The 71,172-nt window shown below is 46.0% G+C and overlaps 2 protein-coding genes across 3 annotated transcripts; one reads left to right on the top strand and one right to left on the bottom strand.

Moving 5' to 3' along the window:
* Positions 1 to 14,990: 14,990 nt before the first annotated feature.
* LOC136649607 (squalene synthase-like) lies at positions 14,991 to 28,662 on the top strand. Of its 2 annotated transcripts, XM_066626388.1 has the most exons (8): positions 14,991 to 15,092; positions 17,977 to 18,074; positions 22,581 to 22,764; positions 23,798 to 23,926; positions 24,296 to 24,487; positions 25,711 to 25,887; positions 27,498 to 27,650; positions 28,079 to 28,662. In XM_066626388.1, the coding sequence occupies exons 1-8, from the start codon at positions 14,991 to 14,993 to the stop codon at positions 28,298 to 28,300; spliced, it is 1,257 nt and encodes a 418-aa protein (XP_066482485.1). In that variant the 3' UTR covers positions 28,301 to 28,662. The 2 variants fall into 2 exon arrangements, with proteins under 2 accessions (XP_066482485.1, XP_066482478.1); XM_066626381.1 differs by lacking the exon at positions 14,991 to 15,092 and having other exon boundaries at positions 17,667 to 18,074.
* Positions 28,663 to 34,263: 5,601 nt separating this feature from the next.
* On the bottom strand, positions 34,264 to 55,642 carry CTSB (cathepsin B). The gene is made up of 10 exons (XM_066626368.1): positions 55,542 to 55,642; positions 45,074 to 45,226; positions 43,893 to 43,978; positions 43,478 to 43,592; positions 42,232 to 42,350; positions 41,795 to 41,880; positions 39,672 to 39,818; positions 38,920 to 39,036; positions 38,034 to 38,162; positions 34,264 to 36,852 (listed from the first exon to the last, which is right to left on the bottom strand). The coding sequence occupies exons 2-10, from the start codon at positions 45,197 to 45,199 to the stop codon at positions 36,782 to 36,784; spliced, it is 996 nt and encodes a 331-aa protein (XP_066482465.1). The 5' UTR covers positions 45,200 to 45,226; positions 55,542 to 55,642; the 3' UTR covers positions 34,264 to 36,781.
* Positions 55,643 to 71,172: the final 15,530 nt, after the last annotated feature.

The raw sequence follows: 71,172 nt of genomic DNA, 5'->3' as shown, positions 1-71,172 counted from the left end.
GAACCATGCACCAATATGCCAAATAAGGAGAGGGAAGTGACATGTATATCACATGGGTCACTTGTTGTCCATAGAGTACAAGTACTGGAGTTTTAGGTGTGGTTGGGGGAAGAAATCAAAGATCCACCATGGGGTAACTTAAAACCTGTATCCATTCAAATCTATTCTTAATCTGTAAATAGCATGTAAATAAATTTTCTATATGCTTATAAAGAAGTCTATGTCTGCTTAGCAATTTGACCCAGAGACCAAGTCCCACAAATCTCTCTATCACCTTCCTTAGCTATAATGGCATCCCTAAAGCCCATTACCTGCTCACAATTCAAAAGCCCCTGAATTTTAACACTGACATGACTGGTCCATTTCACACATCTTGTCACAGGACCTAGATGATCAGTAGGGTGATGAATCTCTTTAGACTTAAACTGCCCAGTTGTTGAAAGATGGAGTGATAACGGGAGGTGATCACTCTCTGATCTACTAAGTACCCTAAAGTCCAGCAAATCTGGGAGCAATGACCTAGAAATAGCCACATAATCTAGAAGTGAGGGTTTAGCGCCCCTCCAAAAGGAGCACACAGCTGGGTGATCTTCAGGCCATGAGCCATTAAGAATTATTAGATCTTGCTTTATGCAGCATTGGGCCAAAAATAAGCCCTGACGATTACACCTGCAGTCATTTGATACCCGTTTGCACAATGAAGAAGGGTCAGAAAAAGGTGGAGGAAAAGCTCCAAATTTTGTAAAGAGTTCAAAATCATTTCTGCCCATTTTTGCATTAAAATCCCCCAAAACGACCACCTGAGCAGAAGGATGTGCCTCTTGAATCTCCCCAAGATGCTTTTCAAAATTGGTCCAAATTTGCCTTAAAGTGACTAAACCCACAAGTGGCGGGAAATACACATTAACCAAAATTAGGGGACTTGGCTGTAAATTAAGTTTTACCACCAGAGTATAACGGTCAAAAGCAGGCAGGGATTCCACTGCAATAGACAAATAGTAGAGATCAATGAGAGTAATCCTCCCTTAAGTCTACCCCTTCCCAAACCAGGGACCGCCGGAGTTAAAAAGGCTCTAAAGCCAGGGGGGAGGGGGAGAGGAGAGCCAGACTTCCTGAAAACATAAAACATCCCATTTCTTGACAAAATCCAAAAAATCAGACTGCCCTAATTTCCCTGCCCACCCCGCCACATTCCATGAAACAAGATGAAATACATTTGCTGCACTCGGGTCAAATACCCACTAAAGGGGCCTGACTATTTGCAAAAGGAGAGATGGTAAAACTTATATCAGCTGCCACATAGGGATTCAATACAGGGGACTCAGCCCTCACATTTCTGTATGGAACCCCCTTGGAGACTCTTTGAATCCCAACTAGGCTTGAGCCCAACTTCACAGCTGGATACAAATTTGTAGTATTTGGAGAAGAATGAGTACACTGCGCTGGGCAATCCAAAATTGTCTGGTCATTACCAGACGAAGATTCAACAGCCTCCATAATTGTCAGTTCACTAGAAAGATAACTTTGTTGTGAAACATCAGTTACTGTTATTCCAGGGGTTTGACATCCACTATGTGCAGACAAGAGCACCCAGCCATGGGCAACAGAAGCAGACTTTACTTCTTCCAAAGTACTCTTTCCAACCTGAGAAGGAAGCAGCAGAGAGGTTGAAGAAAGAGGAGGTGCCACTGACTGTTCTTTAAAGTCCATTAGACACTGTAGATCTGGATGAATGATCTTAGAAGGAGGTATTTGTTTCACAGCTACATCCATTTCCATCAAATCTTCTGGAGGGGCAGCCTGCTCCTGGAATAGAGTAGAAACTGATGTATCTTGTATGTTTTCAAAGTCTTGCACCAGTTCCTTCAAAGCTGAGATCAAACGCTCCTGTTCTAACAGAGCTAGCTCTGAAAATGACTCTTTCAGCTGAAGTTCAAATATGGGGTTCAAGAGTTGAGAGTCCATATGCTCAGAGGTTCTAGGCCTGGTAAGAGAAACCTCTGCCCTAACTATATCGGGATGTCCAACTCCCCGAGATTGAGTAAAAGCAATAATGGGAGGTTCATAATAGACTTTCTTAGGTCGTATTCCAAAATGATATAGAAGAGAAATTAACTTAAAAAGCATTTGAGGTATTGTATCCTGGCGAAAAGACAGCAGAATATTTTGCCAATTGGGAGAAGAACTTAACCTAGTCACATTCAGCAGGTCCACTTCACGCAAATCGCAGCGTAAAAGACTGCTTAGAGAGGATTTTGCTCTGAATTTTGTATGCCACCTGCCATAATTTAACTGGCTTTGAAAAATGGAGAGGGAGATCTTGCAAGGTTGCAGTCTTCTTCTCATCCTCACTTCAGATGCTGAGGAAACAGCAGGAATGTCACCCCCACAGGGAGACCTGTCCCTCACTGTGAGTGCTTTCATCTGCCTACACAAAGCCTCTAACTTGCAGGCCATAGACTGCTGGTCTCTAAAGATAGTATGCAGAGTTTGTGAAAAGAGAGCACATTGTTTACCAAACAAGGTAAACAGTTCCTTGAGACCTATCAGTTCCAAATTGTCTGTATTAGTAGCTACATTGCATGCTGAATTGGGTTTCACTGCCCCCTTAAGTACACAGGGGGATAATGGCGTCTCACTCCTTTCTCCAGGATGACTCGATGTTTGACTCCCTTCTTCTATCTCCTCGACCCCCTCTGAAGTTAATTCCACAGTCTTACTCACTTTTACATGATTAAGTGGGCATTCAGATAGGAGCAGCTGTTTAGAAACCTTGAGGCTGCGTTTCTTTTTCAGGGCAGTTTCCCCGGAGGCAGCTGGGCTGGTTCTCTGTCGCTTGCTTCGTTTCTTCATACCAACAGATAAACACTGATTTCTTATCCCCAACAAGGACATTTGCAAAACCAAAACACTTGGCTTGCAGACCTACATTCAGAGGTGCCACAGAACAGGATAAATTATAATAAGGCACACATACACAGGAGAAAAGAAGTTTTTTAGACGGAGCTCAGGTGAAGCATGTCCTCCCTCTCTGAGACCGAAGCTCCTCCCTCTCCCTTGGTTTCTTGTTTTTGTTTGAAAGCAACATTTATGGACACATGACATGACACTCCAGCTGTTGCTGGAGCCTTATCTTGCTTGTAGTTCTATAATGATTGATTGACAAGAGTGCTTTCCCTGTGTATGTCTTTATTCGTAAGTCTTAAAGAGAACTTTGAATCTTGCAAACGGGTCAGATGCCATCAACTTTTGTGCTTAGTGCTGTTTAATAAACCCAAAAACAATTTTCTATCTCCAGCTTTGTTTTGTATATTTACTTCCTACAACACTCTCTAGAGTCTAGATCAGGGGTATCCAAACTTTTTGGCAGAAGGACCACATCATCTCTCTGACACTGTGTCAGGGGCTGGGGGGAAAAAGAATTAAATTATATTTCAAATTTGAATAAATGAATATATTAGAGATGGAACTTATATGAATGAATAAAGGTCTTGCAATAGTTCAAGTCCTATAAAAGACCTTGCACAAAGCAAGCAGACGTGAAACAGACGTGAAACAGCAAGCAGTGGAGGGAACCCTCATCCCACAGTTCAATGAAAGGTCGAACAGTCACCTTCATGCTGAGAGCATGAATTCCATGCTCACCTTCATGCTGTCACCTTCATGCTGAGACCATGTTCACAGACGTGAAACAGCAAGCAGTGGAGGGAACCCTCATCCCACAGTTCACATGAAAGGTCGAACAGTCACCTTCATGCTGAGAGCAGTTGTGTTGGGTTGGAACAGACTCCAGCAAGTCTCTGGAGGGCCAGAGGCTCATTGGAGACTGAGGGCTCCCCACAGGCCAGATTGGGAGTCCTTGAGGGCTGCAAGTGGCCCCCGGGCCAGGGTTTGGGCACCCCTGGTCTAGATCAAAGTTCTTCAGTCTTGGGGTCGTGATCCCAAGGGGCTCAAAGCTTCAATTGTGGGGTCACTTGTGGGAATGAAATAGATTAAAGACCACTGGACTAGAGCATCACCACATAAGGCACATAAATGACAGTGCCTTAGAGCAGCTAGTCATGCAGCGCACCAGAGGACAGGTGACTCTGGCTAGAGATGTAAAATTTCTGGAAATTTTGAAGCTCGGAAAAAAATCCAGTTTTTTCCATTTTTATTCAGGGAAAAATGGAAATTTTCAGAAAAATTGAAAAAAAATGTTACATTAGCACTTTTTTTTTCCTTTTCCAGATTGAAAATTCTTCTGTTACTTTAGGAACATAAAATATGACTATGGACAATTTGACTTGGCATAAAATTATCACAACTAGCATGTTAAAAATATAGTGTACCAAACAATTATTACAAACAGAATTGACTTTTTAAATAATATTTATTTGTAATTGTAACAAATGGAGCAACAACTTCCTGAACTGTTTGCTAGTTTATGTGGAACAGACATAAAAACCTCCATAAAACAATTTCTAAAAATCCAGAAGTAACAAAAATTCATATTTCCTCTCCACAGTATTAAATAAAAATAAAAAAGAACCCATTCTCATAAAAAGAATTGAAGAGGGGGGAAGCATATAGAAGGAAGTGGGACTACGTTTCAATGAATGGGCATGAAATTTAATCGGAATCATTTTCTGAGCTGTAATTATCAGTAACAGTTTCAGTCTCTGCTTCTGCAGCTACTCTGTCGTGTCTCTCATTATCACAGATATTATGGACTTCTAAAAACTGAAGGTTTATCCGGATTGAAACAAGCTTCTCTATCCTTTCACATGTCAGTTTATATCTTGATTTAGTGTGAGTGTTTCCAAACATAGACCAGATTCTTAAGAACATAAGAACATAAGAACAGCCCCACTGGATCAGGCCATAGGCCCATCTAGTCCAGCTTCCTGTATCTCACAGCGGCCCACCAAATGCCCCAGGGAGCACACCAGATAACAAGAGACCTCATCCTGGTGCCCTCCCCTACATCTGGCATTCTGACTTAACCCATTCCTATAATCAGGAGGTTGCGCATACACATCATGGCTTGTACCCCATAATGGATTTTTCCTCCAGAAACTCGTCCAATCCCCTTTTAAAGGCGTCTAGGCTAGACGCCAGCACCACATCCTGTGGCAAGGAGTTCCACAGACCGACCACGCGCTGAGTAAAGAAATATTTTCTTTTGTCTGTCCTAACCCGCCCAACACTCAATTTTAGTGGATGTCCCCTGGTTCTGGTATTATGTGAGAGTGTAAAGAGCATCTCCCTATCCACTCTGTCCATCCCCTGCATAATTTTGTATGTCTCAATCATGTCCCCCCTCAAGCGTCTCTTTTCTAGGCTGAAGAGGCCCAAACGCCGTAGCCTTTCCTCATAAGGAAGGTGCCCCAGCCCCGTAATCATCTTAGTCGCTCTCTTTTGCACCTTTTCCATTTCCACTATGTCTTTTTTGAGATGCGGCGACCAGAACTGGACACAATACTCCAGGTGTGGCCTTACCATCGATTTGTACAACGGCATTATAATACTAACCGTTTTGTTCTCAATACCCTTCCTAATTATCCCAAGCATAGAATTGGCCTTCTTCACTGCCACCGCACATTGGGTCGACACTTTCATCGACCTGTCCACCACCACCCCAAGATCTCTCTCCTGATCTGTCACAGACAGCTCAGAACCCATCAGCCTATATCTAAAGTTTTGATTTTTTGCCCCAATGTGCATGACTTTACACTTACTGACATTGAAGCGCATCTGCCATTTTGCTGCCCATTCTGCCAGTCTGGAGAGATCCTTCTGGAGCTCCTCACAATCACTTCTGGTCTTTACCACTCGGAAAAGTTTGGTGTCGTCTGCAAACTTAGCCACTTCACTGCTCAACCCTGTCTCCAGGTCATTTATGAAGAGGTTGAAAAGCACCGGTCCCAGGACAGATCCTTGGGGCACACCGCTTTTCACCTCTCTCCATTGTGAAAATTGCCCATTGACACCCACTCTCTGCTTCCTGGCCTCCAACCAGTTCTCAATCCACGAGAGGACCTGTCCTCTAATTCCCTGACTGTGGAGTTTTTTCAGCAGCCTTTGGTGAGGGACCGTGTCAAACGCCTTCTGAAAGTCCAGATATATAATGTCCACGGGTTCTCCCGCATCCACATGCCTGTTGACCTTTTCAAAGAATTCTTTCAAAGAATTCCTGTTCTTTCAAAGAATGCCTGTTGACCTTTTCAAAGAATTCTTTTCAAAGCATTCTTTCACATGCTGCAGAAGATGGAGGAATCTGAAGAAGGCGAGAAGCAAGAGGAGTCAGAGGCTGTGTTGTGCAAAGACCTTGCCACCATGTTGCAGGCAGAATATGTTTGGCAGAATCCCAGATTGCATTCCTGGACCAAATCCCTGAAGATGTTCCATATTCTGCAATATTTGAAAGTACTTTCCCAACATCAAGCCCTAAATGTGATGCTTGTTTTGTAATCCAGTCAAATACAGTAACAGTGCTATCGTCACTTATATTTCCACCTTTGAATCTTGGATCCAGCAGATCTGCAGCAGCATGAATTGGATGGCAACAAAATTCTTCCCTTTTTAAAATAAAATCTTTCACTTTACTTTCTTCTATAGTTGTAAGTGGAGATATACTGAGATTTTCAAAAACAGTTGTTTTTATCTTGGTCATTAGATAAGGAATTTCTGACAAAAGTGCACCATCTGATTCAGAAGCAGTGATTGCTGCAGCAATTGGCTTTCAGATCTTCAGGGAATTTTGCAGCTGAACCCAGAAGATGTCCTGATCAAGAAACACTCCTGGGTACTTTAAGCTCTTCAACTATTACTGTTTCTTGAAGAGCGTCTTTGTTTTTTAGTAAACTTTCAAAGGAGATCACCATTCCAATTCACTGAGTTTTACTACAGAGCTTCAGTGTCACTATTTTATTCTTTGCATTTTTTCAAGTTGCTTCTTCTTGAAAACTGCAGCTACAATATGAGTACTTTTTCCATGTTTTATAACTTCTCTTGCTCGTCTATAGATCATTTGAAGGGTTTCCAGTTTCATAATATCATTAAGAAGCAAGTTGAGCCCATGAGATGCACATCCTATTGCAGTAATATATGGATACCTCTCCATTATGATCTCCCATGCTGCTTTCATATAGCTGGCATTGTCAATCAGCAAAGCAAATACTTTACCATTCTCAATTTTCTGTAGGACTTCACATATTTTACAACTGATATACTCTGCAGTACGTTTGTTCTCTCCTGTTTCAATGCTTTTGTAAAAAAACTGGTTGAGGTGTATAAATTATAACAAAATTTATAATTCCATCTCCTCTCACATTTGTCCATCCATCTGTAAGTAGTGCAAGACACAGTGCTTCATTAATTTTTCCTTGCACAGATTCCATGACACATTCATATTCCAACTCCAAAAAAGGCTTGCTCAAAGAATGTCTGCTGGACAAATGGTATGATGGTCTTAGTAATTTCAAAGCTTCCTGCCGTATGTATTTTCAGTTATTGAAAATGGTGTTCCAGAAGAATATATTGCTCTTGCAAGAGCTTGATCAATTTTTTCCTGATCTTCAGGTGTCATCTTGTCTACAAATGAAGTTACTGAATAATTTTTGGATGCAGCTGTCTTCAGTACCTGTTTACTTGAAGATGCTGCTGATGGGACAACACTTTGTATTGCTGCTGATATTACAGATGGAGTAGAAAGAGGACTTCTTGAACGAGAACGTTGAGAAAAGCTATGTGCATTTTCATCATTGTGGTCCTCTTCACTCAGATCCATGAAGGATTTTTTAATATCTACAGGACACTTGTTACTTGTTACATACAAGAATGTGTTCTGTCATCCTAGTAGCCACTCAGAAAAGCTTCCCCAACCTCTCTGAAGTGATTCCCTTCCCTTTCCCTTGCCAGGTGTCAGCACAAATTAGCCTGTCAGAGCCCACACAAGGAGGGGATGAGGGAGGAAGTGAAGGCAAATGTGGGGGGGGGGGAGGAGAGAGAGAGAGAGAAAGAAGTCAGAGCAGCACCTCTTACTCTAGTCCCTGAAGATCTCATTGGCGACCCTGCCTGTGGAAGATGTGCCGCTTCTTTTGTGGGCCTCTGTGTGTGTGTGTGTGTGTGTGTGTGTGTGTACAAGGATCCTTCCTTTTCTCCCCACTCCCCTGTGCTGCCTCACAAGGGGGCCATGACTGCTCCCTCCTACTCCTCCTCCCCACCACATGAAGAGAAGGGAGAATATCGACACTTGGGGGTTGCTCTGCCTCTTTCCTTCCCCAGAGCGTCATTGCCACAAGGTGCAGACAAGGGGATGTGGGTACCTGGCTGCAAAACTACATCCTTCCTCAGCCTCTGGGCCCCTCCTGAGCACTGACTTCACAGTATAGGCCACAGAAACCTCCCAGGCTACAGCGTGAAAGCCAAGCTCAGGAGGCACCCAGAGGTTGCTGAGGGATGTAGTACACATACCCTCACCCCTTCTCTGCATGTAGTGGTGCCCCAGACAAGCAGCAGAAGCAGCTGCAGGGGCCCTCAGAGGGCAGGGCCCAATTTGAAGACATCAGTCACATAAGCTTAAGCAGAGGGTGATGAAGTAGGCCACTGGTTCCCAGAATGGCTTTTAGCTCCATTCCCAAGGCAAGCAGAAATGAGGTAGGATAAGGGGAAGCAAGCTTAATTGTCATAAGAGAATACAGATTTTGGAACTCAGACTTTTCTTGGTACAGTTCTGGGTCTGTTTTGGTTCCTTTGGCACAGAGTATGAACAGCACTTTCCTAGTCAAGAGTCAAACAGGCTTGTTTCTGTGACTGCTTTCTGTCCACCTCCCCCTACCCCAGGTGATGGTCGTAGCCACTTTGGCTGCCTGCTACAACAACTAACAAGTCTTCAGGCGTGCAGTGAGGATTCAGAAAGGAGAAGCTGTCACACTGTTGATGAAGGCCACCAACATGGAGGCTGTCAAAGCCATCATCAACCACTATATGAGAGGCAAGGAGGGCTCATGAAAAGAATAACTGGAGGGTGTGCCTTGTGCTCCTAATGCCCCGGGCATGAGAGAGGTGCTGAAGCGTTGCTACTTGTACTCCATGCCACATGAGAACCAAAGTACCTGCCACAGATTATTGTGGCAAAAAAATACAGGCCTGGCAGAGAGAGGAGAAGGAGAGAAGAACAATGCACCCTATGCTGAGCTCCTTGGAGGAAGCACCCAAGGATATAACAATAGCAAATAACTGGTGGATTACTCCATGGAGCCAATTATAATTGGTGAGTCTGAAAGTTAAGGGTGCACTTAAGGCCCAGTCATATGGTCAGTGACATATCTGGGGTATGGCAAACCAGGGCACATGCCCTGGGTGCCACTTGAATGGGGTGCCAGCAGCCACTGAGAGTGCGCATGTTTTCTGAGTCAGGAAGTGACTGCAGTCCCTGAGCACTCACAGTGGCAGCAGCCTCAGTCAGCATAGGTAAGTTGGTGGCAGAGCTGTGGCATGGACAGAGAGGGAGATGGATCCCAGGGGCAGGCAGCACAAGGACTGTAAAAGAGGATCCTGCTTTTTGAATCCTTGGACTTATGACAGAAAAACGGCTTGTGTGGATTTGAAGAGATCAATGGGTGATCAAGCAGCCTACTCCAGGGCGGTGGGTTGTAAGTATTTTTGCTTACCTTCTACAGGCCGTCCGTTCACCAACCCCAGCATAGCATGCAATGCAGCTTCTGTTGGCACAGCTGCCTACCATAACGTGACAGGGGATAGGATTGAGTAGTTAGCTTTGGTTTTGTTCTTCTCAACATTAAGAGCAGTTAAATCTAGAATTTGGGTCCAAAACATTAATCCAGTCTCTTACTGGAATTGGATTCTTCTCTCCTTAGATCTACCAGAAGATCCCAAGCACGAACCCTTCCTCAAGCAAAACAAAACAGATTGTTTCTTCTATCCGTTCCATGTGCAAACCCAGCAGTGGCTTAGTTTCCCAGACCAATTACTTGCCCATCTATTTGTCCTGCATTACACTTTTGGTGGCCTTTTGGTCTGAGCACTATCTGAGCACTGAGCAGTCTCTCAAAAGCAGGAGACTAATCCCTGCATGCTGGTGAGAACAGAGAGCCACTGCAGTCCCAATGGGATTACTCGGAGCTGCCTGGGCTGCCTGGGAACGGGGTAGGATCCAGCGTAACTGCCTGATCCTGGCTCTGCCTTCCACTCCCCATTCACCCACCCTTCGCCACCCCAAAAAGCCTCCCTCCCGCCTCCTCCCCACGCTCCCCCCTCCCTCATCCCTGCGCTGATGCAAACTCACTGCCCCCGGAACTCACACCAGTGCCGGGAGTGGTGCAAAAGTGCTTGACGCCACTTTTGCAACACTCCCAGGCCGGCGGAAGGGACAATTTGGATTGCGCCCACAGTGCCTGAAGTTCTGCACTGTGTGGTTGAAGACAAAAAAATAGCAGTCTGCCTCCCTTGATATTGATAATGGATAATAAATATTAATAATTGTCTGCTAATAATAATAAGCAGCTGACCGTAGTGCAGAGGAACCAAACTTCTCACAGCACCTGATGTTGTGCACTGTGTGCAGGACAAGGAAGAAAATGCATAGGCCAAATTAATCATAAAAATAAATAATAAAAGTGAGGAACCTACTCCCAGACTTCTGTTCTTCTTGGAGCCCCTGCCTGCCTAGGAAAAAAGTAACAGAACAGCCTGCCTACTAGTAAATAAATAATAAGGTCACCACAGGAGCCCACTTCTGTTCATGGAGTCCGCCTGGCCTGCCTTGAACAGAATAAATGCCTGCCTGCTAATAAGTAATAATTAAATATAATAAGTGGTTCCTAGTGCAAAGGAACCACACAGCACATGATGTTTTGCATTGTGCAACTGAAAAAAACAACAGCCTTCCTTGGTGTCAACTCAATAAACCAAAGCAATGACTCCCCCGTCTGCAGCCTCCACTGAAAAATGCCTGCTCTCACCCCTCCAATAATGGAGAGATGATATAAGCCAGGTTTCTCAACCAGTGGTACATGTATCACCAGTAGTTCTTGAACTGATGTCTGGTGATACTAGTAGGACACCCAGACCCCTGCCGCCTGGCAGCAAGATTATCAATGCAATGTGAAAAGCAGCAGTAGGAGGCTTGGCTCAGTGGGCAGAGTTCCAAGGTGTGCTTTACGAATACTTGGAAAAAGCTCTCCCGTCTGCCCTGAGCCTCTTACCAATGTTTGTTGAGTTGCATCTGGCCTCCCAATCCAGAAGTAACTGATGATTCCATTTTTGCCAATTACTTCCAGTGGTAATTCCAATAGATGGACTATGCAAAGTGGAACAGTGGGGGGGACAAATGTTGAGAAACACTGATATAAGCTAAGCACCTCAGGGCACAATCCTAACCAGGTAAGTTAGGTCAGAAGTAAGTTCTATTTTGTTCAATGGGACTTACTCTCAGGAAAGTGTGGTTAAGATTACAGCCTCAGAGACCAATCATGGCTGTAGCAGGGGAAAAAAATGCTATGAAGTGCACAGATATTGAAGCAGTGCACAGATATTGAAGCAGCAAACAGATTCTGTGATCCAGGGTAGGTAGGGGTATCCCTCACTGTTATAGGCACACCTCCACCTGTGATGTATTATTTGGTGCTCATGTGCCCCCCAGGCCTGGAAGGAACATGCAGGAGAACAGCAGAGTAAGGAGGAGGTGTGTTGCTTCTGCTGCGTCTGACTGTAAACTGAGCCACGATGTTTGAAAGTGTTCCTCTTCTATTGCAAGGAAATGCCTCCCCCATGATTTCCCTGCCTCATTTCTCCTCTCCCTGGACTTGTACAGGGGAAAAACAAAAACAAAAAACTCCAGCCATTTGTTCCTATCTCAAGAGAACCCTCTCCCCCAACCTTGGGTTCCTCCTTCTCCCCTCCCTCATCCAGAAAAAAAATTAAGTTTTCCATCATACATCCAGTCCTCTGTTCCCAGATCACCACGCTGACCCCTCCTCTGTGCCCTTCTGGTTGCTTCCACCTTCTTCTGGTTCCAACCCCCAGTCTCATACAACCGAAAAATTCCAAAACTTTAAGTCCCCTTCATCCCCCAACTTCGGTCTCCTGAAATCAACCTACCCTCCTCAAACTTCAACTGCTGCTGCCATTGGTCTGAATGCCAGCTCTTTAGAAGCAGCAAAAAACAGTAAGCAGGCACACGCACACAAAACAGAATCAGAACTTGAGGGCCCAATTTGTTCTCTTACTTTGGAGCTGCATTGCAGCTGCAGCAGTGCTGGAAAGTTGGATAGGATTGAGCCCTAAGTCATTTTGGGCGCAATCCTAACCAACTTTCCAGCACTGGCATAGCTGTGCCATTGGAGCATGTGCTACATCCTGCAGTTGGAAGACAGTCATGGAGGCCTCCTCAAGTTAAGGCAATGAGGCTTCCTGCAGAGTTGGTTCCAACATTTACCTACAAGCTACCAAGCCTGTATTGTTTAGAACAGTGGTTCTCAAACTTTTAGCATAGGGACCCACTTTTTCTCAGGACCCACCGTAAATGATGTCATGATCAGAAGTGACATCATCAAGCAGGAAAATTTTTAACAATCCTAGACTGCAATCCTACCGACACTTACCCAGGAGTAAGTCCCATTTACTAACATCATTAAAAGAATATACAGAGTAGCCTGTTAAAAGTTCAGAACTGTAACATTTTCCCAAATGCAGTCACATACCACGGTAGCATCAAGTCTAATATATTAAAAATAAAATATTGAAATGAATGGGGACCACCTGAAATTGGCTCATGACCCACTTAGTGGGGCCCGACCCACAGATTAAGAAACACTGGTTTACAAAGAGTGTTAATAAGCCTTTTTTTCAAAACCTCTGCCTGTTCTTGATCAGTGGATTTGGTAGCCTCCCCAGTTTGCAGATATTACCAGCAAAATTTTTCTAACTTTGCATAGCATTCTTGGGGAGTGGTTTTGCCCAGGGTACTCCTCTGGGAATCGGATCTCTTGGACTGGTGGCAGATTAGATCTACTAGGTCTTGTTCTGCCAAGCTGCAGGTTAAACCAGTTGGAACAGTGGGTTACGGGAAGGGAGTAAGTGCTTGGCACTTGCATCACTACTGTGGAGCAGCGGGAGGTCACTGGGAAGTCCTCCCTCCTTTCATCAGCAACTGCTTGGGAGGGTTTTTTATTTTAAATAAATTTTTAAACTTACACTTATTGTAAATTTTTAATTTACTTACTTAATTTAATTTGTCATGGGGGATGTTAAAAATTTTCCTGCTTGATGATGTCTCTGGCCATGACACAACTTCTGATGGGCCCCAACCGTTTCCCATTCTATATATAGTGGGTCCCAGTGCTAAACAGTTTGAGAACCACCACTGTTCTATGGACAGTGCTGGGTGCATGGGGTGGTCACCTACGTACACAACCTGATGCAGAGCCCTCTCATCTGAAAGAGCCAGCACATAGTCTACTGACAGCCCAATCCTATGCATGTCTACTCAGAAGTAAGTCCCATCAGAGTCAATGGGGCTTACTCCCAGGAAAGGGTGGATAGGATTGGGCTGTGAGGCTTGTATGTAGACCTTCCCCTTTAGAAATGGACTGCCTTGTTGGCAACCTTCAGTCTCTAGAGACTACCGTATCACGCTCTGAATGGTGGTTCTGGAACAGCATCTAGTGTGGCTGAAAAAGCCTATTTGAGAGTGACAATCCCACACCAGGAGCAAGTGCAGTCTGTCCCTGGTCTGTCTCCCTGGCTATAGGCCTTCCTTCTTTGCCTCTTTGCCTCAGTCTGTTGGCCAAGTGTCTCTTCAAACTGGGAAAGGCCATGCTGCACAGCCTGCCTCCAAGCGGGCCGCTCAGAGGCCAGAGTTTCCCACTTGTTGAGGTCCACTCCTAAGGCCTTCAGATCCCTCTTGCAGATGTCCTTGTATTGCAGCTGTGGTCTACCTGTAGGGCGCTTTCCTTGCATGAGTTCTCCATAGAGGAGATCCTTTGGGATCCGGCCATCATCCATTCTCACAACATAACCGAGCCAATGCAAGCGTCTCTGTTTCAGCAGTACATACATGCTAGGGATTCCAGCACATTCCAGGACTGGAATTTTGTCCTGCCAGGTGATACTCTCAGTCTGGAGAGATTATTACTGCCTTGTAATAATACAGTAATTGCAATCAGGAAATAATTGCAACAAATAATTGCAACCACTAAACAAACTGCAGTAAACAGTTGCAACAAATAATTACAATCAGTAAACAAACTGCAGAAAATAATTGCAGCCAGTAAATAATCAGTAAATCAAAAAATCAGTAAATAATTGCAACCAGTAAATAACTGCAAACAGTGAATAACTGCAGCAAATAATTGCAATCAGAAAATAATAACAGCCCTCTGTAAAGTACAGCACAGAGCTGCTGCTAACTAGGACAGGCGGTTCCTGCCAAGGATGTCGTCCCAGGCTTTCAAAGGGTGCGATCTAGACCTGCATCACTGCGCCCTGTCTCAGTTACACACTGTCTTTCCCACACCGCCCCCCGCCCGCAGCACGCGCTGCTTTAAGAGAGCCGGCGAGCTGAGCAGGGGCTGACTCCTTTCCATATGGCGATGGGCTTGCTGGAGCCAATCGAGAGGAGCCAAGCGCCTGTCACAACAGCCCCCCAGGGCTCTGATTGGCCAACGTCATCCTGGTGCGAGAACCGCGCGGCCAGCGAGCTCCCTATCAGCCCGTGGAGGCAGGTGAGCGCATGACTGATTGGCTGCTGCTAGAGAACGAGGGTGGATCAGGATGGTCTTGTCGGTGTTATCCTTTCTGGCTGGAGCATCCCTGGAGGCAGAGCGGCGCTGGTCTCTGCAGAAGCCCTTGCGGAAGGGGGCTGCCCAGGGAGGGGGAAGCAGGGAGGAGAACTCTGGGGTGAGGAGCGGGGCGCTGCGGGGGAGGAAGGGGGGCTTGTGAGGGTCTTGCCCTCCCCAGCAACCGCTACGCGCGCCTGGGTGCCAATGGAGCTGCTGAAGAAATGGCTGGGACACCCCGATGAGCTGTACAACCTGGTGAGGTTCAAGATGGGCGGCTACAAAGCGGTGATGCCGAAGATGGACCAGGTGAGTGGCACATCCTCTGAAGGCGGGTGGGGACGAGGGTGACCAGGTGTCATGTCTGCAAAAGAGGACCGGGCGCCCCAAAAGGGGAACATCCAGGAAAAATGTAGGACGTGACAAATAGAAGCTGAAAACACTCACGCATAGGGATTTCATGTGGTTAATTTAAACATTATATTACTTATCATTACATTTAAAACTCTATTACATGTAATTTATTAATTCCAAGAAGGCTATGCACTGCTTGCTCACAAGGAAAAGGAGAACATTTCAGTTCTTTTCCAGGATACAAGGCTAAAAAAGAGAATATATGTCCTCTTTTTCCTGGAAAAAGAGGGTGGCTGGTCACCCTGGCTGGGGAAGAGGAATAAGGGTGGGCAGAGGGCCTGCAGACTGGGGATCTGGTTTCTCACCACATTCTTGCCCTTCTGCTCTTATAAACTATTGATCCCTGAAAGAAGAGAAGAAACCCTGATTTCATTTGGGGGGGGGGGATGCATACAGGAGCTCTGTGTAATATCACAAAGTACTTTTTGTTCTGTGAAATCTCTGAGTTGCCTTAGGGCCCAATTCTATCCAATTTTCTAATGCTGCTGCAGCTGTGCCAATGGGGCATGTACTGCATCCAGCAATGGGAAGGCAGTCACAGAAGCCTCCTCAAAGTAAGGCAGCATTTTCCCTTAACTTGGTCCCACATTGCAGCTGCATCGGCACTGAAAATTTGGGGCCCATACCTTGAGAAGGCCCCAGTGACTGCTCCTCCACCACAAGATGCAGCGAACCCCCCACTGGCACAAGTGCACCAGCACTGAAAAATTGGATAGGATTGGGCCCTTAATCATTAAGATAGACAGTCCACCAAAAATGATAAATACCATGCTATTTCTTAACACTTTGCTATTTAACAGTACAATCATCTGTGTTCAGTTGGAGCTTACTCGCACAAAGGTGTGTACAGGACTGCATGACCAGGAGAAACAAAAGCAGGCATGCCACATCTTCTGCAAGTTTACAAGATGTTTACAAAGATGTGCAATGGTGATGGCATCTGGCCTAGATGCCTTTAAAAGGGGATTGGACAAATTTCTGGAAGACAAGTCCATCACAGGTTACAAGTCATGATGTGCATGTGCACACTCCTGATTTTAAAAGTGGGATACCTCAGAATGCCAGATGCAAGGGGTGGCACCAGGATGCAGGTCTCTTGTTGTCTTGTGTGCTCCCTGAGGCATTTGGTGGGCCACTGTGAGATACAGGAAGCTGGACTAGATGAACCTATGGCCTGATCCGACAAGGCTGGTCTTATGTTCTTACATCTTGTGCAAGTTTATAAGATGTACAAGATTAGGCATTATGGGAAACGCAGAGATAAGACACCTTGACTATGGAAGGTTGGTTGCCAAAAGGAGTCTGTTGGGCAGAGGCTACAGCTTCCTAGCTGGTTGCTGTGAGTCGCTCTCACCTGAAGGACTAGCATGGATGCGCTATTTCACATAGGCCCCCTTCAAGAAAGCAGTACAAACCCCTCAATAAATACGTCTGTTCAAGTGCAAATGTCACTGATAGGCACAGAGCCATTCTGGTCTGTTTACTCAGAAGTAAATCTCACTGAGTTCAGCTGTGCTTACAGTCCAGTTCTAGGCATGTCTACTCAGAAGTAAGACTCATATAGTTAGTGGGGCTTGTTTCTAGGCAATCCTTGCTTCACAGCAATCCTGTAAAGCAGGGCTGGGCAAACTTTCAACTTTAGGGATCCTGGACTTTTAACAGTTGTATAAAAGAGGGAATTTCTGCAGGTGTAGCTTGTCATCTGTGAGATGACAAGCTGCACTTGCTGAAATTCTACCTCCTACACAAGAGGTAAAGGTCCAAGATCCCTAAAGTTGAAAGTTTGCCCAGCCCTGCCCTGTGCAAAAGAAGTGAAGGGTGCCAGGTTCTCTGAAGATGGCTAGGACTGAGCAGCTTGGTGGGCATGAGCTTTACCAGATTTCAGCGCAGGCATAGACAGTTGTTGGTGGCCAAGAGAGTCCATATCACCCAGCAGCCAACAGGGCAAACTGGAAAGATCCTAGTTCAGAGCTCACCTCTGCTGCAGACTCAGCCCAATCTTCTGCATGTCTACTCAGAAGTAAGTTCCATTCAAGTTAATGGGGCTTACTCCCAGGAAAGTGTGGATAGGATTGGGCTGTCACTTGGAGCCCAATCCTAGGCATGTCTATTCAGAAATGAGTCTCCTCAGTCAGTGGGGGTTGCTTCCAGGTAATCCTTGCAATCCTGCTTTCCAAAACTGAGATCCGGAGCTCCAAGCCATAAAGCCCCATGAAAGTCGGTGGAAAGGAACCCCTGCAAGAAAACCAGGGCTGGGGCTCTGCAACAGACGCCCAGCCAGGCCAGCAGCTCCGATCTCCCCAGAAATCCCGGCGCCCCCCTGCTGCGGCTTCTCTCCCGGCGCCTGGAGCGGTGAAAGGGCGCCCTGGTGCTGCTGGCCGCCCTTCTCCCTCGCTCCAGCTAGGAGGCGCGCCTGCAGCCGGAGAGCAGGCGCAGGGACGGGGGGTGTGTCTGCCTGCCTGCGGGGCTTCCGCCGCGAGTGCCCCGGATCCCCTTCCCTCTGCCGGGATCGGGGCCATGGGGGGCGCTGCCAGGCGGCGGGGTTAGCGGCGCGCACGGGGAGGCCTCCATGGCCGGCTGCAGCGCCAAGGCCGCCGCCTCCCTCTTCAAGCGCTCCCTGGCGCTGTCCCCCCCGCGGGGAGGCGGAGGGCGCTGCAGCGGCGCGGGCCGGGCGCGCTCGGGGGGCGGCAGCCGCCTCCTGCAGCCCCCGCCGGCCTCGCGCGCGCGCTCGCTGAGCGGCCCGCCGACCCCTCCGCCTCCTCCCGTGCTCTTCCTGCAGGACGCGCTCAGCGACGGCCTCCGCGTCTGCTACAGGTACCTGAACGAGACCAGCCGGAGCTTCGCCGTCGTCATCCAGGCGCTCGACCAGGAGCTGCGGTGAGTGTCTGCCGCGCGGTGCGCCGGAGAGGCCCGGGTGGGGACGCTTGGGGGCAGCCCAGCCGCGCGACTTCCCCTTTGCTGGAGAGCCTTTGGCATGCGGGGCACGTGCTCTGTTCCCTGGCAAGGGCATCGCCCGGCCCGCAACCCCTTGGAGCTGCCTTTGGTGGAGGGGGACATTGTTCTGAAGCTCGCTATCCAAAGCTGCTTTTCTCCCCAGGGGTGTGTGCAGGCATGCTTGGGAGCTGTGGCTTCTCTGCCTCCCTGATCCTGGAGGGTTGAACCTGGGACCCAAGACACCCCTCCTGCCAAACTTCAGCCCAGCCCCAGGATCCATGAGACCCCTTGCTAATGTCTTGTGTGCCTCCTTCAGAGGAAGCCCATCCTGGCCCCAGAGGTTTCAGGATCGTTCTGGAGGGTCAGAAGCCCTTTGCTGTGGGGAGGGCGGCACTGTCACCTCACCTGCTCTGCAGGGGTGGTTTAAAGTCGTTGCATAAGGAAGAAGAATCTGTGGCACAAATCACTTGTGTGTTCTCTCCTGCATAATGTGATTACTTGCTCTGCTACCCCAGGATATATATATATATGAAACTTAAATACGTTCTGCTAATCCTAGGGAGGAACAACTAACTGGGCAGAGGGGGAAGGTGAAGCCTTCTTTGCAGCCAACCAGTGGCAATTCTTACTTAGTTTCCCCTCTGCAACCATAGAGATCAATAAGAGTTGTCCAGCTGCTTTCAAGAAAACCTTTTGTAGCTAGAAGGACTAGGAGGTTGTTTTTAAAGTGAACATTCCCAGGAAGCTGATTCTGCCCACATGGTTGCATTCTGTGTTTGTTTTGTGTGCATGCTCTAAGAGAAGTTTTATTCTGCATGTTTGTTTATATACACAGTGCTCCAGCACCCCATACAGCTTCCTTAAGGAGTGGTAGGCTGTCCCTTTTATGTACAAGTCTGTGGCCAACCCAACATGCATTCCTCAAGAGAATACACCCCTGAGTTTCCACCATATATTCAGTGCAATCCAGGGGTGTCTTCATAGCAGAGCCATGCTAGACTGCCCTGCAGCGCTTCCATGTTCTTTGGCAGGCTTCCTGTATTTGTGTGTGTCCCAGAAGCACTTGCCTGTGAAAGGGTGGGAGTGTCTTTCTGAGGGTTTGTCCTTCTGGAAACAGTAAGCATTTTGCTGTTGCCAGTGACAGCAGGATTCATGTGCTGTTTTCTGTGGCAGCATGCACAGAGCGCTGACCTGCTCACGCAGGAGCAAGCTGACAGTTTTTTCTTGGGGCTTCGGCACATGCAGGCATAGAGTCATGCCTCAGATCAGGCATGTGGGGAAAGTTGCCTCAGCAGCTGCTCTTCACAGCCATTCACAGAAAATCAGGAAGTTCCAAACATAATTGTGTGTGTATGCATGCTTTGCTGAGAGTAAGGCCCATTGCACACAATGGGACTTCTGAGTAGGCATATATGGGGTAATTTAAACAGGGGCACTCTTAAACAAGTGGCATCTTCTCCCTTCCCTTGGGAAAAGGATTGAAGCATTCATCAGAGGGGCTCTGCAGGCTGTCCTGAAGGGAGGTTCCTCCTAACCTCTCCTCTACCCCCTCCAGGCCCCAACCAGGTACACAGAACAATCAAGCAAAAGCTGCTTTTGCTGCTCTCTCCTACTTGGCAAAAGCAAGGGAATAGAAACAGCCCTCCCTCCCTTAAAGCTGAAAACAGGAGCGGATGTGCTGTGGCAAAGGAGATCTCGACCCTAGCCAGTCTAGGGCATCACCTCCCTTCTTCCAAGGACTCAAAATCTACAGACACTGAATACCATGTGAGTTTTGCAACCATACATTCAGAACTCGAATGGAAGACTAGAAAGTAATTGAATAACAACTGAAAATAGATTCTTGAGTACTCTGTGGCAAAAAAAGTGGGAATTCCACAGATAAGGACCCCTTACATAGGCTTTGCATCCACACATGCACTTATTCAATGTAAAAATGCCCATGATGGTTTTTGCCTGTTTGGTCTGTGCCAAAGAACATGTAAGCAGTAGCCTTGTTCTACTTGGGTAGTTGTACCGTCAGGCGTTACCTGTCTGGGCGAAAGCTTGGCTTTGTGATAATTTTTTGGGTCTGTACTGTTTTGCTAAAAAAAAAAAAAAAGGAGCATTGTGGTTGTGAAGCTTCTTTGGGAGGTGTGCTGTAGATGTTAACACTTGTACTCTAATCAGAGGCATCCATTCCTCATTCTGAGTCCCTGATCTATGGGCATAGCTCCCTACTGGCCTTCAGGGTTGGGGAACTCCTTGGATAGAAAGCTGGTAGCACTCAGAGGGCCCAATCCTATCCAGTTTTCCAATGCCGGTGCAGCTGTCCCAATGGGGTGTGCACTGCATCCAGTGGTGGTGGGGCAATCACAGAAGCCTCCTCAAGGTATGGAACATTTGTTCTCTTACCTCGGGGCTTCATTGTGGCTGCACAATGTGCTGGAAAGTGGGATAGGATTGGGCCCAGATGCTCCCACCTGTGCTCCGGAAACACTAAGAGGATAAAAAATGTTAGTGGCCCATTTGTTCTGGGCCTGCTCTATTTTAATCGGTGCTCTTGGGGCTTTTGAGAGGAGGGATTTGCAACCATCTCTAATTTTTTTGATGTGCCTCTAATTCCTTGGGAACTCCAAGGATCCATGTGTACATATGCATTTAAGGGTTCCCTACAAGTCATATAGCATGATCTGAGATATCCTGGTGATTCTGCTGTGATAGCTGGGAACACCAGGACGGTCCCAACCTTCATAGCCCATCCCTGGTATGTGTATGAAGAGGTCTGGCAGATTCCAGAAAAGGATCTAAATCTGGGGGATAGGTCTAGCTGCTTCTATCGGATTCCAGAGAAAGACCAGGAAGTTTATTGAGTTAGACCCAATAGGATTATCCTTCATCTGAGGCACTGTCTTCCAAGTCTCCCTTCTCTGTATGATGTGCTTTTTAAGATTGCTAGCAAACCTTTTGCCATCATGGAGGAAGGCTTGTGTCTTGTCATGGAGATCCTGAATGAATCTGAGTGCAAAGGAGCTTCGTGGGCATTGCAGGATCCTTGTTTGTGATGGCCAACCTTCAATGTGCAGAGCAGCTGCTTTCTGCTGAGCTGTGACTGTTCCCCCCTCCCCATACTTATCATAACTTTGGGGCACCTAATGAATATTGCACCTAATGCATTATCATAGTTACATGTTTTTGTTAGGCAGTGGTTGCCCATTCCTTTCTCATCCCAGAAAACTGGAAGCTGAACCTTTCTGTCTTCAGCAGGCTGAAAGGGATTAATTAGTGTCAAGATTAATAGTTGCTGCCATGACTTCAGCAATCCTGCGTAGTGCCTTCCACAAGGGGTACTAAACACAACTTGGGAGCCTGGCCCACTTCCTTATACGTCTGTGTGTGTCCTTCTAGTCCATATGCTCACCTGTTGCACCCTATCAAGTTAGAGATTTCTCCAAGGGCTTTCTTGGTCCTCATGCATGAGAAAGTGCTTGCAAAATTCCTTCCTCTGCTTGCTTACTCGTGCACAACGACATGCTGAAATACGATTTCTGAGTACTGTACACCAAAAGCAACAGCTTTAAACTGAATTCCTTTGGGAACGAACAAACAGTGGTTGTTGACATGTCAGGAGTTATTCTCTTCCATGAGAAAAATAGCAAGTAGGACAAACCCATATTTAAGCTTTTGACAAAGGACTTAAGTAAGGTGCCACCAGGTGCCTCAGTTCAGATGCACTTTGGCACAAAGATGCCTTTAAATTTTGCAAATCAGTTATTTGGCTTTGCTTTAGTATTGTGGGTTCCTTATGTCAGGAAATATTTTTCCAGCCCCAGGTTAGAAATCTGCTTAAGAACAATTGTTGTGGAGGGGCAACAATAATTGTGCATCTCTAAGTTTCCCTGAACTTAAGGCATGAATTAAGCATCTTCTTGGATTCTCCCACTGAAATTAATTGGAACCAGAAAGGACTTGGCTCCTTCTGGATCATGCTTCTGGAGTTTAGTGTGACTCTGAGAAAGCTAGCTGTGATACAGGATTCTGAGCTGTGTAGCATGTGTGCAGAGGCTCTAAATACAAATGTATAAGCAGTGCCTTTGATGTTATTTGTCCTAGTAAAAGGAATGCTGACTGGTTTGTGTGTGTAACATTTGTCTTGGCCCTCATCCCAATGTTCAAGGCTGTGTTCCTCACAACAGTCCTGTGAGGTTGGTTAGATGAAGATAAAGCAAATGGCCCACCCACAGTCACCCAGTAAGCATTATAGCTGAGAAGAGTCTTGAAATGTGGTCTCCTTGGATGTAGTTCAATCAGTTCTGTGGGAAGAAAAATCATTTATTTTTAGCAAATAATCGGGTTCCCCGCCAAGGTAAATAAATGGGTTCCTGGATTTTCAACCAGGCTGGCTTTCAGAGGAAGCCTTGCATTCCTCAGCTGACCTCCAAGTAACACATAATCTTTCCTTCCCTGCAGACATGCGGTGTGCATCTTTTACTTGGTTCTCCGAGCTCTGGACACAGTTGAGGATGACATGACTATCAGTCTAGAAAGGAAGGTTCCGATGTTGCAGAACTTCCACTCCTACTTGTATCAGCCAGACTGGAAATTCATGGACAGCAAAGAGAAGGACAAGCAAGTGCTGGAGGACTTTCCGACGGTGAGCATTTGCCCATATGGATCTTGCATGTTGCAGTTTGTGAGTGGCCAGAATCTCAGATCATTGATCCCTCAAGCCCAGTATTCAGCTGGCAGCTGCTTTCCAGAGAGAGCAGGCAGAAGGAGAGTGTTCCTTCTACTGAGATCCCTTTCTAATTGCCATTGCTGAGAATTGAACCTGAGATCTCCTACACACAAAGTCTGTATTTTTCTCTGCGGCTGCTCATTATTCAGATCTGATCAATGGTGTCAGTTTAGTAGAGTCTATTTTGTCTGGAGCTAGATGTAGGTTTGGTTAATTTCACATTGTATCCCTCCTTGTCAAGGAGATTATCAGTATTATACCAAATGAACACAGTGAACATTAAAGGGAGATCAGAATTGTCACCATGGTTTCCATGTGTGTGAAAGCTGAAAGGGGGTATGTAAGTTACTTTGAACCTGAGTAACTTCTGCCGTTCCAAAGCCAACTGAAATGGTCTTGCAGCACATCTGGAAAGTTCTGACAGACATTTAGGGTAAGGGAAATCAGTTAAGGAATGCCAACAACACCTCTCTACCCCTGCTGGTCACTTAGAATGGCACACTAAGGGGAGCACTGTTGTTCCTTAACCACTGGCTCCCCTACAGTTTTTATAGATGATAGCATGTCTTGTTCAGTTGTAGCATGTGCTGACTATTTTTGGACTTTTTGGACAGAAAAAAATGGATGCAGTGTCCTTTTCATAGATAGCATGTTCCATTTTATCACTTATTTTCTCTGCTGTACAGAGGCCAAGCAAAAAGAGCATAATAACCAGTGTAACAGCAGTGTGGAAAGCACAGATCTGAAATATGCAGGTGAAGTTAATGCAAGACAGTATTACTGCTGTTTGAAAAATTGCTATCTTGAAATACATTTTTAGAAGCGGAGGTTGACATTGATGGTGATGCTTAGGATATTATAATTACTGGTTTGGTGATAGAAAATAGTTTCCCTGAACAGTCTTGTTCATGTTCACCTGCTTTTCATACGGTTGGAATTTGTGCTTTAGATCTCATTGGAATTCCGGAAACTGGCAAAGGTCTATCGGGATGTGATTGCTGACATTTGCCACAAGATGGGCCACGGGATGTCTGAGTTTTTGGAGAAGAAGGTGGATTCTGAGAAAGAATGGGACACGGTGAGTAAGTTGGCAAGCCAGGAGTGGTTGAGTTCTGCAGAGAATCTTCTTGCTGGCAGGGGAGATAAACTCTAACGTGAATTCAGAATGTGGGCTAAAATGGTGATCCTGAGGTTAGGATGTCTGCTGTTCAAATACCCATCTCAGATATGCCATTTGGTGGTGATACCCTGTTTTGTAAATAGTGAAGTGCCCTTATGTATGGCAAAGTAGTTATTGCTAACTATAGCTATTTCAATTCTCTTGTAAACTGCTCATCTAACCAAAGCTACCAGACAGGTTTGTGTGGGAGAAGGCTGTAGGTGAGTGATAAGATAGATGAATTGTGAAGCTGTTCCTACTTCATATGAAACTTTTGTACTCTTCTAGTATTGTCACTATGTCGCTGGTCTGGTGGGGATTGGCCTCTCTCAGCTATTCTCCGCATCAAAATTGGAAGATCCAATTGTTGGTCAAGACTTGGAGCTCGCCAACTCCATGGGCCTCTTTCTGCAGAAAACCAATATCATTCGGGATTATCTGGAGGACCAACTGGAGGGGAGAGAATTTTGGCCTAAAGAGGTAAAGGAAAAGAAGGGGTGGCATATGAAAGTAAACCAGGTTCTAGGTAACTCATTGTGGCTGGAAGGTGAAATGCATTGGGTTCTGGAAAAAGTGTGGTGGTTTTTTCAGAGTAAGATTCTTGAGCAAATTTTAAAGCATAGATGGCCAGCTGGTTGAATTGATTTCTGATTTTCTTAGGAGAAAGAGCCAGAATGGTGCTTGGAGATGAAGAGCTCTTGCAGAATGCAGTGGACAAACTGTAATCCTTTGCATGTCCCTGGTTTACTTTCAACTGTGCTGGGGAATCTCTGGGCCAGTAGTGTTACCCTCTTTGACCATGAATTGATTTCTACATGAGTTATTGAGGGAGGAGCAAGAGGTGTGCTAGGATCCCAAGTGCTGGGTACATCTTCAGCAAACCTGGGAATGGGTTTGCTCGATAACTGCACCATCTCCACAAAGCAAGACAGAAAAACTACTGCATAGCTCAGTGGTTCTTGCACATTTAGCGTTGGGACCCACATTTTCGAATGAGAATCTGTCAGGACCCACCAGAAGTGATGTCCTGACCGGAGGTGATATAATCAACCAGGAAAATTTTTAACAATCTCAGGCTGCAATCCTACCCACACTTACCCAGGAGTAAATCCCATTGACTATCTTTGTTAAAAGAATATAGTAGGTTATTAAAGTGCAGTTCTGTAACATTTCCCCAAATGCAGTCACATGTCATGGTAGCATCAAGTCTAATATAGTAAAAATACAATATTGAAATGAATGGGAACCTACTGAAATTGGCTTGCGACCTACTTAGTGGGTCCCGACCCACAGTTTGAGAAATACTGGCGTAGCCGAAAGCCAAGCATTCAGTGAGTTTTCACAGTGGGCCTTGCAATACATTCTTTAGCATTGAGTCTGGGAATCACTGTGGGATTTCTAGAATGTGAACTTCTCTAACTTTATGTGATAACACCGAAGAGGAATCTGTCCCTTGACACACCTACAGCCTTTGCTTCCCCCAACATTATGAGCTGAAATCCTTCTTTCCTAGGCCATGCCAAAATAATAAATTGGACCACGATTCTAGATTTAACGGAATTAACACCCCCTCCCCATCTTGCATGCTGACGTTTTTTGCATAACATCTGTTTTGGTGGGAAAGAGGGTGGAAGGGAGATTCTCTTGGTGCTGATATGCAGAGTTGTCTTCAGCAAACTTGCCTGTCTTTTGCTTGTTCTCAGGTTTGGAGCAAGTACTCCAAGAAGCTGTCAGATCTGGCCAAGCCAGAGAACATTGACAAGGCTGTTCATTGTTTGAATGAGCTCATCACTAATGCTCTGCATCATGTTCCTGATGTATTAACGTATTTGTCCCGACTGAAGAACCAGAGTGTGTTCAACTTCTGTGCTATTCCACAGGTAAGTCTGGTGTCCTGCAGAGATGTCTACTGCAATGAGATCTGCACAAACCTGTTAATGTATAGCATGCTTTTGATAGTGCGTAGGAAAAAAATTCTCATTTTTGTTTCTTATTATTATTAACAGTATTTATATATTGCTTTTAACAAAATGTTCACAAAGTGGTTTGCAGACAAAGGCCCAAATTCTAACCAACTTTCCAGCACTGGCATAGCGGTGCCAGTGGGACATGTGCTACATCCTGCAGTTGGGTGGCACTCAAGGAGGCCTTCTCAAAGTAGGGGAATGTTTGTTCCCTTACCTTGGAGCTGCATTGCCCTTATGTCAGTGCTGGAAAGTGGGTTAGGATTGCGCCCAAAGTTAAATAACTGGCTCCCTGTCTCAAAAGAGTTCACAATCTAAGAAGATGCAAAAGAACACCAGCAGACAACCACTAGAAAAGATACTGCTAGGTTGAGGAGAGCAAGTTACTCTCCCCCTGCTAAATATAAGAGGAACACCACTTGAAGAAATGTGTTTTGCCCAAGTAGCAGGGGATAAATATTCAGTTTATTTTAAGAAATATAAGCAGGCAAAAACTCAGCTACATCCAAGAACATAATAAACTTAAGCATACGTAATGCTTTTTCGTAAGCTAATTCTTGGTTTCCCTTTATGGTTGGCACTGGAATAACTAGAAATGGAACTCCAAACAGGGCTATGTAACACCTATGTAGATGCCTAGGTGCTCTCAAGGCATTGTATGGAAGAAAGTAAACAGGCTGCCATCTAAGGGGCCTTTGTGTGTTCTCTTGCATTCCCTATTTGGGTGTGTTCTCCCACTTTCTGTACCAGTTTGCAATCAGCTGTGGTGCTGTGCGTGTGGGGTTGGGGTGGAGTATTCGCCTGAGTATATTATGATCTTTGTCCAGGATAGGTGTGGCTTTCTGAGCTGTGAATGACTTCTCTGGTTCATATCTCACTTCTGCCATGAATTGGATAAGTGTTCCTAGGCAAGCTACTCGGCGTCCGTCTTTCCCATCTGCAATATGGGCATCAGGATACATCGTAAGGATATGTAAATATCAAAAGAAGACTTGTGGAGCACTGGACTTTCAGAAAACATGATTCCAGCTTTATTATTATGATAATGCTTTATTATTTATCCATGATAAATAATGCTTATCCATGATAAGCTTTATTATTACGAGTTCCAGTATTTCCAGCTTGTACTGCACAATTGCAGATTCTGGTCTTGTAGATGGAAACTGATATCCTGAGAATATCAGCCTCTAAGTTTCTCATCTTCATGATGGCAATACTAAGCTTGGCATCCTGGGGATCACGGAGGGCTTAAGCAGAGATTGATGAAGCAGGTCATTGGTCCCCTGTGTAGCTCTCTGCTCAATCCCCAAAACTGAGCAGGAGAAGTTAGGCAGAAAAAGCAAATGCATAAACATGCTTAATCCTCTTGTAAATTAATACAGATGGCAGAATTCCACTATTCCTTGGCATACAATTTTGTGCAAGTTTTTGTTTCTTTGGCACAGAGTATGCCCAGCCCTTTCATAACTCAGAGTCAAGCAGACTTGTTTCTATGACTGCTTTCTTTCCACCTCCCCCTGCTCCAGGTGATGGCCATTGCCACTTTGGCTGCCTGCTACAACAACCAGCAAGTCTTCAGAGGTGTGGTGAAGATTCGGAAGGGACAAGCCGTCACGCTGATGATGGATGCCACTAACATCCAGGCTGTCAAAGCCATCATGTACCAGTATGTGGAAGAGGTAAGGTGGGGAGCAGAAAAGGAATAACCATAGAAAGAGTCTGCTGAGACAGAGGCCCTTTAGCACCAACTATTCGTGGAAGGTTTCTAGTTTGAATCTCCATTAAACAGGAGAAGCAAAGTTGCTGCAGAAAAAAAGGAAGTTGTTGGGAGGACAAAGATGGAGGGCGGGTGGGGGAGAGAAACAAGAGAAGAACATCAGTGCCCTGAGCTCCTTGGAAGAATGGTGCAAGGATATAAAAATAATTAACAAATGGCTGGCTGATTCATGGTGATAATTTTGCTTGGTGAGGCTGAAAGCTAAGGACGGACCTTTTTTTTTATGCTTGCTGGAGGTCTATTGCACTACTGTAATGACAGCTAAATCTAGAATTTGGATCCAAAACTTTCATCCAGCTTCTCATTAGAAGTGGATTCTTCTCTCCTTAGATCTACCAGAAGATCCCAAGCACAGATCCTTCATCAAGCAAGACTCAACAGATTGTTTCCTCTGTCCGGTCCATGAGCTTACCCAGCAGCCCCTTGGTCTCCAGGACCCATTACTCACCCATCTATTTGTCCTGCATCATGCTTTTGGCAGCTTTGAGCTGGCAGTACCTGAGCACAGTCTCAAAAGCAGCAGAGGAGTATGTGCACGCTGGTGAGAACTGAGGAAGAAGCTCCAGGAACCTGGTTTCATTCATGGGAAATGTTTGAGGTGTTCTTTATCACCTTTTTGTGGATGGAAGAACTCTTTGGATTCCCATGGCTTAGAAATGTGAATTGCAAGCCAGTTGGGACTGGAAATTTTTTCCTAGGAGCATCTAATAAATATGTTCCAAATTGAGGACACTTACCTTTTGATAGACTGGTTACAGACAAACCTGTTTGTTCTTAGTCTTAATATTTTGTTTGTTGCAGACTGTTTGAGCTGCATTTTTTTTGTATATAGGATATCTTAACTAGAATGGTAAAGGTGCCTTTTGGTTGCTGGTGAATTTTGACGGTTAAAAAAATTGTGTGATTAAGCCTCAGTTTTTCCTCTTGTTTGCTGTCTTCAGCTGATCTAATGTTAGAGTTTGCAATTATTAACTCTGGAGTGAAAATGGATTTACTGAGGATAATTTTAATAGACCATCAACAAAAAAGAATTGTTTTTTCCCAGTTAACCAGTCTAGAACATGATTACAGCAAAGGGTATGTGTCTGTGTTGGAACACGTTAAGGGATTTTGTGAAAATGGGGAAACATCAAGCGTGGCATGCTCTGTTTTCTTAGAAGAAAGGGTAGAGGAAGGGCCTAAGGAAGGAGTCAAGGTAGCAGGCTGACTGAGGAAAGAAGCGTTTGAAGAAGAAAAAGTAGTCCAAGGACTGAGAGGGAAAGGAAAGTTGAAAGAGCAGTTGCTCCAGACATTGTGCAGAGGTAAGGAAGGCTGAAGTGTACACCTCTTGTTTTGGGTACTGCAGGGAGGTATTATTAGTCCATTACCTAAATACGAGTGAACCAGATGGTGTTCTAGGATTTCTGTCTGGGGTCTCAGCCCTACCATGTTGCCAGAGATTGAACTGGGAACCTTCTGCATGTCAAGCAGGTGCTGTACCACTGAGCTTTAACCCTCTCCCTGAATGCAGTGTGGCATTGTGTCCCTGATCATATATCTGTACCTAGAAGATCAATGCCTATTTAATATAGTAATGGATATTGCCTGCTGAACTGAGAACAGCTCCTTCCAGCCTGCAATGTGATGTTGGGAGGGGAAGGCAGCAAGGTCAAAGTTCACCTGGTCATGTGGCGCCTACAAGTCACTCCACCAAGAAGGAGAGCATTCATCTCTCCTCCCTGGCTTGTATCTCTTCATCTTGCATCATCTTTAGCACCTGCCTCAGCCCTCGTTTCTCTCCATGGGAGGGTAGTTCCATGAGTCAGAAGCAGTTGCAGCCAAAATTTTTGTGGTTCCTTATGGCTTATATTTGCCACAATGGAAAATGCCACACTAATGCCTCTTCTAATGGTGCATTTGCTGTTGGTCAGGAGGTGACTTCAGGTTACAGTTTAAGCTGCTCAGGAGTTACTTGCTGTGAACAAAACTCTGTAGTTTTGTTTCTGCAAAGAAACAGTACAGCAAAAAGCAGCAAAAAGATACAAAATGGGAGAGGTGTTGTGTTTTCTATTCCATCTCACTTCAAGTTTAGTAACAGTTGCAGAGATCAGCATAGACCACCTCAGCATTCATTCCCTGTGACAGCCAGGACAAACTTGATAAAGCATGTGGGAGCAATTCACATGTGTATTCCCAGCAAAAGGGAATAGCTTAAATTTCTAACATGGTGGTTATCTCCGTTGACAGGAAAAAGTGTGGTCAGTTTGTATAATGCAAGTTGTGGTGCTGGGATTCTTTTGAGGTATGAATTATATGCAACTCAAGGCAGTGCTAAAGTAAAAATATGAAAACTTGAAGGCTGGGTTCTTGAAGGATTCAAGAGGACTTCCTCCTCCTCCTGGCTTATTCACTCCTAGCATAATCTATGTTCAGTCACAGAGCCTGGCAGTAGCCTGACCCTTCTCCATTCTGGCCTTGATCTTGGCTTGCTAGGTATGTATTCCTGCTGGGACCAGTTGAGGAGGGGAAGGAGGAAAAGTCCCTGGACTTACTCCTCCTGCCAAAAGGTGGACAGAGAAGGTGCTTCTCTCAGAAGTGAGTGTCGTCTGATGCAGTGTTTCTCAAACTGTGGGTCGGGACCCACCAGGTGGGTCGTGAGCCAATTTCAGGTGGGACCCCATTCATTTCAATATTTTATTTTTAATATATTAGAATTGATGCTACCATGTATGTGACTTCATCTGGGGAAATGTTACAGCTCTGTACTTTTAACAGGCTACTATATATATTCTTTAAACAATGATAGTCAATGGGACTTACTCCTGGGTAAGTGTGGGTAGGATTGCAGCCTAGGATTGTTAAAAATTTTCCTGCTTGATGATGATGACATCACTTCCGGTGGGTCCTGACAGATTATCATTCTAAAAAAGTGGGTCCCTGTACTAAACATCTGAGAACCTCTGGTCTAATGGAAATAACAAGTGGCAGGTTCAACAAGTAAATTGTTGTTCAAGGATATCATCATAAGCAACAGTTCTGCCCTTCCCCCCCCCCCACTTTAGGCAGATGGTGTCTGGGGATTGGCTGCTCCTTCTCCTTCGCTATCCAAATTGGCATTCTCAGAAGGTCATGGGAAGAGCTACCCACTCCAGTTTGGTTTCAAAAGTGGAAACTGGACTTCCTTGGCCTGTTAATTACTCCTTCAGTCTGAATGTAACTGACTCAGAAGCAACCGTTTTGCCAGAATTTGTAATTATTAGCAACAACTTCGAGGTTGCTCTGAGGTTGTTTCTAAAGCTCCTTCTGTGAAGGGATAGAATGTTATGTGACCACTGTGAAGATACCACAGTAAGCCCAGCATTTCCTTTTCTGCTGTGAAGGACATCCCTGGATAGAATTCTCAACAAAACACAGTGTTGATGTCCCATCAGACCCAAGGATAATGCTGTTTTGGTGAATATACAGAGTTCATGCATGGTTTTTAGCCACTGCCAGCACATTCATGAGGCCATCTGTTGTGGGTTGCATTGGCATCAGATTGTGAGGGGTCCAGAAGCACAGTAGATTTGGGGTGTCTTTCAGTCTGAGTCTGGTGCCACTGCCATTGATGCAAACTGCAGTGATGTGTTTCCCACTCACTCAAGCAAGAAACAGAACATTCCTCTCCTTACTGTGCTCCTTGTGTGCTGCTGTGAAACACTTCTGGATTTCACAGCAGCACATAAGTTTTTTGTAGTTCAGAGGCAGCAGAGCAGAGATTCCCTTAGGCAACCTTCTGCTTGTAGCTGGCCCTGCTTGTAGCTCTGAGACCCTGTAAGCAGAAGGTATTGCCTTTCGGAAGAGACGTCAACAATGCTCCAGTGGAAATTACTTGAAGGGGTGAAAGGTGGTTTTGTAAGTACTCTAGAAATTCAGTAGGTTCCTAATTCCTGATCAGGAATCAGTTGGAATTGATGGATAACAGGCAGTTTCCTATAAGCAAGTTCTCTGCTGTGGGAAAAACGATATGCATACTTCCGACTACCTTAGGACAGTTATTTGGGTATGCCCCTTTGCAGCAATTTATACATGGTGGAGATGAAAGGAACCATTGGCTTGTGGCTTTTCTACCACTTCAATAAGAGAGTGTCCACTTAAGTGGTTTTGCAGAGCCGAAGAGCATTCTCAACACCAGTGGTACTCAAACCAGTGGGTCGTGACTCACCAGCTCATGTAAAGGCCCCCTGGTCCCTTTAAGAGTGGGGGAAGGGGAGAGGCATTGAAGCGACCCCCAGGATCACATCGCTAATGGGGGTGAAAGGTGGCTGCTTATATTCACAGAGGGCTGCTGCAACCTGCAGGAGGCGCAGGGAGCCCCATGCAGCCTTCCACAGGGCTCCCCGAGGCTCAGAATGTTCAAACAGAGCAATCGCAAAGCACTTTCTATTTGCAAGCGCAACTAGGAAGTGCTTTGCATTTGCTCTGTTTGAACGTTCTAAGCGTTGGGGACCCTGTGCTGCGTGGGCTCCCCACATCTCTTGCAGCAATACTCTGAGTATAAGCACCTCCTTTACACCTCTGTTAGCAATGCGATCCTGGGGATTGCTTCACTGCCTCTCCTCTTTGCCCACAAAGATTTACCTCAGGAGTAAAACTCCTGAGAAGTTGGATAATTGGATAATTGGATAATTCTGTCTTAACCAATTCTGTGTGGCAGTTGTGAGGCTGCAATATGTAGATAAAATCTACTTTTGTGAGTTTGCAAGGTATCTGAGTCAGACTAAGCAGCTTTACAGACTACTCAGTAAAGAATACTGGGTAAACCTTTAGTACTTGAGATTAATTTCCAAATGAAAGGGTTCTGAATCCATAATAGCTGAATCTGCAGTGCCTTTGAAGCATCTTGAAGCATCTAGTGAGTGTAGACCAGTGGTTCTCAAACGTGAGACTCACTTTTTAGAATGACAATTTGTCAGGACCCACTGGCAGCTATGACATTAACCTGAAAATGATATCATGGCCCAAAGTGAAATCAAGTAGGAAAATTTTTAACACCCCCCACATGACAAAATCAAATTAAGTAAATTAAGTTTACAGAAAGTAAAGTTTAAAACTTTAAAGAAGAACCTTCCTATTTCTCCAAAGTTGTTGTTGATCTGCTTAAAAAAAGAAAACACCCAAACATTCCAATGGCTGCAATCCTGTCCACACTTGCCCAAGCATAAACCCCATTGACTATCATTGTTAAAAGTATATAGTACACAGTAGCCTGTTAAAAGTAAAGATCTGTAATATTTCTCTAAACGCAGTCACACACCATGGTAGCATCAAGTCTAATATACGAAAAATAAAATACACATTGAAATGAATGGGACCCACCTGAAATTGGCTTGTTATCCACCTAGTGGTTCCTGACTCACCATTTGAGAAACACTGGTGTAGCTGAAAGCCAAGCATTCAGTTTTGCCTCTTGCATGTGAAGGACATTGCCATTTGCCTATATCTGGATATTATCCAAAAAGTCCTTGAGGGAATACCCTCCTGGGGCAGAAGCCACAACTCAGTCTTCCATGGCATGCTTTTCATTCTGGGGCAGCAGAGAGCAAATCATTGCCCTTGTCCAGCCCTTTGAAGAGTGCTTGTGTGTGTGTGTGTGTGTGTGGGGGGGGGCTAAAGATGCTTCTGCACTGTTACATTAATGGATGGTTTGCTGCCCCAAAGGAGCTAGGTCCTGTAAGTTGCCCACTTTTGATGCTGGCAAGACAATCTTCCTCATGACTGAGGCAGAAGTGATTTTCCATCCCCCCTCCCCCACTGAAAAAGCTATGTCAGAGCTCCACCATCCAACTCACACCCTTGGCATTTGGCATAGAAAACCCTCATCCTAGACTGCAATAAAAATGAGAGAGCAGTACTGTTTGTTCACCTTCTAGGACTGGCAGTGCTCTCCTGGCACAACAGCAGGCAGCCTTTCCAAAGGGAAAAGCTGCCCCACAGGCAGAAACAGACTCCACTTTGGTTGCGCTATCTCATCACTGTGCTCAGGTTCCTTAGGGTACAGCCTTGCCCATCAGGAAACAGGTGGAGGGAGCTGTTGCTTCCATGATGGTGGCCTTGACTGTAGTCACTGATGACCCAGCCTTTCCTAGCTGGGCAGCTGAATTGGTCCTGGGCAGCAGAAGGGACAATACTGGAGACAATAGAACTTGGTCTTCTCCAGCCAGGAAGCTGCAAAGCAGAGAAATCCTCCTCAGAAAAGGAAGCCCTTAGAGCATTATCCTTTGCTGCAGTCCACATTGGAGTATTGCACCTGTTAAGATGCAACAGAACTCAGCTGGGGAAGGTAGCTCCTCCCAAAGTCTGGAAAGACCTCTAACCAACTTAGATAGAATTGTCCTTTTGGAGCAAGGAGAGGCAAGCTGCCTATGAGTGCATCCTCCACTCAGCAAAGAAATATCAGCTATGGCTGATTGCCATAAAGCAGAATGTTTCTTGCTAGCCCTGAGTGACTGCTGGACTGGTACATGTGCTGCCTTCATCAGGAATAAGACCTTACATGAGACAAGTGATGATACACCTTTATTGGAAGGGGAAAGAGCCACATTGAAGTCACCTGGACAAAATTGTGGTTATAAACAGCAAGTGTCAAGCTCAGCATGCGATAGAACATGTTGAAAATCTGTAGCCAGCAAGTTCTAGTCCTCAAGCTGGCCAGTGAAATAATAGTGTCTATGGCCAATGTATTCATTGTTCAGTAGCTAGACAGACCATACTTGCTCCCCGTGTGGCAGGGATTGTCACTCCCGCATCAACCTTTTCAGTCACACTAGACACTGTTCCAGAACCACCATTCAGAGCATGATACCATAGTCTTCAGAGACTGAAAGTTGCCAACAACATATTTTCCAGCTGGTGCCTGCAAGCTTTTCCCTTTGCATTCCCACAGTCATATACAATAACAGCTTTTATTTACGCAGCTGAAGCATGACCCCAACTCTTCCTCCATGCATTTGCCACTTTACATGTTTCAGACAGGCCTTGTTGCTGGCAAACACCATGACACAAAGTGGTTTCACAGATACAGCCAGACCTCACTGACACTTGCTGCTTGGCTGCCTATCAGATAACTTGCAAAGGCACAAAAACCTGCTGGGATGAGTTGGTTAGCAATCCCACTTATGTGTTTCTTTCAGGTGCTGCTTTATTGTTAAGGCTATGCAATACAAACTTTTGATTTGATCACATCTGTTGATTTGTTCCTCCCACCCTAGTTGGCTCCAGGGGAGGGAAGAGAGACGTCTGCTACTAGGATTCAGGGTCTTCAGCATCAACTCTGATTTCTTGTGCTCCTATAGTTCAGAAAAGCTCCTTGTTGGATATAAGCAATCTGTTCTCTGCTGCTATGATGTATAAGACAGTGGGGAGGGGAGCATAAATACTGCTACACTGGGCTACTGTGGAGAGGGTGTGGGCAAATATGCAAAGGCCATGGTGGATTCAATTGCATGGCTAAATGGGCAGGCAGTTGCTGTTAGGGACCTGTGTCATATAGAAGTCCAATGACTGGCCCCTGCAGTACTCCCACCAATTGGTCCATGAGCTGTTGTCTCCCACAACAGTGTACCTTAGCAGTGCACCTTTGTGTGAGAAGCATAAGGGGGCTTGGCCTCCAGCAATCTTCAGTTTTCTGCTGCAACACACGGAGCCTGTGGTATCCAGGCCCACTGCACTCAAAAACCAGGAAAAAGGAAGGCCTGGCAGAAGCCAAAGCCAAATGCATTCATGTAACAAAGAAAGAAGGTCTTAAGGGTAGCACATTATCAAGAGCAAAGGGAATCTTTGGCAAATACAGGTTGCTATTTTACTACACTTCACCACTTGATGGCATACAGCTAAGGAGTCAAAAGGTATTCATACTTGGTTTAAGAGCCGGCCTGCTTGATAGCAGCAATCCAAACATGGGAAGTGGCAAACAATTTCACACAGAAGCAGCAGATAGCAACAAAACAAAGAACAATCAGGTGACATAATACTCCCATCATGCCCCAGCCCCTGAGTCAGATAAGACCATCTTTGTTAAAGATCTCGTTTCTTCAAATGTGCTTCTGCCAACTCCATTGCAGGAAAGTCTGGAATGCAGTGTCTGCAGTGGTCAGCCTGATACTGCTACTATCCTACAATTTCAGTGGGTGTGGATGCCTAGATCTGTGTGTGGCATCAGCTAAGGTTACTAGACTAACAAGAAGCCCAATTCTTTTTTAAAACATGATAGATTTTCTTCTCCTAACCTTATTGAAGGTCTGACAAATATCCTCTTTAAACTCACAACCACCTTACAAAGTGCAATGATTAGGCCATGGTTTTTCTTTGAGCTTTACAGATGAACAGGGATTTGAACAATATCTGCCACCAGTATTCCTTCTGTCCCCTTGCATCATACAGATTTAAAACCCACAGGCTTAGCAGCAGTTCTAGCAACAGCTGCTGGAAGCAGACTGGTGTCAGGCTGACACAAATCAAAAGACCAATACATATTTCTGGTTTACAGGCTGGAAAACAAGACCATATTCACTACCCACCCCAGTGACTATCAAGTGGTGTTGGAGCTTTGTGCAGCGACTACCTGCTACTCTCACTAGAGCACCTCTCCTGAAACATGTGCCTTTGCAGTCTTGTTCTGTTAGGTTTCCTAGGAGAGGGAGCTGCTGCTTCTGCCCAGGATGTCCCTAAGTCACCCTATTTACCCTGGCCAATATCATCTCACAAATATGTCTGCAATTGTGTCCTCTGGTTAAAAAAAAAAGCTTTACATACTGAGCACAAACTACATGTTTCAAATGAAGGCAGCTTGCTCCAGCCAGCATGCCATACAGTTTCATCGCTTGAAAAAAAGATTTTTTTAAAGGCTTGAATTAAAAAGAAGCTAAGTTCTAAAATGTCTTTCAGGAGTATGGGACCTTTGCAGCCATAACTTGTATCTCCACAGGGATGATCAACGCTTGATTATTTGCAGTTGGCAGAACAAAAGAACATTAAGCCAGGTTCTGAAGAACAACAATACTGCTTCTGGCCTGTTCAGGGGATTCCAGCAACGACTTCAGATTCGATTCCACAGTGGTCTTTCCCTCGGAGAATTTTAAAGTAGCCTGGAAGGATTCAAGGCAGAGAGTTAAGAGACACCCTGGGCATGGTTTCCCCACATTACCAATAGTTGAAATACAATGGGCAGTCTATAGGAACTGTTGAGAGACAACCTAATGAGAGCCAGGGTAGAGGAGCCTTTAAGGGTCCTTCTAGAGTGGACATCAGATATAGAAAGTGTTTAGTTACACAAACAGAACAAGCATCTGCATTCCAGCTTTACTGCCAAGAGCTGGACCTGAACACTCCAACTCCAGTTAAGCAGGTGTATGTGTCAAAGCTGGATTCCACAGGGCCTCAACATGCTGCCTTGGCACAGAACTGACTGTATGCTAAGAAAAATGAAATCTGAGGTCCACAAACACATTTCTCCCATTTAGTTTTGCAGGGAACTGTTTAAGAGTATGGGCAATGCCTGTCAATCTCAGGGCCAAAGAAAAATTAAGATTTTCAGTTGCCTGGCTTGTGTGCTCAGCACCCTTTCCAAGTCCTCCGCATGACTAGCACCACCACCAACCAATATGCCATAGTATGCAAACTGCTCAATTTGATATCGAATACAGTTGGTAAAGTATGCTTCCCTTGATGTTTAAAACAAACAAAACCCTGCTCAGTTCTGGTTACATGCAATCACTAGATGAATATTCTCAGCACCACCAAAAAGGCATTGCGTCCAGAATCCCGCAATCTGGAATACTGATGCACCCCTATAATTTGAGGTTACATTTAGGAAAGCAAAATCCACTCCATATGGTAATTCTCTTCGTCCAGCCTAGTTTCTCCCCATCTTGGCAAAGCGAAGTGCCAAGAAGAGAGCCTTGTCCCACCCCTTCCTTTGCCCAAACATACAGCCTTAGCAAACGGGGGATGGGACTGGACTGTCGTAACACACGGACTCCCCCTGCCTGCCTTACCATTCATACCAAAAAGGATGTATAAGAAACAGAATGGTGGGAAATGGCTATTTCACTAGTCTCTTGTCTACTGAATGTACATGAATGGAAGTAAATCTTAAGAAAAAATGCACACCCGAGACACACATCTAGAAACAGAAGGAGGGTCTCAGAACATGCTTTTAGGCCCAGAACAACTGTGGAGTTATCCTCTCAATAGGGGATATGAATCTACGAAAGGACAAGGATTCAACTGAAGCAGCCAATCTGATCAGGTCAGAACAGTTTCCTACCATTGTCACCCCAGTCTGTGTTCCAGGAATTGGCCACCAACCAGTATGGCGTGTCATTTTCAACTCCCCAGCCTAGGATTCGGATTGCATGACCTCCAACTTCCTCTCCAGAGACATGCTGATAGACACCTGAAGAAAAAGGGAGACACGAGGCGTGACAACATCTTCCAAATGCAAGAACCAAGATTTTTCTACCCCAGTTGCCATTCACAATAGCCACAAATTTAATTGAGATGCCTGCTATCGCGTATTTCAGTCCTGAGCAACATCACCCCACAATACAGGAAAATTTAAGATTTTTCCACATAAAAAGTATTCCTTTTTACAGCTAAAACAGCCTCCAGAATCCAACTGATCATCTGAACAGATGGGCTTTGATGGTGCACCTCATCCAACTGCCATGGAATGGCAGAAACAGCAAACAAGCACATACAAGGAGCGAGATTTACAACACTAGGTGCCCATTTCCAATCTAGAACTTGGCTTCTTGGCATCATGCTATTTCAAGTTTTGCTTTGAAAATTCTGCCAAGGAATACTCTGAATTTGTCAATACAGCCTGGAGCGGAGCAACAGCCTCACTTCCCACTGTTCAGTCAACTGAAGGGATTACATGGAAAAGGGGGCTAGAGTTTGCCACACCAAATTAAGCCAGCATCGCCCCTTTTTAGTCCAACAGAATGCCGAACTGGGGTCACTGGAAAATAATTAGGGGGCTCTCATCTGAGTTAGGGCCTCCCCACTTCTCCCATTTGCTTCAGCTTTTGCATAGGCTGCATCCTCCTAAAACACAGCTTCCGCCCACCTGGGTGCTGAAGAATTAAGCGCAGGGAATGCTCATGCTGTTGGGACTGAACAATTTTAGGAGACTATCCTAAAAGGCTCACCTGACTTGTACATGAGGAAGTCTGAGTAAACAAGGAAAGCCGCCTCTACTGGCCCATTTTTGTAAATCTCAGCCATGATCTCCTTCTCACTGCGAGGGACACTATAAGAAGTGACACCTGGAGAGCAATGGAAATACATCCTGGGAGTTAGTAGATGAGTCAACCCATTCTGGATACCTTCAAGCCTCTTACCATAGAGACTAGAAGCATGTTCCTTTAAGGACAGTCGCTTGTGCACCACATAAGAACAGCCCCACTGCATCAGGCCATAGGCCCATCTAGTCCAGCTTCCTGTATCTCACAGTGGCCCACCAAATGCCCCAGGGAGCACACCAGATAACAAGAGACCTCATCCTGGGGCCCTCCCTTGAATACCACAGCGCCTAGCTTGCTGTGCAAAAGTGAGGGACAGCAGTCACAGATGTTTTAAAGCCTTCTGCATCAAAGTCGCTCTTTCCTGCAGTAGGATTGGCTCTTGTAATCAGTTTTCAAGACAAGGAGTCCACTTAGCAGTCACTCTGACAGCTACTGTCAGAACCACAGAGATTTCCTAGACCAACTCTACAAACAGCATGCTGGTAAAAAAACCCAGTGTTTCATTCCACTTTATGGTCTGGAAAGCAAAGATCACCATTTTTCCCCCACCCACCATGAGCAGCTGGACTGGTTTTAAATGTAAATATAGTGTCTCCTGTAGAATGTTCAGTGGCAAATTGTAAGCTTGAGCATCTCTCTCAAAAGCTCAGTATTACCGTAGTGTTTGTCCTCCTGGTAGGATGGAGAGTAGCCTGTTTCACATTGCCTTAGACACTTGGGTGTGTCACCACCTTCACCTGTGCATGGGGGCCGGGATCCATTGATGTGGTGCTCACAAGGTGGGATGGAATATGGCCTGCAGCCTGTCAGGTGGAAACCAAAAAGTAAGTCATCAAATGCTACTCTGAAAAGAACACTCCTTGGTACAGTGGGCTCAAAATTCTGCTCCCAGGAAACCCAGGCATCCAACTTGAATACATTCTACATCACCAATAGAATTAGACACCCCCTGAATTTTTGGCAGAGAACAGTAAAACAAAACAGCAATAATACAGACTGTATGCTAGTGCTAAGGCCACACCGATTTGGCAATACAGTAGAACCTCCAAAGTTGACCACCTCTCTAAAATGACCACCTCCTTAAGTTGATCTAATTTTCACAGTATGGACAGTCACTGCATATACACTATGGGAGACCAAACTCTCTGTATTGACCACCTCTGTAAGTTGTATCTTGACCACTTTGACCATTGCACAGAGTATTAATTTACCCTCCGTAAGTTGTCCATTGAACACGATACTGCTTATGCATAGTGAAGCCACTGTCCTTTCACTTTGGTTCCCATCACTAGTGCATTATTTTACACTTATATTGAAACACAACTGCTATTTTGCTGCCCATTCTCCCGGTTTGGAGCTATCCTTCTGGAGCACTTCACAATCCCCTCTGGTCTTCACCACTCAGAAAAGTTTTGCGTCATTCACAAACTTGTCCACCTCCCTGCTTATCCCTGTTTCCAGGTCATTTATGAAGATGTTGAAAAGCACCAGTCTGAGGACAGATCCTTGAGGCACTCCACTTTCCACCTCTCTCCACATTTTTTGTCAATTGCCCATTGACACCCACTCTCTGTTTCCTGGTCCTCAACCAGTTCCCAATCCACAACCTCTTATTCCCTGACTGTGGAGTTCTCAACAGCTTTTAGTGAGGGACCATATCAAACACCTTCTGGCATTTAGTGAATTTGAGGAGACCCAGTGGAAGCCAGGCAGCCTAAGTAAAAATGTGTTTGTTTTTTAGCTGTTGGGCCTATGTAGCATGCTACATGCTATGGGCTGGCAAGGGATAGCATTGGTCTGCCTGTCTGCTATGAAACCAAGTATTTTATTAACATAAATTTTTTTAAGTTTATGAATTTTCAGGAGTTTTTTTAAACATTGATTGTGGGCTGTTTATTCTCTGTCTCTTGATATAGATATAGATGATATAAATAGTAAGCATCACAAGAGGATCAATTCTCATTGATATTTGCAATAAAACTTTTAAAAAATCCAATCTAAATAATAACTTGGCCTTACATTTGTTGTTCTGGGAGCTAAATATGATAATATTTAAATGCCTTTTCCCCCCCATATGTTGACCACCTCCCCTATGTTGACCAATTACTCCAGTCCCTTGGGTGGTCAACTTAAAGAGGTTCTACTGTAGTTATCCAGTGCAGAGCCACCACCTATGGCTAAGCTCTTCCTGTTTCTAATCTTATCAATTGGTACCTGCTCCCAGCTGTGACTCACTATTTGTTCTAAAAGGAATTTGGAGCTGGCCAGGATTGTGAGTGGCAACACCATATTTCTATGGCATTATAACATCTGTACTTGTAACTCTCCTTCTTTCCTTAAAGGAGTCCTTTCTGAAACAAGAAAGCAGAAAGGGAGGGAGAAAGAGTACAAGCTTGTCAGAGAGACATTTCATAACTAGGGACCACAGCATGGCACTATGGGGGCTGTCTGTTCCAGCCCTTGCTAATTCTTCTAGCTCTATAAAGATCCAGAAGGAGCTGAGAAAGACACACACAAGTAGGGCTATCATAAATCCACCCCATAGAAAGGTGACTTAAGGACAGGCTTAAGAGCAAGAACGTGTGTGCGGGGAGGGGGTGGCTTGCTTCCTCGTAGCTCACCTAACAGCAACTGCTACCTGCCCCAGCCGAGCAGCAAATTGAACAGTTGTATGGTGAATATGAAGGAGAAAGGGGGAAAAAAGAAGTAGCTGCTGTGGTGATCATTCATGCCTTACCAAGTGACCATCAAGAGTGTTTTGATAAGGAAGGCGACTCACCCACATGAGAATCATAAAGCCCTCCAGACACCAGGCCCTTTTCAGTCCAGTACTCCCAGGCTCCAGATGGATAGCCACCATTGCACCTGCAGATACAGTCATATAATGGATAACTACTTCTTTGAGAAAGGATGGCAAGCAGGTTGGAAAAAAGAAAATTGGCAGAAAAATGGGGACAACTCCCATCTGGCATACTGGAGAGCCACACTGGTGGTGGAGAAAAACCCTTTGAAGTCATCAATAGCTAAGCTCCTTCCACAGCTCTGATGGGCTCCAAGACACCCAAGGCTTCTTCATTCAAAGAACAGCTATCAATCCTTTCCTACTCACTTCATTAGTTTCACACACAAACCTGCATGAAACTTCTTCATTCAAGCACTCAGGTCAAGGGAACCCAGGCCACTTGCCTGCAGGGGCAAGAAAGGGAGGTTACTTACCCCATCCCACACTTAAAGCCACAGCAAGACAGCAGGTCTTCTGCTGAGATCTCCACATTCACCTTGCCATTGGTGTGGACACAGACCCGATCTGAAATGGCTTCCACTGCTCCAAAAGCCTAAGAATGAGAACAATAAGATCTGGCTTTATCCCAATTTATTACTTCAACTATTTACAGACCACCAACAAAACAAGCTCACAATAACCTTCCTATGCTACCTTTTAAAATAATTTCAATAATAAGTAATTTACAATAATAAATAATGGTAGGCTGAGAAAGTTCCTTCCCTGCCAAGAGCTTGGGGGAGCTGCTGTCAGAACAGACAATACCAAGTCAGACCATTTGTCTCATAACAGGATGGACTGAGTCATATGCGCAGCCCTCCTTCTCACCATGCAACAGACCTCTTAACTGTATCAATAGTATAAAAGTTTACCTGAATCACCCCCATGAAAAAGTTAGCCAATGCAGTTTGCATTGGTTTCTGTGAATGCAACCTTGTGCAAAGACTATCAAATCTCTAATACGCTTCATTCCTGCTCCATGCATAGGGAACAGCAAGTTCTTCTGCAGCAGTGGATCTCTGAATGTCAGCCTGGCAGTCAGATACACTGCCTCTGAACATGGGAGGCTTCTCCCCTCCCTCACCCCGTGGGATGTGGAGGACAGTTGCTCACAGACCTGCTTCCCATTTTCCTTTAATCTTTTCTAAAAAGCAAGGAAGTAACTGCAAAGGCGAGGACATCTGAGAGTTGTCCACTCTGCTCTTCCCTAGAGGGCAACAGCAAACAATGCTGTAACACTAATTATGCACTTGGGGAGATAACTGTGCATGGTAATGAGCAGGAACAGAACCAGCCCAACAACTCCTGGTACCTGAAGCAGTATGTCAAATGCTGCCTTTCCCTTACCTGGTGATGTGTCAGCTTCTGCTCTTCTCTAGCAACAGGTCTGGAATAGTATCAGGAGGACAGGACAAGCATGCTACTTCCACTCTGCCCCCTTCTCCTTTTCCATTCCAGAACAAGAGAGGCAGCATGGAGAGAGGTGGGCACCCCCTGCCGGGCTACTGCCTCTTAGACCACAGTTGGCCTCACGGATGGGCAGGCCCAGGACAGGAGGCTTAGGGCAAATAATGACATGCAATCCAAACAGTGAAAGAGCCCTGGCATTGCAACACATTCTGCAGGCTCACCTGCATCCCTTCCCCCCATGTCCTCCTTAGTCATAGGAGTTGCCCTTACCCAGCAGGAGCCGCAGGAGCCTTGGTCTCTGATCTCACGGATTGTTGGACAGTTTGGCCACTGCTCCCGTGAGTCAAAATTATCAGGCAGAACCATATCACCTGCAAACTCCAACCTTTGTTTCAGATGGGGCGGGGAAGGGAGAGAAGAAATTACAAAGCAATGTCAAGTTCAGTATATTCTTGTTTCAAGTCAAGATTTAAGGGATACAATTTGAAAAAAGAAACCAACATTGAGATCAGTGTTGCTATGTCTGCCTTCTTATCCCATGTACTCATCTCCACAGCTGAGTGCAGATCTCCAGCAATTTTAAATTAACAGTGGTTAGGATGCTATCCATGACAGCAAGAGATGTAAATCACCACTGGGACCTCCCCACACACAGAGGATAGGAACAGGAGCAGCAACACCTTACCTGGTTGGCAGTTTGGGGCCAAACAGAAATGTGCCGCACAACTTCTTCACGTAACTCATGTCTGCACTGTGGAAGTTGTGCCCTGCCTTTAAGAAAGATAGAACCATTTTTAGAAGCCAAATGCATGCCCAAAGGCAATACACAGACAGCACTGAAAGGAACAGGCAGTGCAGGTTGCCCCTGTTTCAGAGGTGACATGCCAGAGGCCCAGCCTTTCATTGGGAAGCAACCACTGGCACAGTTAGTTAAAGCTGTAAGGCACATTCCACTGCAGGCAACTCTCTGTTGCCTAGGATAACCTGCATGCCAAGGAGCAGCGGAAGGATCAGTTGGACAAGCTTGAAGGAGTGAAAGAATATTTTTAAGTGGCTGTTTGCATAGAGAAATACAATTTCACATTCTAACCAATTCATCCTGGTTGGCTTGGTACCACACTAGTTTTGATTTTGTCTTATGAGCCAAGTCTATCTGGGTGTACACAGCTGTCCCTCTGAGAGCCACCAGACTGTGCCAAAGAGCACTTTTAAAGGGGAAAAAAAAACCCAACCTGAGCACCACACAGATGGCTGAAAGAGGGTTCTATGGGTTGGACTTGCAACACAATCCTTGTCCATCTGGACTCACCAAAGATAGCTTCATACTTGAAAACTTGGGGAGGGCTTCTAGATTAGAAGCTGCTAAATGTAGTGTCTCAAGCATCTATGTATTACAACAGCCTTATAACAGTAAGCAAGTTTGTCAGCAGTCATCAGGGACTCAATATCTCATGTTCACAGTCTTTCTAGTGATGGGCTGTTGGTCAAGTCTAGACCAAAGCAAATTCCTTATGGTCAAAGGTGGCCCCTCCCACTTAGGTCAAGCATGCATGCCCAACCTTCAGGACTCAGCTGCTTAAGCAAGCTCTTGGGCCAATAACTGTTCCTCCTATGATACTCCATCTCCTGGCCCAAGAAGTAAATGGGTAGGGAAATGAATGAACCTGGGTGCCAAGTTACATGCCCTTCTGGACATTATTACAGATAGAAAAGACAGAAGCTTGGCTATTCTGACCCCTCAGGAGACATCCACGTACAATGTAGAGCACTTGTGAGCTGGTAGCTCATGACTGGGACAGGGGAGATGGTGTATTTCCCCCTCATGGGTCTCATTCTACCATAATGGCTGACCAAGCGTCTACTCACCTGCCAAGTAGTGTTGAGTTTGTTGATGTAATTCACCAAGTCATGCGAGAGAGGTGGAAAGTTGGGAACAGTCCGGGCACTTGTGAGGGCCATCAGAAGAGATAGAGCTGCCACAAACCGCCACATTTTGAAGGCTGGATCCTAAGAGGCTACCTGAGAAGGGTGGAGATTAATTATTACAGCTGTGCAAATAAGTTATTAGTTGTTCTGTCCACATATGCATAGAGGTCCTCTTTTAGAAGACAGAAAGCCAATTCTCTGCAGTGCTTCCCAACATAGGATGTGTTAAATTTTACTCCAGATGAGTGACAGGTGACTACTTACAAGTCCATTGTCAATCCATTAAAAAAGGATTTTAAAACATTTGATCTTTGACTTGAGTAAAAACATTTAAAGCTAACAATAAAGCTCTAAATTCAGCACTGAATATCATGCTGGGATGCTTAGAAGACATTTAACAGCACTAGCACCTCCAGGTGTAAAGCTCACAGCTTGCCTGCCTCCCCTCTCCAAGACCCCACATGCCATGCAACAGGCTAGCAAAGAGAGCAAGATTGCCTTAGCTGGTTTTAAATGACTGGGAGACACAGCAAGCACAACACAGCATTTTTTCCACCCATATTTTAAAGACAGAACAAAGGTTCTGTATGCAGGATAGAGAGATTCTCTTTTCCCTCTCACACAACACCAGAACCAGGGGACATCCACTAAAATTGAGTGTTGGGACAGTTAGGACAGACAAAAGAAAATATTTCTTTACTCAGCATGTAGTTAATCTGTGGAACTTCCTGCCACAAAATGTGGCAATAGTATCTGGCTTAGATGCCTTTAAAATGAAAATGGACCTATTTCTGGAGGAAAAGTCCACCACAGGTTACAAGCCATGATGGGTAAGTGCAACATCCTGATTTTAGAAGTAGGCTACGTCAGAATGCCAGGTGCAAGGGAACAGTGGTGTCACTAGGGGGGTGCGAGCCGCACCAGATGACGCGCAAGGGGGGTGACACGCACTGGGGGATGACATGCTAAAATTGCAGTTTTTAGGAGTAACCCCATCATGCCATATACTGCTGGATGCAGAATTCCCAGCAGAATGCAGTACAAAAAACCAGAGTGAAATATCCCCTTTCCATCAAAAGTTATGGTGAAAAAACCAGAAACAAAAAATGCATGGAGATCTATGGAAAGTGAAACCGAGCCATAATGCACATCTACATGTGAGTAGGCAAACTTGCCTTAGTCCGTCGGAAAGGGCAGGCTGAGAGGACTCCAACAACGTCAGAATGCTCCTGATCCAATGAATGCAGCCCCCCAAAAACACCCAAGAAGGAGGTCCCTCCCTCCAAGTTGGCAAATGTATTGAGCCCTATGGAAACCAAAACTAAGCCACATGGCCGCATTTACCGTATTTTTCGCTCTATAAGACACACTTTTTCCCCCCAAAAAAGTGGGGGGAAAAGTGTGTGCGTCTTATGGAGCGAATACTGCAAAAAAAAAAAAAAAAAACTCCGCCCCTGGCCCCGCCCCCTGCCCGCTCTGCTCGGCTCCGCTTCCCAGGAAAGCGTGGGTGGGGTGGCAGTCTTGCTGAGCAAGCCCGTGTGTCTACTCAGAAGTAAGTCTCAGAGTCACTGGGGCTCACTCCCAGGAAAGCGGGGGTGGGGTGGCAGTCTTGCTGAGCAAGCCCCTAGAGCAGGGGTGCTCATTACGTCGACCCTCGAGCTACCAGTCCATCTCCAGGCGAAATGAGTCAATCGCGGGCTTCTCTCCTGTCCACGCATCCCTAGGAGTGAGCCCCTGGCAGGCTTGTGAGCCCAGGGAGCGAGCCTAGGGAGTGAGTCCAGGGAGCCCAGGGACTGAGACGGGCTCCTCCCTGGGAGAGGAGGCGCTGGCAGGCTTTTCTCCTGACCACTCATCCCTGGGAGTGAGCCCCATTGGCTCTACTGGGGCTGACTTACCTTTCCCCTGCTTTTGCACTGGTATGTATGGAGATCTGCACCCCCCCCCCCCACTTCCATCTGTTGGTTCTGTGTGCAAGGGGTTTTGCAATGGCCTTGCTGTGACGCCTATACAGAGATCTTACCTGCCCCACACTTTTCCCCTGCTTTTGCACTGCTATGTATGGAGATCTGCGCCCCCCCACTTCCATCTGTTGGTTCTGTGTGCAAGGGGTTTTGCAATGGCCTTGCTGTGATGCCTATACAGAGATCTTACCTGCCCCACACTTTTCCCCTGCTTTTGCACTGCTATGTATGGAGATCTGCGCCCCTCCCCACTTCCATCTGTTGGTTCTGTGTGCAAGGGGTTTTGCAATGGTCTTGCTGTGATGCCTATACAGAGATCTTACCTCCCCCACACTTTTCCCCTGCTTTTGCACTGCTATATATGGAGATCTGCACCCCCCCCCCCACTTCCATCTGTTGGTTCTGTGTGCAAGGGGTTTTGCATTGGTCTTGCTGTGATGCCTATACAAAGATCTTACCTCCCCCACACCTTTCCCCTGTTTTTGCACTGCTATGTATGGAGATCTGCTCCCCCCCCCCTTGTATTGGAAACCAGGAAGATCTGGTGAGGAGGTAGATGTGGTGTCAGCAGTGGCCCCTTTAAGGGTAAGGCCTGGGCATCCTGGGCACAGCTGCAGCCACTGGAAGGCAATAGGGCCCTCAGGGATATAAGGAGTACCAGAGGCAGAAAGAGTTTGTGGGTTTTGAAGGAGTGCAGGTTGGGGGTAGGAGAGGAGACTGACTGTGGATTGTGACTGGACTTGGATACCCTGATGGATTTGACTGACCTACGTGGAACCTGACCTTGGACTGTAATTTGGCTTATTGGCTCTGGACTCTGATTTGGTAACTCTGATTGATGGGACTGATTTACTTGGCATCTGTGGACTGGAACTGGACTCACTTTTGCTTGCTGCACTGGTGAGTTGCACAAGGGGGACTGATCAGCCTTAAGCGGGCATGAGGCCCAGTGGATTGGAATTTGGCAGAACATCATTGTAGCAGAAAGATAATGTGATCCCCTATTTGTGTGCACCTGCTTTTGTGAGCTTCATAAATTCTGACTCTAGTGATGATGAGTTCTTGGGATTTCCAGAAAACTAGAGTACTCAAACCTTTAAGTCTCTCCATTTGTTAATGACAGTGATAATGGTTCTTAATGCCACTGTTGACTGCTGTTCACTTTACATGGTTCAAATGTTATTCTGTTATAGTTTATTAAATATTTTATTACACTATTTGGTTCAGAATATTTTTTCCTTGTTTTTCTCCTCTAAAAACTAGGTGCGTCTTATGGTCAGGTGCGTCTTATAGAGCGAAAAATACGGTACTTGCCTTGGCTTGTGATCAGGCCAGGCCACCAGAATGGTCCCAATTAAATGGAACAAATGCTCCAGGAGGCACCCGCCTCCCTAAAAAGAATAAGACAGAAGCTTGAGCTGGTATGGGGAATGTTTTCTATTTTGTACTTGCAAAGCCAGGTGGGTCTTTCTATTGATATGCTAGCAATAGAAAAACTTTAAACTGGGCACTGGGAGGGCTGAGAATCTCACTGATTCTTTTGGGGGGGGGTTGTTATTGCAGGCAGGCTGCAGAGAAAATTCACTTCGTGGAACAGGACTGGCTCCCCCTTATTTTAATTATTTTTTTATTTTAATTTAATTATTTATAATTATTTTAATTTGCTTGATGATGTCACTTCTGGCCATGACATCACTTCCAATGGGTCCTGGACTGATTGTCATTCTAAAAAGTGGGTCCTGGTGCTAAAGGTTTGAGAACTGCTGCTATAAGGTGTTAGTAAGTTGGTGTGTGTGTGTGTGTCTCTCTCTCCCCCCCCCCCTAATTTTCTACTACTAGTTTTCAAATCACTAAGAGTTTGGAGGAATACCACCATCATGTTATACATCAATCAATGCGTAATTTCATTCCGAATGCAATGAAACAAACCACAATGACATATCTGTGTTCTATCAAAAGGTATAGCCAAAAAACCAGTGGGGACGGGGTGATGGTGCATCACCATGCCCACCACCTGGGGTGTTGCCCTGTTCACTGAATGGGGTGACGCGCAGGCCTCCCGCACCGGGTGACGCAAAACCTAGTGACGCAAAACCCAGTGATGCCACTGCAAGGGAGGGCACCAGGATGTAGGTCTCTTGTTGTGTGCTCCCTGGGGCATTTGGTGAGCCACTGTGAGATACAGGAAGCTGGAATAGATGGTCCTATGGTCTGATCCAGCAGGGTCGTTCTTATGTTTATCTCTACCACCTGGATAACCTGCACATTCATAGGAGCAACTCAGCCAAGGCATATAATGGGAGCAGTTGCAATAAAGGAATGGCCAGCACCCTGCTCACTTTTGCCAATGCCTGGACAAGACCATCCATCTGACTGAGGCTAAGAGAGGATCTAAGTGGCCAAATAAAGGTTTCCCATCTTTCAATCAGCCAGCGAGTACAGTATAATCTGGAAATAATTTGGCCAGCCGGTTCCCTTGGGAGGCTCCTCTAGCCAATGGCTTTCAAACACTGAGGGAATCCTGGGCTTTGGGGGATTCCCCTAGACAGGAGGTAAGTTAAGAGAGCACCCTGATCTGGAGATCAGGAACCTGCCATCTGTCAGGGAGGGCAGAAAGGAAAATTTTATGGGCTTCAGGTCTTGTATCTGCTCAGAACCTCCACAGAGAGGGCCATGCGGCTTCTGTGTCCCCTGTAGTCCAAGGCCAGGAGGAATGCCTAGACTTGTCACATATGCCAGAGAACAGCAACACACTCACCACGGCACACTAAGATGAGGAATGGAAAAGCATTCACTCATGCAAGCCCTTGCTTGACATGGTCTAGTCCAGCCACTAGTGTTCCACTCACAGTGAAAACTAGGCCAAGATCTCTAGGCAGGAATTAAATCTGACTAGCCTGCTGTTCTTAGGATCATAGCTAATTCTAACCCTCCTCAGTCATGGGCAAGCAGAAAGCAGTAGCTATTCCTGCTTGATCAGTACAAAGAACCAAGTGTGATCAGGCAAATCTGAACCTCAGAATAGCACATTGGTTGGGGTGGGGCACACATCTGATAGCACATGGGTGGGATAGGGCTACTGAATTCACAGACAGAAGTGTCATCAAAACCACCCTTGTTGGTTCTTATCTAAAATTGCACCAGATTTTGGAATTCATCACAAGTTAGCTGATTACCTCAAAATTGAACACATGTTAACTAACTACGGAAAAAGTTCAACTGTTATCTGATAACAAGTCAGGTATCACTGTTTGCCCAACGGTCATAATGCCATTATGCCATCAGCCATCATAATGCCATCAGCAAGAAGGGGGCCACAAGGCCTAGATACACACTATCCCAATTTCCACCTAACTACCTACCTAGGGTTATCAAAAGCCATTGTTTCTTGCCCCACATGAAACTTTCCTATGCCACCAACTTTTTAATTTGAAGAAATGATGCTGCATATGTGGTGCCCTGCCTAGATGCTACTCCACTCCCTCCTACCACAAGATTGCACCCAGAGGGAAGTCAGGAGCAGAACTTGTGCTTGTGAGCCGCTATGAAAATGCAGCTTCCAATGCAAAACAAATAACAATAAAAACGCAGTAAGGCTAACACCACAGTCCTTCCAGAGCAAATGCAAGCTGAAACATTTCCAAAACAACTTGCTGGGTTTTGATTAATTGTTCTGGAAATGTTTCAGCATGCTTTTGTTCTGAAGACCTATAGTATTAGCATAACTTCATCATGCTGTGTTGCTAGGATGACATTTTTATTGTTTGCTTCTGTACTGCATCCTGCTTTTTCAGAACTGATCCAGCCCAGGTACTGACAAATAGCCCATACATACTCCTTTCATCAGGGCAGAAGGTAATGTGCACAGCAGTGAAATTTAGTTCTTTGAATACTAGAGATCAAACGCAGAAGTGTGGCCAGTATCATTTCCTCTACTTCACACGCACATGCAACTGTTCAGCTGCAGCTGACACAGCCTTCTGAAACAGCCCCATGAACAGCTGACTAGAGAAACTTCCTTGGGTCACAAGATTACGGAGAACCTCAAAAGTTAACAGCCCCTTCTCTATGCTCCAGCTCATGCAACTTTGCTGCTACACCAAAATACCCAAGGGCTCACAAAACAGCCCCAGAAGCTATACAGGTCATGCTGGTTACTTGCTACTGCCAAGATCAGCAGCAGAACGCCAGCTGCAGGGGAGCAACTGTGAGAGAGGCCTGCTGCCTTCTTTAGCAGCCAGAGGGACACTGAAAGGGTGGGGCACACCAGGATGCTGGACTGGATGGGCCCTGGGCCCAATCTAGCAGGGCTTTTTTATGTAGATACCAGAGGTTCAGGGGCAGATAATCTAGTTTAGTAGTTAAAAAACAGCTTCACACAGCAAAAGTGTTTCCTTCCCACACCCCATGTCAACTACTGCATGGTTCAAGGGATGATAAAGTTCAAACATCATCCACCCATTCACACTGACAGAGAGCTGAATGCTCATAACAAAAACCAATAATAATTCAGAATATGCTTTCTGAGCCAGGCCCTCGTCACACAGTTGTGAACACCTGCCCTTCCTTCCAGGGCACTTTTCCCCTACTGGCAACTGCCCAGGGGGATGTAGCTCAAGTGAACTCCCCCCACCCCAAATGAGAGGAAAAGGGGAAAATATGCTACAAATCAGAGCATAGTCTTACATTAAGAGGGGCTGGTTTGGAAAGCAACAACCAATCCAGCCCAGAGTCAGACATATTTAGAAATACAAATCCTACAGTTCTAACTTTCTTCAGCTACCAAGGACAGAGCCCACCCACCTTCTTTTCCACTGCTACCTGAGCGCAGGCCATCTCCCACTTTTTGGCACCACTACCTAGTTGCTTCTCCATCATCCGTTTTAGTGATAAAAACCAGGCCATTGTTCATGAGTGCCAGAAACTAGAAGGATCTCTCCAAACTGGCAGAATGGGCAGGAATGTAAGTAAGTGTAAAGTCATGCACATTGGGGCAAAAAATAAAAACTCCACATATAGGCTAATGGGTTCCGAGCTGTCTGTGACAGATTAGGAGAGAGATCTTGGGGTGGTGGAGAACAGGTTGATGAAAGTGTCGACCCAATGGGCAGCGGCAGTAACGAAGGCCAATTCTATGCTTGGGATCATTAGAAAAGCTATTGAGGACAAAACGGTTAATGCTGTTGTACAAATCGATGGTAAGGCCACACCTGGAGTATTGTGTCCAGTTCTGGTCGCCACATCTCAAAAAGGACATAGTGGAAATGGAAAAGGTGCAAAAGAGAGCAACTAAGATGACTACTGGGCTGGGGCACCTTCCTTATGAGGAAAGGCTATGGTATTTGGGCCTCTTCAGCCTAGAAAAGAGGCGCCTGAGGGGGGACATGACTGAGACATATAAAATTATGCATGGGAAGGATACAGTGGATAGAGAGATGCTCTTTACATAACACCAGAACCAGGGGACATTCACTAAAATTGAGTGTTGGGAGGGTTAGAACAGACAAAAGAAAATATTTCTTTACTCAGTGTGCAGTTGGTCTGTGGAACTCCTTGCCACAGGATGTGGTGACGGTATCTGGCCTGGATGCCTCTAAAAGGGGAATGGACAAGTTTCTGGAGGAAAAATCCATTATGGGTTACAAGCCATGATGTGCATGTGTAACCTCCTGATTTTAGAAATGGGCTATGTCAGAATGTCAATGCAAGGGAGGGCACCAGGATGCAGGTCTCTTGTTATCTGGTGTGCTCCCTGGGGCATTTGGTGGGCTGCTGTGAGATACAGGAAGCTGGACTAGATGGGCCTATGGTCTGATCCAGTGGGGCTGTTCTTATGTTCTTAACTTGTCTTCCATAACTTCCAAGTGAAAGTCCACTTGCTTAACTGTTTTCTTCCTCCTTGCTAGTAAGGACAGGATGGGATGAACCGATATATTTCCATATAGACTGCTTTGGATGCTTATTTCTTGCATTTGAAGCCATTTTTAAAAAATACAAAAGCTATGTGCTTAGGAGGGAGTCCCGTAACACACTAACACAGCTGAAGAGGGGAAAAACTTTAAAAAAATTAAGTGGACAGTAACAGTGTCTCAGGCAATACATGGACGTGGTTGTGAGTGAAAGCAGCATGTGAGTGCCTATCCAAAGCTGTGGTGCAACAAGTACAATATTAGTGACAGAGCAAAACAAGAAATGCAATCAGAACTCACTACAAATGTTTTTCAAGATACAGTTGCACAAGGGTAGGGAAAGAGAAGTGGGCAGTGCAGGGATCAGACTCAAATTTTCAAGGCAAGACATGCAAAGCAACCTTGGCCAGGAGGGCACAGAGAGGAACCAAAAACAAGGGTGTACCTTTGAACTCTTCTCCTCCCCCACCGTCTAAACAACTTGTGATTATATGGCAAAGAGCCTCCCACTGGAGTTCACAGTTATCTTGAACCTTTCCAAATGGGGAGGGTGAGTAAACACCCACAGGAGGCAGTTAGAACTCATCATTTACAAGCAGGGCGGGGAGGGGCATAAATCCTTCTCAAAACACAAAATGCGTCCGCTCTCCACAGATTAAAGTCAAGTTGGAAGGGAGCCACAAGGCTGGGTCAGAGGCAGTCTGGTGTCCTCCAGGCTACTCCTAGTGGGTTGCTTTCCCCCTCTCTCATCAGCTTGCAAAGAACCCAGAACAAGTTCTTTTCATGATTCCTCCTCACCATTTTGTTTCCCAAGCCAGTAGCTTGCAAGCATGTCTATCTTCACAGAATCTTTTTGGCACCCTCTTGCTGGTAGCTCCTCACTCCCTTGGCTGCAAAGGCTTTTGGGCCATGTTCTATATGGGGACACTGCCAACTCAAGTCTCTGGCTCAAGATTAAGTCTCAGCATGCAGACAACCCAAGCTAACATACACAGGCCTAGTGAGACAGATCAGGGTGGTCCACTGTTTCCATTCTTCTGCATGGGCAGCTCCTCCAACCAGACTCTGTCTGTTGCATCAAATTACAGGGGACCTGGAGGAAACTAGCCCTCTCCTTGAGCCAGCTAGATCCAAAATCCAAGTGGTGGAGAGGGAACCTGTCTCCCCTTCCCCCACAATACACAAGGAAGTAGGAAATTTAGCAGAGATTAGCAACAGGACCTAGACCAGGGGTGCTCAAACTTTCAACTTTAGGGATGCTGGACCTTTAACAAGTGTATAGAAGAGAGAATTTCAGCAGATGCAGCTTGTCATCCTGCAGATGACAAGCTGCACCTGCTGAAATTCTCTCTTCTATACACTTGTTAAAGGTCCAGCATCCCTAAAGTTGAAAGTTTGAGCATGCCTGACCTAGACAACCACATGCAAACTTCTTGGATGATTTAGCAGAAAACAAGAGGACAATCCTGTGTGACAGTGACATTTCCCCCCTTGGGCCAGCCCAAAACCACTAGCAGAGAAGCCACAGATCCAACAGCCCTACACAAAGATACATTTAAGCCCAGCTGGTTTTCTAACCACCAGCATTATGAAACTGACACCAGTGGCCTAGCTAGAGGAGGTGCAAAGCACTAAGTTTTGCAGGAAGCCTCACCACAGCATGCAAGTGGCCCCTCTCCTTTGGAGCCATTCTGGGTGGGGGAAGCAAAACGGAGGCCAACTTGCACACTCCAGTGAGGCTCCCTGAAAAACACAGTGCTTTGCACCCCCTCTAGCTATGCCACTGACTGAGACTGATTCCAAGCCTGGAAACAGGCAATCATTGCCCCCAGTCCAGGGGTGGATTTAAGGGGGGGCATGGATGCATGCCCCCCAAACTGTCTGCCAGCAGGGAAGGGTGCCCACCTGGTTGGGGAGCAAAATGGGGCACCAAAGGAACACCCACTGGGTGCGGCGTTGGCGAGATTGGCTGGAATGGGAGCCCAGCTCTAACCAGCCCGGAGATCTGGGCTCCAAATCCAGGCAGGAGCCCATATCTATCTGCTGGGTAGACCTGGGCACCCAATTTAACTTGCAGTCTCTGTGGCCAAGGTTTGGTGGGCAGGTAGACCTGGGCCCCCGCCTGGACCTACAGCCTAGATCTATCTGCCAGGTAGACCTGGGTTCCTGATTTAACGTGCGGTCTCTGTGGCCGAGCTTTGGTGAGCAGGTAGACCTGGGCTTCCACCTGGACTTGGAGCCCAGGTCTACTGGCCGGGTAGACCTGGGCTCCCATTCCAGCCTGTGGCTCCCATGTCCAGGCGGGAGCCCAGGTCTACCAGCCCAGCAAACTTGGACACAGAGGCTATAAGTTAAAGCAGGAGCCCAGGTCTACCCGGCTGGTAGTGATCCCGCCTACTGGGACCTCCTGTAGAGGCTCACAGCTGTTCCCCCTCCTCCTGCTTTGCAAAGGCAGCTTCCAAAAGCCCGGAGCCAGATGCAGGCGGCTCCAGAGGACCGCCAGGCCCAGCCCTGGGCAAGGCGCAGCTGCTCCCTTACCTGCGAGAGCGAGGAGGCCGTCGGAGCTGCGCCTAGCTGCAAGGGACCCCGCCGCCTTCTGCCCGCCCCTTATCAGCCCGGGCTCGCCCGCAGACGCTCCTCCTGCTGACTCACCCCACGTGGTCTCCCCTCCCCCCCACCAGCTGCAGGGACAGCGCCTGACTGGCGACACGTGACTTCGCGCAGTGGCGGGTGACTCACTTCCCTCTGCCAGGCGGGGAAGGGGCGCTTTGGGCCCGCTCGCAAGCAGGTCCCGCTCACGGGGGGGAGGGGGGCAAAGGCCTGAGGCTGCAAGCCTAGCCACTCCCTAGCCTGGGAGTAAGCCCCATTGATTGTTAATATGACTCTCACATAATACCAGAACCAGGGGACATCCACTAAAATTGAGTGTTGGGCGGGTTAGGACAGACAAAAGAAAATATTTCTTTACTCATCGCGTGGTCGGTCTGTGGAGCTCCTTGCCACAGGATGTGGTGCTGGCGTCTAGCCTAGATGCCTTTAAAAGGGGATTGGACGAGTTTCTGGAGGAAAAATCCATTATGGGGTACAAGCCATGATGTGTATGCGCAACCTCCTGATTTTAGGAATGGGTTAAGTCAGAATGCCAGATGCAAGGGAGGGCACCAGGATGAGGTCTCTTGTTATCTGGTGTGCTCCCTGGGGCATTTGGTGGGCCGCTGTGAGATACAGGAAGCTGGACTAGATGGGCCTATGGCCTGATCCAGTGGGGCTGTTCTTATGTTCTTATGTCCTGTGTACACCAAAACCGACTTCTGCAGCAGCTGCAGTCCCGCAGCTGTATCCCTGAGCTCCTCCACACTCCTTTGTGGTTAGTGGATCCACAAGCCAAAGAGCTTCTGTAGCAGGTCAGTTTCTTACCAGATGTGACACTTAAGCAGCCGTTTTCAACCACTGTGCCTTGGCACACTGGTGTGCTGCCAATGGTCCGCTGGTGTGAGAGTTTGGGGGAAGGGTCATTTGTTAAGAGGGCCAATGGGGATGTGAGCTCCCCATCAACAGCACAGTGTGCCTTGTCAATTGTCAAAAAACTGATGGTGCACCTTGACAATTTTAATACCTTGTCAGTGTGCCATGAGACAAAAAGGTTGAAAATTACTGCAGGAAATTATGCATTCCTGGGACTGGTGTGTATGGCTTGTGGTAGTAGTTGCTACCATGTGCTGTTGTAATGCCTCCAGCATTCCACATGGGCAGTGAGTCTAGGTGAGATTGGAAAATGGAAGATCCCAGGAAATTTCTGAGCCCCTTTCTTTGACTCCTGGGCCCTCTTCCTGATCTTGGGCTTGGGTACAAATTACCCCCTTTACCCCCCCCCCTCCTAGGCCCTGCCACTAGATGCCTCAGGGAGCACACAAGACAACAAGGGACCTGGTGCCCTCCCTTGCACCTGGCATTCTGAGGCAGCCTACTTCTAAAATCAGGAGGTTGCACATACCCATCAAGGCTTGTAACCTGTGATGGACTTTCCTCCAGAAATTTGTCTAATCCCCTTTTAAAAGCATCTAGGCCAGATGCCATCACCACATCCTGTGGCAAGGAGTTCCACTAACTAACTACATGCTAAGTAAAGAAATATTTTCTTCTATCTGTCCTAACTCTCCCAACACTCAATTTTAGTGGATGTCCCCTGGTTCTGGTGTTATGTGAGAGTGTAAAGAGCATCTGTCTATCCACTCTATGCATCCCCTGCATAATTTTGTATGTCTCAATCATGTCCCCCCTCAGGCACCTTTTCTAGACTGAAGAGCCCCAAACACTGTAGCCTTTCCTCATAAGGGAGGTACCCCAGCCCAGTAATCATTTTGGTTGCTCTGTTCTGCACCTTTTCCATATCCAACATATCCTTTTTGAGATGTGGTAACCAGAACTGGACGCAATACTCCAGGTGTGGCCTTAGCATCAATTTGTAAACAGCATTGTAATATTAGCCGTCTTCTTCTCAATACCTTTTCTAATGATCCCTAGCATGGAATTAGCCTTCTTCACTGCCTCTGCACATTGGGTTGATACTTTCATTGAGATGTCCACCCATACCCCAAGAGCTGTCTCAGACAGCTCAGAACCCATTAGCCTATATGTAAAGTTTTGATTCTTTGTCCCAATGTGCATTACTTTACATTTACTTACACTGAATGCATCTGCCATTTTGCTGCCCATTCTCCCAGTTGAGAGATCCTTCTAAAGCTTTTCACCAACTCCTCTGGTCTTCACCACTCAGAAAAGTTTGGTGTCATCGCAAACTTGGCCACCTCGCTGTTTAACCCTGTCTCGAGGTCATTTATGAACAGGTTGAGAAGTACCAATCCCAGAACAGATCCTTGGGACATACCTCTTTTCACCTCCCTCCATTGTGAAAATTGCCCATTGATACCTACTATCTATGGGTGACAATCTATGGTAGACTATGAGGTTTATTTAGATTTATTATGCCACTTTATGTATTTTTTGGAAAGGTGAGATAAAAATGTTTTAAATAAAAAAGAAATTTAGTATTTGTTTTTTCCTTTTTTGAGGCCGTGGAGAGGATTGCCCTCCTGACAAGAACCTGAAATCCAGTCTATGTGTTCCATCTGTTCTAAAAGAACAACTCTGGAGAAAATTATGCTGAGCCCCTCATGCAGAAGTATACATCCCCTTGATGCAGAAGTATGTTCCATTTAATTCAGTAAGGCCCACCCTCAGGCACATTGTACATACGATTGAAGAGCCATGTAACCTGAACTTATGCATGTATAAGATTGTAGCTGTATAGTGTGCATCTTGCACACTTCCTCATAAGTCTCTCTGGAGTCAGTGGAAGTTGCCCCCTTTAAGCAGGATTGCAGCCATCACATGAAACTGATTGTCCAGCCACATTCTTTCTGATGATCTAACTTGAGCTCCCACATGACTTAGAGCAGGGTTGAGAAAATGATGACTTCAGCAAGGGAGTCTATTTGCATCAGCCAAGTTGTGCTACGTAGGATTTGTGCTCTGGTGAAGAAGAGAGTCAGGCAAGGGCAAAATCTCAGTAGGTCATAAGAGATATCCCAAAAGCCTTGGTCCTTTCCCAATCCCATGCAGGTTATATTCCTTTCAGCAGATTTTTTTGCAATTATTTTGCATATCCTCTGTTTAAATGACTGCTAGCAATTCTTGTTTTCTTTGCTTTTGACAACCCACTCACAAAGGATTTCAGGAGCTGGACCAATGGGAAGGAACTGTAGGACCCTCCTTTAAGGACTGGGGTTCCATTGACCTTCTGAGATTGTGGCTTGAAATCAGAAGAATGACCAAGGACCCAAGAAACACTGACTTGTCTAGCACCCACACAGCCAGTAGAGCCTTTGCAGAGTCTGCTGACAATGGGAAGTTGAAACCACTCAGTGAGTCAACAGATAGTGGCTTTGCACTCAAGCTGCTGATGGATCACATAATGTGTGAGTGGCTTTTCCATGCAGCCCTGTTGAAAGAGTTTGTGCTTTGAAAATTGGAGTTGCCAATGTTTCAAGTGGCCCTTATGGCTATACCTTTACCTGCTAAAGATGAACATGTTTTTGCTTCCATATGTAGGATGGCCAGGGCTGTGGATATGATCGCTCCTGAGTGACCTCTGCCTTGCCATACTGCAGAGGTAGCTCTGATTTTTCCAGGGAGCTGCATGCAGTTAAAAACTTGGCAAACATTTTGAGCAATAATGGCAGAAAACATGTGATAGCTCCAACCAAACATGGGTTAGAGCCCATGTTTTGTGCAGTAAAGAAAGCTGTTTTTTCTGCCATTGTTGGTCTGCAAAAAATTATCCAGCTGAGCTCTCCTGGGTTGTTTGGGGCTCACTTCCTCTGGCTACTGTTAACACACCCCACTTACTCTTCCTCCTCCCCCCCTTCCTCCCATGGGGGTAATTCAATATCACAGGTTTTGAGGAAGGACAAGCCGAGGTTGCCCCAGGGTTGCCTGACAGAGAAATGATGGACCCAGTGAGAGAAGATGCTACTTTGGAGGAATTTGTTTATACTGATGGTCTCTCAGGACCCTTCAAATACTTCGTCAGTGCCCCCTTTTGTCATTGTCCCTCCTGCCTTCCTGGGCTTCCTTCCTGTTGCGGTTTAGATGGAGCTCCTCCACTCTGGCTAGCAAGAACCTGACTTTGAGGTGGGTTCTGATGCCTGGCTAAGGCTCCCCTGGTGGAGATCAGGTACAGGGCTGGAAAGTTACAGGAGCAAGTCCTGTAATGCGCCACAGCCTTTTAGTCCCTACCTGGACACAAGCTGTAACAAGGGAGTAGGTGCTCCATTTCATTTTCTTCCAGTCCTGATCCCTCCTAACTGCACCTCCTCTCCATGAACACCTCCATCCACTCAGCCAGCTGCCCCCAGGCAGTTCTAATTAGCCAAGCTAGGCAAGGGTCAGTCAAGCCATTTAATTCTGTCCTGATCACTTTCCCTCTTCCACTTCTTCAAGCCCCCATCTTGTGTTGTCTTGCTCCATCTTGTCTTGCTTCTAACATCTCCACTCTCCTCATGCTGCTTTCCCCTTGTCTCTCCTGTTCTCCTTACTTGATCTTGGACCTCCATCCTTACTCTGGTTCATCCTCCTTTCCCCCCAACGTATTCCTCCTTGCCCATCTCTATGTCTCCCACCTGCTTCAGCTCTGCCCTTGTCTCCTATGGAAGCCAGCAGGACCCAGTGCTGCCAGGTGGTGGCAGTTGCCAGGGGAGCTTTTGCCCAGTTTAGGTTGGTGTGTCAATTGCAGTCATACTTGAGTTAGTTTGGCCTCACCACAGTCATCCATGCACTGGTGCTATCAAGCCTCAACTCCTTCATGGGCTGTCCGTGAAGATTGCCTAGAAACTGCTGCTAGTGCAGAACATGACAGTTTGTGGTCTTAGGGGGCTAGGCAATTTGATGTGGTCAGGCCAATGCTCCTGTGACTCCACTAGCTTCTTGTTTATTTACAGGTGCAATTCAAGATGCTGAAGGCCTTTAAAGTCCTTTACAACATGCAAGGCCCATCCTTTAAATTCATGGGGGGGCTCCTACATGTACTACCATCAGCTGAGGCTGGGCTGGTTACAACAAAGGTAGGGCCTTTTCTCTGGTGGCGCCACAGCTGTGGAACACCTTCCCTTTAGGACTGAGAACTTCCTGTTGACCTTCTGCTAGGAGCCAAGGCCTTCCTCTGGCTTTTTTTTACTTTAGTTTCTTCTTTCTATAGATCTTCTGTCCCATCCAATTATTCCAACTCCCTTCTAATGCCCACTTTTTGGCCAATTAACATGTCCTTATCTCTAGAAACAACAGCTGTGGTATGTGCAGAGAATTGGACATAGAACACCTTACCTATAGCAATTAACAAAATTTATTGCTACCAACACTTATTCCCTGCAAGTCCTCTTGTCCAGAGGCTTTCCCTCCCCAAAACTCCACTTAACTTAGTGGGTAAAGGTCCAAAGCCTCCAGTCCAAGTCCACTCCAACTCAATCTCAATCTCCCAAAGCACAGTCTGGTCTTCTGCAGCAGAATTCCTCTTCCGTATCCTCTCCAGCAGAGTCCTGGCATTCCCCTTCTGCTGTACGTCTGGGTCTAGGGTGTCATTGGTCAAGTAGCATTGTTCTTTCTGAAGCTGCCTTTTATTCCTGCAGTCCCTTGTTAAGTCCAAATTAGGCTCAGGTGAGCCATCTCTGAGTCCATGTCCATTCAAAGCCCCATCAAGGTCAAATGAAGCTCAGGTGTCCCTCAGAGTCTCCATTGGCCTTGATTGATTACAGCTATGGAGCCAGCCCTGCTCTTCCCAGAGCTGTCAACCAGCTGTAAAAACATGGGAATAGCTGGCAACACCACTTCATCTACCTGATGATCTTCTGATCTTCCATTGGTGTTTTTTGGTGCTTCTTTTATTGTACAGCTTGTTGTCTCAACTGAACATGATGTGTTTTCCTTTTTTTTTGTTTGGTTAATGTTTGTAACTAGGGTCCACTCTGCCACCTCCAGATTTCACCACTTCATTCTGCTGCTGGCAGACACCAGACCACAGTTAATGTGGGAATAGACCTATATGTGATGACTGCTGTAGGAAAAAGCATTGCCAGATCTTCAACTAGATACTGTAGCTGTTGTTTGACAGTGGTTTGATCTGTGCAAATGCATCAAGAGGTCCTTGACAAGCTCTCTGTGCAGCAGACCAACACTGAGAGACATGTGGGCAGAGAGCCATTGCCTGGAGTGTGGAACTTGAGAATCCCAACGTGCTTTGAAAATGTAACCATCAGAGCTGCCTTCCCTCTTCCAGGCTACATGTAATGTGAAGCGCTGTCAGGTGAGACATATTGATTGTAGCTTTGTCAGCTCAACCCAACAGTGAGAAGAGCACAGAGTTGCTCAATGTGCACAAAGTATGTTTGTGAGCTAAGATGCAATTTGTTCTATTGCAGTCACTTACCTTTCTCAGTGACCTTTACTGGTGCATGGGGGGTGGTGCTAATGTCTGAAGTCACAGATCTGACCTCCTGGCTTCCAGGACATCACAGAAACCCAATCAATGGTCAGAGCAGGCTCACCAACTGACAGAAAACTTCCAAGATGTTTCTACTTCTGTTTCTGTCCCCTCCTCCCTTGTGAAAATCTTTTGGCAAATAGGCAACTGCTGTTCTCAGGGAATTAATGTATTCTGTGCTTCAGTTTCAGGCCTCACTCAAGTATCCACAACCACTCTGTGCCCTAAAATGATGATGATGATGTCACATCCTGGTTGAAAAACAGAATCTAGATATGCCTTGTAGGTGGGCCATCTTTCCTGGTCGTCTTTCTTCTTTAGTAAAATTGATGGAAAAACCACAAGGCTAGTTGAGATTCCTTGTCAAGTTCAGGGCTCCTTATCTTTCTCACCTCCCTGATATCAAGGAAAGGAGCATTCTTCTTTCTCATAAGAACAGCCCTGCTGGATCAGGCCATAGGCCCATCTAGTCCAGTTTCCTGTATCTCACAGCGGCCCACCAAATGCCCCAGGGAGCACACCAGATAACAAGAGACCTGCATCCTGGTGCCCTCCCTTGCACCTGGCATTCTGATATAGCCCATTTCTAAGAACATAAGAACAGCCCCACTGGATCAGGCCATAGGCCCATCTAGTCCAGCTTCCTGTATCTCACAGCGGCCCACCAAATGCCCCAGGGAGCACACCAGATAACAAGAGACCTCATCCTGGTGCCCTCCCTTGCATCTGGCATTCTTACATAACCCATTTCTAAAATCAGGAGGTTGCGCATACACATCATGGCTTGTACCCCGTAATGGATTTTTCCTCCAGAAACTTGTCCAATCCCCTTTTAAAGACGTCTAGGGTAGACGCCAGCACCACATCCTGTGGCAAGGAGTTCCACAGACCAACCACACGCTGAGTAAAGAAATATTTTCTTTTGTCTGTCCTAACCCGCCCAACACTCAATTTTAGTGGATGTCCCCTGGTTCTGGTATTATGTGAGAGTGTAAAGAGCATCTCCCTATCCACTCTGTCCATCCCCTGCATAATTTTGTATGTCTCAATCATGTCCCCCCTCAGGCGTCTCTTTTCTAGGCTGAAGAGGCCCAAACGCCGTAGCCTTTCCTCATAAGGAAGGTGCCCCAGCCCCGTAATCATCTTAGTCGCTCTCTTTTGCACCTTTTCCATTTCCACTATGTCTTTTTTGAGATGCGGCGACCAGAACTGGACACAATACTCCAGGTGTGGCCTTACCATAGATTTGTACAACGGCATTATAATACTAGCCGTTTTGTTCTCAATACCCTTCCTAATGATCCCAAGCATAGAATTGGCCTTCTTCACTGCCGCCGCGCATTGGGTCGACACTTTCATCAACCTGTCCACCACCACCCCAAGATCTCTCTCCTGATCTGTCACAGACAGCTCAGAACCCATCAGCCTATATCTAAAGTTTTGATTTTTTGCCCCAATGAGCATGACTTTACACTTACTGACATTGAAGCGCATCTGCCATTTTGCTGCCCATTCTACCAGTCTGGAGAGATCCTTCAGGAGCTCCTCACAATCACTTCTGGTCTTCACCACTCGGAAAAGTTTGGTGTCGTCTGCAAACTTAGCCACTTCACTGCTCAAGCTTCTAAAATCAGGAGGTTGCACATACACCTCATGGCTTGTAACCCGTAATGGATTTTTCCTCCAGAAAATTCCCATTCTGTCTCTTATTTAAGGTAGGAGTGGGTGGGGTGGACTGGGTGGGGGAGGGAAGCACAGGTTACAGAGATAAAGAGAAGGTCAATGGTGAACAATTCAGGACCAGAGCACCCAAAGGATCAGCTCTGCCCTGTATGCTCATTCTCTTAGGTTGTCCCCCCCAAAGAGACTTTCTTGCACATCCCACCATTGGCAGATTTGTGTCATGTCTGGAACAGCCTTCACAGTCATTGCATCCTGTACATGGAACTCCCTGCTACTAGAGAATCATTACTGCTATTCTGTTGGCACCTAAAGACTTGCCTGTTTGGGTTCTGGTTTGAGGGTCTAATATTAGTAGTAACTACTGTAGATACTCACTTATAGTACCTGAAATTTTTGCCAAGTAATCAAGCTCCAAGTCTCACTTAGCCTGATCTCCGGGTCAATCAGAGGGCAGAGCCTTTCAAGTCTGAGCAGTTTCCTTTCTCAAGAGGCAGGCAGGCAGGCAGGTGCCAAGTTTCTCAAGGGGCAGGCACTCACCAGGCAGGCAGGGCAGAGATCCTTTCTGCTGCAACTGGGAAATTCTAGCCAAAGTTAACCTTTTAATCTCCTTCCTTCTGCTGCAGCCTGGTTCCCTTTTGCAAATGCTTGCAAAGCAGGTCTGTTTGTTTTTTTTGAAACACCAGGATGGGGACCCTCTTTCCCAGCTACAATTCAGTGCACCCTTACTTAAGAATAACACTCATGGAAAGCAGTGGGTCTACTTCTGAGTAAAAAGGGCTGCAAATATATGCAGCTGCATCTCTCTGCTGTGAATTAAATTGCACACTCCCAGTTATGTGTTATGGGTTGTATGTTGTATGTAGAGCTTCTGGCTTAACACACCAGACACCTTAAAGGTGGATTTGATTCATGGTTTAACCTTTTTCACTGGCATATCCCTTCGCAGCCCATTTCCATAAATTGTACCCTTCCTATTAGCAAAATGTTTGCAATTAATAATACAAGCCCTCATCTCCCCCATATGAAAACCCAGACTTCATGTATTCATCACAGTGTTTTCTCTTTTCATCTGCTTGAAGAACAGAAGACTCTGTTTTGCACCAGAAGTGTGCTGAGAAATTCTGGGTGATTGATCACTTTCCATATTATGTTACAGCTTTTTTACTGTGCTGGTTTTCAATCACTGGTTCATACATGAATTGATGACCAAAAACTAGCTATTGGTGGGGCTTTCACAGTCAACTAGCTACTTCCCTTCCTGCCTTGCTGGTCCTTGCAAGGCATTCCTGTCTTGTAAGGCATTCTGGAGCATGACCAGCTTTATGCCATTCTTTTTCAAGAACCCCTAAAGGTTCTGTTGAGTGTCCCAACATTAATACCAGGTTGGGAACCACTGTTCTACTGGTATGTAGTTTACAGTGCACTTACTCTGATAGTGTTTACAAAAAGGTGGTGAAGACCACAGTTTAAAAAGAATAAAAATGTATCTTATGATCTTTTACTATGTTTTAAATAAATTAATGATTACCTAAGACTACAGTTCTTAGGTAACAATTTTTCAGGATCTGGCCTCAGGTAAAATCAGACAAAACTATAGTCAGACACCCCCCTAAGTTTAACCCCCAACTTATCCGAGGGTCATAGAAAATTCCATGATTGTTGGCTCAAAACCTGCGGGGTTTTCTGTGGGGTCGACTTATAGGCAAGTATCTGCGGTACTTTAGGGTTTTATTTTATTTTATTATTTAATTAGCTGCTTTGAGTACCTCCCTACTGGGAGAGAAGTGAGCCAAAGGCCCATGACAGAGTGTCTGCATGACAGGCCAACCCTGAAACAGTGCCCAGTGTGCCATCAGGGAGTAGGTGGGGGCTCCAGTACAGGGCTTTGCTGCAGCAACCTGGCACTTACTACCCTGGAACTTGCTATGATCTGATGGTTTCCTAGATGACAGGATTCAGAATGGGGTGTGGGTGCTACATGAATGCCAAGCAACCAGAGACCAGGTTAGGTGCTACAGAATTCAAAATTCTTTGGATAAGATAAAGAGTGCACTGCAGATGTGTCCAGAAGTGACTGGGATATTTGGTTGCTTCTAAATGTGCATGTGGAGCATATTAGAGCGAGAAGCAACTTCCAGAGGCAGTTGTTGTAGTCTGTTGCAGCAAAACCAGTACAGATGCATCTTGAAGACTCGCCTATTTATTTTGATGGGGCATGTGCTGGGGGCTCAGGCCTAAGCAAGGATCCACATCCATGCCCAGCCACCCATCTTTGACCTAAGGCAGTGGGGACCCACTGCTGCTTGCTAAGCCAGGGCTACAGGGAAGCTGCACAGGTGACTGCAGGGGAGCAGCAGCAGCCCTTCTTCTTCAGACGGTTCCATTTTAACATTCAACAGTGTCCTGTCCCCTGACACTGCCAGGTAGCAGCAGCAGATTGTCCTCTGCTCCCCATTCAGTGCTGCCATCTCCAACTGCAACTATTCCTGGATTTTATCAATATTATTACTACAAAGTTCAGTATACTGTTGGGGATTCTTGGAAGCCCTATTCAAATTGCCAGGATTGCTTGTAGTCATCACTTGCAGATTTGACACTGATTCCTGAAGACTCCAGGACAGTTCTGGGGGGTTGACTGCCTTGTCCCCTCTGCCTCCCAGTAAGCCTACCCATTCAGTGCCCAGCCAGGAAATCTAAGCAGAGACTGGGCAGCAGACAGACCATGGTCACCCTTCACTGATGCCACTACTGAAAAGGCTCTGCTGGCAAGGGAGAGGAAAGAGCACAGTCCAAGACCCTAAAGAGCCTCTACTAGTCAAGAGTAGAGGATGCGGGACTAGACAGCAGGAGTGGCTCTGCAGGCAAGACCTTGCCAGGGGCCTACACCCATGTCTGGCCAACCCCAATGCAGTGAAGGCCCACTGCTGCTACTCCCTACCAGTGCTCAGCAAGTCAGGACCTGTTTGTGGATGCTTTCTGCATGGTTGTGGGGAGCAGTGGCGGCAGTGGCGCCAGCAGCAGCTCCCTCTTCTCCTCCCCAGTGCCATTTTATGTCAGAGGCAAGGCACCTGGGAATTGCTAAACGTCTGCCTCACTTGGTACCTGCTACCTCCTGGTTAGTCTCTCCACTGGCTGCCCAGGTGGGAAAGCTAACCCAGAACCAGAGAGGAAACAGGTCAGAGTCCTTCTTTGCTGTCACTGCTGTAGCTACGGGTGGTGGCATGAAGGAGGACCTGCATCAGTAGTCTATCCAGTTCCTAGCCACCATGAGGGAGTAGTTGGCTTGTGAAAGCATTTTCCAAAGCTTGAGGGTAGCACACCATCAGTAGCACCCTGCAGGGACCTCAAAAGCTGGAGCTGACAGTGCTTTGCTACTAATGTGGGAAGCCATCTCCTAAGCAGATAGCAGCATGTCCTCAAATCCCGCCTCAGATTTCCCCAGAGAGTATCAGCCCTCCAAGGATTCTTCTGTTTAGTTTGTTCCAGCTACAAACTCCCAAATGCCTCTTTTTCCCAGTCTGCCACAGGAACTCTATGCATCATGAAAGCTTGCGTACACATATGCAAGAGGAAGCTGGTCCTGCAAAAACACCCATTTTGAATGTCCAGGATGTAGCACATTTTTTGCTTAGCTTTAATGTTCAGCTCCATCTAGTGGCTATGTTTGGATTTGGACAGCTGTTTTTCTGTTTTTACCCTAGGACAGCATTTCTCAATGCTTGCCCTCCGCTGTACCACTTCACATGGTCCATCTATTGGAAGTGCCACTGGAAGTAACTGGCAATGATGTCATCACCAGTTATGTTCAGATTGGGAGGCCAAATGCAATGCAACAAACACCTATAAGAGGTTCAGCACAGATAGGACCTTTTCAAGCGCACACAAAGCATAAGCTGGAGCTCTGCCCACTGAGCCGAGCCTCCTCCTGCTGCTTGTCAAGTATCGCTGGTCTATTATTGCCAAGTGGAGAGGGTCTGGGGGTCCCACGAGTACCACCGGATGCCACCTCAAGTACCACCAGTGGTATGAGTACCACTGGTTGAGAAACACTGCCCTCGGACTATTCATGCTTTCTGTTGTACATGTGTACAATGTTTGAGCAGTGCACACAGATTTTTCATGTGCATGTGCATAATCACACATTATGTTCAGTGCATGTGCCATGTATTTGTAGTGTCTACGCCTTGCATTCACTTTTAAAAGAAAAACATGTAAGCCATTCTCACAAAAATATTATGCATGTAAGAATTTATTTATTACATTTTTATACCACCCTTCCTCCAAGGAGCCCAGGGTGGTGTACATAGTTCCTCACCTCCTTTTGTCCTCTCAACAACCTTGTGTGAAGTAGGTGAGGCTGAGAGATAATGACTAGCCCAAGGTCTCCCAGAAAGCTTCATGGCTGAGCAGGGTCTAAGTTCAACTCCTGAGCCACTACACTTGTATGCATTTACAACTGAATGTGCGAATGGCTCTCCACAGCTGTCCCAAACCACCGCAGCAACAATAATCTGTTTGTAAAATCACCAAACTGCAATCTCCCCACACTTCATTGAACCAAGAGGGGTCTGTGTATCAACTGGTAAGGGCAACTCTGAGTCACAGGACAGAAAGCTCTAAAATCTATATACTCCAAATACAGTGCCTTTAAATAACCTGTGTGCCCATTAGCCTTTTGATCCAGAAGGATCCCTCAAGGTTACCTATATAATGTGACAGCAGAATGACACTGACACTGCTACTCTATACTGGACACATCCATGCCTAAACACCCCTGAATGGACTCCATATATCAGAGGAATGACTGAACTCCGAGCAGGCTGCTATCATACATATTATGTATTTTTATTCAATTCATATCCTGCTTTTCTCCTAAATGGGCACCTAAAGCACCTTATAAAATAAAACAGTATCATAAATAATTAAAACATAGCAGAAAAATAGATTCATATATAAATACACAATTTTAAAAGCTGAAAAATATAAAACAATATAAGGCTAACCAAAAAAAAAAAAAAAGTCACATAATTGATTTTCCAGAGTTAGTGACTGCTGCTAACTGGCATCTTTTGCTCTTACAGTTTGGACCCTGTGGCACCCTCATCAGGGCAGACATGGGTTTAAACCTGCAGTCCTTAAATTGACTGCATCCAGCTCCCAAATACATTTTGACTGCCCTGCTAAGTCCACTAGCATCATTCTTATGTGCAGTGCCTCCATTCCTTCCGCCTCCCCACACATGCCGTCTTCCTCTTCCTGGAGGAAGCAACTGCTGGGCTTGGTCACTCTTTCTGAGAATCCCACTTAGGTGGGGGGAGATTGAGAGAGATGGAAAGCAGCCCCACCAACATGACGGCAGCAGGTTGCCACCTTCCTCTTCTCCCCCATCTCTACCTACACAAGAGAAGGACTGAAGCATGTGGCCCTGGCAGTTGAAACATTTGGGACCCCTGGGTTTGACCAAACATGTATCACAGGTGCTGGCACCAGTGTTACTCAGCTTCTGGATTTAACAGCATGTGTGTTTGTCTGGCATCCATAAATTCTGCCCTGTGCCCTCTTTCATTGCACTCTTCCAGCTCAGGATGTCTGCTGGCCAAAAAAGGGGCCAATTTAACATAACCTTGACAGAAAAATATTGTGACAGGCTGAGAAGAAGAAGAACCATACTGAAGCCAAAAGATAAACATTTGAAACTTCCTCCTGACTGACCTACCCAGAACTATTTGTTTGCCCCCCTTTACTTACCTCCACATGTAGATATCCAGAATTTGCCCCTCTGGTGCGATAGTCCCAGTTTCTTACATCTGTTTAGCTTCCCATTGATTTGGCCATCACCCTCTTCCTTCAGGGCCCCTTTAGTGAACAACAAGACACGGATGGAGACATTCCCTGGAAATTTGTTTACAGACTGCCTGTCTATGGCTGCATCTGGGAACTCATTCATCCCAGGAGGAAATGTATTGGTGGGGGTGCTGTGTGTGGCCTGAAGGGTGCTGGGTTGAAGAAGAAAACAGGAAAGTGAAAGGAGACAAGGAAAAGAACCTGGAAATGAAAGCATATCAATGAAGCCACGCACCAAAACTCCTGCCTTCTTGCCGAACAGGCACAAAAATATCGGAGGAAATGATTGAGACAAAAGGTGACTTACAAATGAGCATCCTTGGCAGGTTCCAAGGACACAACCCACCCTTCTCCATCTCCAAAAACTGCATCTTTGCCTTGGCATCTTAATCTAGGCAGTGATTCCCAAACATTTTAGCATTGAGACCAACCTAAAAAACTTCACTTCACCAGCCACTCAAGCCTATGGCTATAATGGTGCTCCCCCAAAATAGTAGGTTGTTTTAACCCTTGATGCACATAGCCTAATCTACCCTGTCAGTTTTGCAAACCACCAAAAATTGGGTCATGACCCACTGGTGGGTCATGGACCCTCAGTTTGGGAATTGCTGATCTAGGGCAATTTCACAAAGTACATTAAATATGGGCCTTTGAGGTAGACCAATATTATCTCATACTGAAGACACGGGAGGCTGAGAGACAGTGGCTAGGACAAAGAGCAAGTTTTATCGCAGGGATTTAGTAACATCCCCCCCCCCCCCGTTAAACATGGCTTTAGACAAATGTATTGCTGCAGGGGTTGGGGCCAGAATAATCACAGCTTCAGGATATTGGGGTGGGGGGGGTGGGACTCACCTTCATAGCCCCTACACCAGTGGTTCCCGTACAATCCGGCTCGCCCTCTCAGGTAATCAGAGAAGGCCTTTTTACAAGTGCCGCCGCCTAGGGAGGTACGTGGGGCGGCTGCAAGAAATAGGGCCTTCTCAGTAGTGGCACCAACGCTATGGAACTCCCTTCCCCTTGACTTAAGAATGGCTCCCTCTCTTGAGACCTTTCGGCAAGGCCTGAAGACCCTTCTGTTTAAACAGGCCTTCTGAGTTCTTGGCCTTTTAACATCTTTTTAACATCTTTTAATATTTTTTACAGGCCTGATTCTTTTATGACTTGCTGCTGCTCTATGCTCTTTTTACCTATTTTTTTTACTCTGACTGCTGTTTTTAGTATGTGTTAATATGTTTTTATTTGTTTTTAAATTGTTTTTAATATGTTGTAAGCCGCCTTGAGTCCCTTCGGGGAGAAAGGCAGGGTAAAAATAAAGTTATTATTATTATTATTATTCTCACACATTTAGCACAGGAACCCACTTTTTAAAATGAGAATCTGTCAGGACCCACCAGAAGTGATGTCATGACTGGAAGTGACATCATCAAGCAGGAAAATTTTTAATAATCATAGGCTGCAATCCTACCCACACTTACCCAGGAGTAAGTCCCATTTACTGTCATTGTTAAAAGCATATACATAGTAGCTTGTTAAAAGTACAGGTGTGTAACATTTCCCCAAATGCAGTCACATACCATGGTAGCATCAAGTCTAATATATTGAAAA

This window comes from Tiliqua scincoides, chromosome 1 (genome assembly GCF_035046505.1).
Source record: "Tiliqua scincoides isolate rTilSci1 chromosome 1, rTilSci1.hap2, whole genome shotgun sequence".
NCBI lineage: Eukaryota > Metazoa > Chordata > Lepidosauria > Squamata > Scincidae > Tiliqua > Tiliqua scincoides.
Note: the sequence above shows the minus strand (reverse complement) of the source record. Positions and strands in the feature narration are given on the sequence as shown.

Bases quoted from the DNA above. Each gene is read 5' to 3' on its own strand.
- LOC136649607 (XM_066626381.1), top strand. From the start codon at position 17,767: ATGGCCGGCTGCAGCGCCAAGGCCGCCGCCTCCCTCTTCAAGCGCTCC. The intron at 25,888-27,497 runs GTAAGTCTGGTG...CCCCTGCTCCAG, and splicing joins ACTTCTGTGCTATTCCACAG to GTGATGGCCATTGCCACTTT. The intron at 27,651-28,078 runs GTAAGGTGGGGA...TTCTCTCCTTAG, and splicing joins TGTACCAGTATGTGGAAGAG to ATCTACCAGAAGATCCCAAG.
- CTSB (XM_066626368.1), bottom strand. From the start codon at position 45,199: ATGTGGCGGTTTGTGGCAGCTCTATCTCTTCTGATGGCCCTCACAAGT. The intron at 42,351-43,477 runs GTAAGGGCAACT...TCTCATTCTTAG, and splicing joins GCTCCTGCGGCTCCTGCTGG to GCTTTTGGAGCAGTGGAAGC. The intron at 39,819-41,794 runs GTGAGTCGCCTT...TCCACCTGACAG, and splicing joins GCTTTATGATTCTCATGTGG to GCTGCAGGCCATATTCCATC.